The sequence below is a fragment of the Dermacentor variabilis genome, chromosome 7 (assembly GCF_050947875.1).
Source record: "Dermacentor variabilis isolate Ectoservices chromosome 7, ASM5094787v1, whole genome shotgun sequence".
In the NCBI taxonomy this organism is placed as follows: Eukaryota; Metazoa; Arthropoda; class Arachnida; order Ixodida; family Ixodidae; genus Dermacentor; species Dermacentor variabilis.
Genome location: NC_134574.1, coordinates 163484982 through 163557070, shown reverse-complemented (window position 1 = coordinate 163557070; position 72089 = coordinate 163484982). Strand labels below are relative to the sequence as shown.

Here is a 72089-nt window from a genome sequence, read left to right as displayed (position 1 = left end):
CATGTTGTTAATTGGGACAAATACAGGGAGCAGCTTGCAAGTGTGTCTGGAGATGTGATAGAATGATTTATGGTAAGATGGCTGCTACCACGGCGGTCAAGTTGCCTAATCATTTTCCGATTCCGGATTTTAAAACTCGGGAACCTTTGCGCAGCGCGCAGAAGGACGGAGCGACAACTGATGCGGAAGAAGGACGACAGATCCTTGAAGACGACCTTCAACAAGTTTAACTCTCCCATTCGTCGCCATACGAACAAGCTCTGTAGGTCACAGTGGGCGTCCTTCTGCGCCAGCTTGTCTGTTTTTTCACCGATGACGAGAATTTGGCGAGTCATTGGTAGCCTTGCTGCTGATTCTCGTCCTAGTAAGCCTTTCGAAGCGCTTGCACTGCTCAAGCAGAAACCTCTCGCTTCTTTGGCAGAGGAATTTGCAGATGCATTTGCACGTGCAAGCTCAGGAATTTATCCTTGTGCTCGGCCTGCAACATCTACGCCTGTTACGGACGCCCCGTTCACACTTCGAGAGTTACAGACAGCACTCAGCAGCCTGCGGCGTCGATGTGCACCAGGTCCTGACCGCATTACCAACCAGATGATGCAGAACCTACCTCTAGAACACCGGAAGATGTTCCTAAGCTTTCTCAACCGAGTATGGGAGACTCGCGACGTTCCTCGTTCATGGGAGGTGGCTTGTGTTGTCCCAGTGCTGAAACCCGGCAAAGAAATGACAGACTTGGCCTCATATCGTCCTGTATCATTGACGTCGGGTGTGGCTAAGCTCAAGGAGAAGCTGGCAAGTAAGCGTTTATCATGGTGGCTCGAAGATAGAAGGGCTCTGCCAACGTGCATGACTGGATTCCGCACAGGTTTAAGCGCGCAAGATAGCGTATTGGACTTGATAAGCCACATTGAACATCAAAGAGCTTTCGGCCTCTCAACACTAGCTATTTTCCTAGACGTATCAAAGGCTTATGATAGCGTCCTTCAGAGATCAATACTAAATAGATTGATGGACATAGGCGTACAGGGTTATCTTCTGCGATTAATTCACTCACTTATCAGTGAACGTAAAATTCAAGTGCGGTTAGGAAGTACCATAAGCACCGAAAGGGCGGTATCGCGAGGTGTACCTCAGGGAAGTGTTCTTTCCCCGACGCTGTTTAATGTAATGGCTGGTCTTCCCGTTGAAGTGCAACAACATTGCAGGCATATCCATATGTGGATATATGCGGACGACATTTGTATTTGGTTAAGCGGATGTCAACACAAGCGTTTAGCTCTAATAGCTCGACAGGCATTACTTTCAGTTCAAAATTACCTTCAAGGTGTAGGGTTGGCTCTCTCGGTGGAAAAATCTGGCTTCATCATGTTTCCAGGTAGAGGAAGACGGTATGCGCAGCTGAAGATAGACCTTCATCAATCTTACCTTCGTCAATTGAAGCACAAGCGCTTTTTGGGAGTCATTATTGACTACCGTCTACAGTGGCGACGAGCTGTGGACTCTATTGTGACATCACTATCTCCGCGTCTTAATGTGATCCGTAGAGTTGCAAGTCAGCAATGGGGAAATCACCCTTCTTCAATGATCAGGCTGCACGATGTACTAGTGACGAGTCGAATAATGTACCGGCTCCCTTTAATTTCCCCCTCACTATCACAGCTGGAACGACTTGAGGTTTTGCACAGAAAGGGCCTAAGGAGGGCTCTTGGCGTTCCGCAGACTGCTCCTAACAATGCAGTACTTTATGAGTCTCTATCGAGACCTCTTAGCCTAGTCGCTTCACAAAGGTTATTGATGCAAATTCGCCGCCTTAAACAGACGATAGCCGGTCCAGCCCTTCTACAGAGCCTTCAAAAAAGATCCGAGTCCCGAGCGCACTTGGCCCTTAATACCCTTGTTTACCTAGGTCTTGACGCTAGAGGTCGTACTAAGAGGTTGAAACCACCTTGGTCTTTCGCGAGCCTCGATTGTTCGTTGACAATTCCTCACGTTCGTGCTAAGCGCAGTTCGCCTTTGGCGGCAACGCGTTCGCTCATACTGGAACATCTTGAAATTGAATATGCAAGTCATCTTCAAATTTTTACTGATGGCTCTGTGGACAAGGTCAGAGGATCTAGCGCAGCTGCTTTTCACATTCCCTCTTTGAAGTATGATTGGTCGGTTCGCTTCACTGCAGTCGTGTCCTACACAACGGCCGAAAGCGTTGCCATTGAGGCAGCTCTAAAGAAGCTACGGTTTTGTACGCCTCAACCCATTGTCATTCTCACAGATTCGAAATCCGCCCTTCAAAGGTTAGAGCATGGGTTCCCTACTGATGCTTTATGTCTGAGCTCCCTACGCTCGGTGCACAATCTCCATATCAAAGGCTTCTCCATATGATTCCAATGGGTGCCCTCGCACATAGGTATCATAGGCAACGAGATGGCGGACAGCCTCGCCCATAGAGTGCTGTCTGGGAATCCTCTGAGAAAAGCGCCTCAAGAGGACAAGAGACTCTTCAGAGAAGCGGTGTCGTGCCACTTCAGCTCTTTGTGGAGCTCACCTCACAAGCCATGTGTGACTACGGGTATCAAAAGAAACCAAGCCACTTTACTGCTCCGCATTCGCACGGTCTCTGCTCGTACCCCTGCGTGGATGTGTAAGACTGGCCTGGCATTGTCTCCATTATGTTCAACGTGTGGTGTGTGCGATGACATATAACATTACCTTATGTGCTGTACTCTGTATAACGCGGAAAGGAGCGTGTTATTCGGGTCCCTCAAAAAGACAGGAATTCCCCACAGTTCTCTTCAGGACATTGTTTTCCCGCGCGGGAACCAGTTAGATAGGAAGTAGGTTTCTCGCCTTCTTTTAATTTACCTGCAGGACACGGATTTGGCCTCCAAATGGTGACCTTAGGAGTGACTATGTGTAGTTGTGAGGTCTGTGTCTGATTTATATGATTTATGTATTTTAGGTGTTGCTACGGTGGAGCAATTGCCGATTGCTACTGCAAGGCTAATCCCACCAGTAGCCTACAACCACTCAACTCAAAGAAGTGACTAGCGCTCGGTATTAGTCTGTTCTTGTAACTGCGCCTGCAGACAGTGTGCTTTTGACCCATGAGTTTCCACTTGCATCGTATCGTGACACGCACCAGAGGATGTGAAATAATCGCCGCGTAGTGTCGCTACCCGTGTTACCTCTTCGCAACGCGTTGCGTTATGGCACCCCCTCCCAAGGTACGCACCGCCGCTGAAGACGTGACTCGTAGACCTACGCGTGTGGCTGCAACCAGGCGACGTCAGGCTCAGCAGACCACTGTGCAGAGAACAGTAGAAGCCGCAGGTCGCCATCGACGCCGGGCGGACAGTTTATAGTTCGTTCTCGAGAAGAAGACTTCGCCGCGAACAACCTCTGGTACTGCTTAAAATGCCGTCCGACAGGTTCGCCGCCGATACCCTCGTGCGCGTTCTGTTGGAAATCGGGCGTGGCAGCAGTGCACCACTACACTGTGTGGCTTGCAAAAATTATCAAATCTTCGTGCAACATTGCCCACAAGTATTAAGAGAAGTACAGTACTTCCGTCGCGAAGAACGGCGTGCTTAGAAGGGGCGGAGTCTTTTTCCCCAATGTTGCGCTGCAATGGTTAACCCCGCACGACGACCCGTTTTTCTTGGGGAATCGCAAACAACGCTAGTCCTCTTTCCGGCCTGCTGCTGCATTGAAAAGCGCAGCAGCCAGGGGGTTTTTCCCGCGAACGAAGCTCACTTGCCAAACGCACGTGCGCCGTGCCAGCACGATCAACACGTGGCAGGCGAATGACGGCCGGAAGAAAGTAAAAATAGCTAAAACAAGTTTCATGAAATCTATTTGACATGAGGGTCAGCTGATAGGGCGATTCCGTGCGCTGCAGCCAATCAGCATGTGGGAAGCGCCGGCGCGGCGACAACGAGGAAGAAGAAAGGAGGACAGCTGTGTGAGTGAGGGTGTAGCGGCAAAGATCAAAGAGTGTCGCTACTTTCCAGAATAAAGGGATTTCATCTGGACGGACGGACGGACGGACGGAAGGATGGATGGATGGATGGATGCTATGAGCGTCCCCTTTGGAACGGGGCAGTGGATTGCCCCACCAAGCTCTTGTTACTGTATTGCCTTATGCCCTACCTATGTTTAAAGACGAAAAAAAATGAAAAAAGAAAAACCCCACGAAGAATTCCCATCACCAAAAATTCTGAACCTCTATAGGAAACTTTGTTTTTATACGCCTCCGTTGTTTTTCGTTTCCATACTTGCCCCAGTATTCCAATGGCCTCTTACTAATCACTGTTGACGACATGCTTACCTTCCCCCTGCTCTCGCTGAACCCAAGGGCTCCAAGGAGGCCAGAGGTGCCTAAATAGACCGCTGGGCAGATATCTTCACATTCACCGTTTCCCTAGCTTTACCGCAGCAAGCACGTGCTTCTTCTTCCTTGTCGTATCTCGCTTTATACGTAAGCGCGTGTTCTAACGCATACTGATCTGGCTTCGAAAAGTAATGAGCTTCCCTTTGAGTTGCCATAAATTGTTTCATCCTTGATTTCGTTTTTTTTTCCCGTATGTAGTTACTCATGGCAGGTTTCATTCCCCGGCGCAACCTATGAGATTATCTCAGGCCCTCTAACTTCCTGCTTGACGTTCTTTGTTTCTATGTTGCTCACCATACCGATCGCATACTGGTTGGTAAGCTTCCTGGTTCTTTTCCTCCGCTGACAATGAATGTTTGCCCTGTACAAATATATGAGCACTCGCCCAGCCCATTTACTTTCTTCTATAATCCTCGGTCATTCTCGTAATCAGTTTTACTGTGACCTTCGCTAATTTCAAAATTTGTCCAGTCCATATCCCCCTGCACAGCTTCATTTGTAGTCTTCCCGTAAGCGCCCAATGCGAGGCGTCCCACTGACCTTTGGTTGCCGTCGAGTCCTTATTGTACCCCTGATTTCAAGGAAACAAGGACATTTCAAAATGTAAGTCCGGGAACCGTTACATCATTCTACATACCGCGGAGCACCTCGTGCTTATTGTATCCCCAGAGCGCTCTGTTTTTCGCATTGGCCGCTTTTCTCTTCCACTTTCCTGTTATTTCTTTTTCCTGCGCTTCCATATCTCTATTGCCTTCGTTTATCCATATACCAAGGTATTTATATTCGTTCACCCGAGGTATTTCCTGACCCTGTATTGGGACTGTCTGTTCACTGTTTTCATTGAATGCCATAACACCTTATTTTTAAAGCTAAATTTCAGACCTAAATTCTCGCCTTCTTGTCCAAAGATATTAGCCAGACGTTACGTATCACTTTGCTTATTAGCTAGCAGCACAATATCGTCCGCATAAAACAAGCCTGGAAGCTGCTGCTCCTACTACTGTACCCGCTCGTTTGTATGAGAGATTAAACCCGAAAATACTTCCCTTTACCGCCCTTTCCATCCTCACCATGTACATCATAAACAACAGTGAGGATAAAGGGTACCCTTGCCTCAGTTCCTCTTTGATATAAACTTTCTCCTCGCTCCTCATCCCTTCCTATTCAACGCAAACGGTATTTTCTTGGTGAATCTCACTCAGAAGATGTATACAATCGGGGCCCAATTCCTTCCCCTTCCAGAATATCCCTTATAATGTTGCTGACTACGCTCCTGCAATGTCTAAAAAGGCCACATATAATAGTCTGCGTTCCACTCTTGATATTTAGATTCATTGAGTAAGGACAAATAAGTTATCATCAAGACGAACATCGATTCTGAAGCCATTCTGCCCTCGGCTAACAGCGCCACGTCGGGACAGACTGGCGCGCACGCCTGATTCCTCTTTGTTTCTTTTTTTGCTGGGGAGCGCGACGAATGGGACGGTCGGAGCAAAACCTGCAAGCGCGCGAAATATCGGAGGCGATGGACGACACCATCTTGTCACGCTCAGCACTCTCTGATGTCAGATCACCGAAGCTGAGTCAAGTGGAGCTCAAGGGTGGCCAGGAAGCGACAACAAGAAACACGCTGATGAAGGCTTCCCACCCCCACTCTCAGTCGCGAGTTAGTAGCTGTGCCTGTAAAAAATATTAGTCTATCCACTTGTCCACAGGCTTTGTTGTGTGAGCACACGCGTAGACTGCTGTAACCACCAATTTTTTTAGGGATCGTAAACGTGTTGAATATTTGCAGCTTTTACGTTTGCCTAAATGTACCTTTATTTAGGCTTTGCCGAAAATTCCCATGGCCATGACATTAGTGCTAGGAGAGAAAAGGTTGATTCACCGTGTTTCTTGGTCTCCTTGTGACAACATGCGCGAAAAGACTTTGAGATTAAGATTTACTTACTTCTTGCTTTAACGAGCTCCACTTCCGTGACTATAATCACGACCACAATTAATATGACGGTAACTAAGGCTAATTTCATTCTTTCCTACGCAACCAAAATCGGCATCCCAGATGACACATTTGCCAGCAAGCTTCACGCACATCGAGCGAACGCACGCTATGTTGTAACCGCTGCTTGCGCAAAAAAAGCTTCAGCTAAGAAGAGAGCCAGCGTTGCTATTTACCAAGACACAATGCTACTGCGGCAGCTTTGACTTTTTCTCTTTCAATTTAGTCCTCTCGCCTTCTGGCCAGCTTGACAGGATCGGCTTCGCATGACTCGAAGACAACACGCCGTGCGAGAACAAGTGGTCATATCTCATGCGAATACAAAGAGGCCCGATGTTTCAGATTCTCTATTCGTGTTGAAATGTAGCAATACAGCAAACGCCGCCACCGCGATCGGCTATTTGCGCACTTGCGGACAATGTACAACAAAGGGCAACATCGAGGCGATGGTTAGCAGAAATATAGTGAATGTTAATGGAATTTCACTGCGTTTGGGAGCATGTGGCGACGAAGGATGTAAATAGAAACACGACGACAGTTCACCTGCGCGTCGAAAAACTCCTCGAGTCTATGACCTGTGTCGGCGTTTCCGTAGACTGCCGCATCTTGTGGCTCAGGAATTGAAGACATGGGCCTGGTACCGGCTTGTCATCGTCATAGATATAGCTGCGCGGGATTAACTTTCCATCGCGTTTTGCCGTCTTGATATGGTCTCCTCCTCGAAGACGTTTTGCCTCTTGAATGTTGTCGACGCGGCGTTTATTTTGTCCTTCGTTCGCAGTCATTTGTAAATGATTTATTTCGAACTATCCAGGATGTATCGTGGCTTTTTTCCTCGCAACTTAAATTTTTGTGGCAGCCGCCATTTTAAGGTAATATCTTTCATAGCCTTACGACAAGAAACGACGCACTTCTTGCAGCTATTGACTTATCGTAGTGCGCCAAGGAGGCTGGCTTTCTAAAAAAAAAACAAGACATAAGGAATTGTGGTTTTCAACGCCACTAAGTGTTACAGAATTTTGTTTTGTCATTATTTTCTGCTTGATGTACATCTCGTTCCCTTTCTTCTTACCTGGTGTTCTTCTTACCTGCTCCTCGTGAAATACCGCAGGAGGGATATTTCACGTCGCCTGCACTGTGTGCAGATAGTGCTGCACTGCACACCAGAAGAACAAAATTCTCCAGTAGTCATGCACGATGATGGTCAATGCAAGCGAATACAACGAACGAACGAACGAACGAACGAACGAACGAACGAACGAACGAACGAACGAACGAACGAACGAACGAACGAAACGAAACGAAACGAAACGAAACGAAACGAAACGAAACGAGCGAACGAGCGAACGAGCGAACGAGCGAACGAACGAACGAACGAACGAACGAACGAACGAACGAACGAGCGACCGACCGACCGACCGTACGTACGTACGTACGTACGTTTCTCTACTGCAGCTGCTTGATCCATCATGGCACGACAGCGGGCGAAGAGAAGGACCATACTCGCCGAGCGGAGACCTTCACACCACAAAGACCACACGCGAAAGTCCGCCCTCCGCCCGCCCCTCTCTGCAGCTTGACTGCTCGCGAACACGCACCCTTTCCCTCGGTGCCTTTGGATCGCAAGTCAGGCAACCGACCGTCGACTACAAAAACAGGCGAAACAGGCAAGAGTTATCCCCTTTAACAGTAAGGAACTTGAGCTGTTGGGACTCCGCCTCTCAGTATACAGTACGCACTCTGTAAGGTCGCTGTCTTATTCAAAAAGTTTTGTGTTATGCGCTATTAGCCTAAAATAAATGGACAGTGTGTCCGTGTCATTTGATTTCCATAACATGCGCTCAACGATCAGTAATATTTCTATCTTACTGCATGGGCACATAGGCCTATCGAAGGTATACTTGCGATTATTTTTTTTAAATATAACACAGCAAAGCGACGGACGGGCAAATTTGGGTGCCTTCAAATCGTTTAAAGCTCTCATAAATAAAGACTAACATATATATCGACAAAGCGTAGTTTCCACAGACGATGTCCCTCAGAAGCCAAATAATACCACAGGTGACCAGAGGGATACCTTGTTTAAATTCTTTGGCCAGAAAACAGCGCTCAAAGCATTTAAGGTTAAATGCAGCACAGGTCTCAAGCACTATTCAAATAGACGTCAGGCAGTTAGACCCTCCTTGGTGGCTTAGCGCCTATAGTTGGTGTTGGGCTGCTGAGCACGAGGTCGTGGAATCGAATCTCGGCCGCGGCGGCCGCATTTCGATGGGGGCGATATGCGAAAACACGCGTGTACTTAGATTTAGGTGCACGTTAAAGAACCCCAGGTGGTCAAAATTTCCGAAGTCTTCCACTACGGTGCGCCTCATAATCAGAAAGAGGTTTTGGCACGTTAAACCCCATAATTTAATTTTTTAGCGCCTATAGTGTTCCGGTGCTAAGCACGAGGCCATGGGTTCAAATCATGGCCACTGCGGCCACATTTCGATGGAGGTAAAACGCAAAAATGCTCGTGAACCCTGCATTGCGTGCACGTTAAAGAACGTCACTTATTCAGAAGTAATCAAAAGCCCTCCACTACGGCGTGCCTCGCGATGAGCTCATGGTTTTAGGAATAATAGTAATAATATTAATAATTATTTCCCATCAATAATGGTTAATGGAAGGTGTGAGACTAAAAGCGAGGAGCGCTTGACGAGGGTCTCCCACCTTTTACAGCGTCATCATTTGTATACCATCAAACAATAATATAGAGACACAATACGCATTATCAGTGCTTGCCGCCACAGTGTATGGTGTCAAATGAAATGGTTGTGCTGACAAATCCGCGCATTCTGTACGTGACAGTCGTATGCGTGGTTCAATTACATGCTCAGGAACAGACGCAGCAGCCACTAATTATTCCTTGGCACGTGATTTAAGTTAGCCTTATGGAACTCAACAAGTTACACGAACAGTCACGTGCATTGACTTGTTCCTGACTTGAAGATGTCCCTTTCGCCCGGAATGTTGAGGTATGAAAAGGAAAGACAACCGACTTGTGCGGATCCTTATCCCAATTTGTAGGCAAACTCTTTCTTTCGAGCAGTTGTACAAAATTTCGCACTTCCTTGTACTTAAAGGGCCCTTAAATGCAATATGAACATAGTTAGAAAACGTTGTCGCTCTGTTAACTAGGCTCCTGTGAAAACGTGAGCCAAATATTATTGCACTGTATGCAGCAGCAAATTTACAATCTCGAGTCAGAAGCAGTGAGAAATTGCTTGCTCTCGCTTCCGCTGTGTCGTCATGCAGCGTCATCGCATGAGCTGGACCGGTAAAAGCTATTGGCTGATTTGTTGATGGCCCGAGAACATTCTCAGCAATTCAGTTACTGTTCCTTTGAGAGAAAGAAATCAAATATATACGTCTGCAATCTAAAAAAATGGAAATACTATTTCAGAATTGCATTCTTGGCCTAAACCCAAACGCGACAATTGCGCGTTGCTGCGTCTGCTATGCTATGCAATTAGAATATCGTCTATAGCCGTTTGCTCTCTGGTCCAAACCGCTCTCTTCCTGTCTCTTAAAGTTAGGCCTAGCATTCTTCGTTCCATCGCTCTTTGTGCGGTCTTTACCTTGTTCTCAAGCTTCTTTGTCAGTGTCCAAGTCTCTTCCCCATATGTCAGCACCGGTAGAATGCACCGATTGTGTACCTTCCTTTTCAATGATAACGGTAAGCTTCCAGTCCATTTTCCAGTCCAGTCCATCCAACCCATTTTTATTCTTCTGTGAATTTCCTTCTCATGGACAGGGTTCCATGTGACTAGTTGACCTAGATGAACGTACTCCTTCACAGACTCTAGAGGCTGACTTACAATCCTGAACTCTTGTTCCCTTTCCCGGTTATTCATCATTATCTTTGTCTTCTGAATAGTAATCTTCAGCCCCACTCTTACACTCTCCGTGTTAACGTCCTCAATCATTTGTTGTAACTCGTCCGCAGTGTTGCTGAATAGAACAATGTCATCAGCAAACCGAAGGTTGCTGAGGTATTCGCCATCGCTCCTTACTCCTACACCTTCCCAGTTTAATAGCTCGAATACTTCTTCCAAACACTCCGTGAATAGCATTGGAGAGATTGTGCCTCCTTGTCTGTCCCTTTCTCTGTTGGTATCTTCCTACTTTTATTGCGTATAATTAATTGTTACCTTCCATAAGCTGCAATGTGATGGAACACATTATTATGAAAGGCATTATCTCACACTTAGAAAATAATAACCTCGTTAACGAAAAACAACACGGTTTCAAAACAGGACTTTCGACTGCGACGCAGCTTGCTGAAATTACTCATGACATCGCTAACATAATTAATGAGGACAATCAGATAGACGCAATATTTTTTAGACTTTTCTAAGGCGTTTGATGTTGTTCCTCACGATGACCTTATAGCAAAATTATTAGCGTTTGGCATTGATTCCAACATACTGTCATGGATTTCCTGCCATCTAAAGGAGAGGAAACAGTGTTAAAATAGGCGAATACGTTTCACAGAACCTGGATGTGAACCTGGATGAGGGTTCTGTTCTTGCGCCTCTTTTGTTCCTCATTGACATAAATTATATTCATTCCCGTGTCCCTTCATCTATCAAAATTCACCTCTTTGCAGATGACTGTGTCATTTACAAAACCGTGACAAAACTTTGAGACCAAGTTCTCCTTAACAACTCCCTAGATTCAATCTATGCTTGGTGTAAGACTTGGGGAATGCAGTTAAATGCGAGCAAGACGCAAAGTATCACATCCACCAATAAGAAGCATCCTCTAATTTTCACGTACATGATTGCAGACACGCCTGTTAAAGTATACAATCAAGTGAAGTACTTTGGGCTCACCCTTAGATCTAGCCTTCATTGAGAACCCTGCATCAAATCCATTCGTTCTAAAGCTGAACGTAAAGTAAACTATGTAAGGAGAAAATTCCGTAAAGCACCTCTCCATATTAAACTAAGTGCAGTATAGAACTCTTGTTAGGCCTACGTTGAAACATGCAGGGATTATCTGGAGCCCCCACCGAAAAATCTTAATCAACAAATTAAAGCGCACCCAGAAATTAGCTGTAAAGTTTGTTTACTCAGATAATTCACATCAAACTAGCGCTACTAAGCTAATCAACCGAGATAATTTACAAACGCAGTCACAACGCCGAACCATATCAAGGTTAAAGTTTCTGTACCTACTCTTTCTCGGTCATTTCAAAACCATAAGTTCCCGATACTTACACCCTCCCTTCAAACGCTCGTCAAGAACTAATCATAGTAAAATATTCCGTCAACCAATAAGCCGTGTAAATATCCACAAATACTCCCTGTTACCAAGGGCCATTTCATTGTGGAATAAATTACCAGAGGATGCGGTAGTGTGCATGTGCTTAGATTCATTTGGTAATTTCATTAAGAAAATAGACTTTCTGGTTAGTCATCTGGCTTTTTTTCTTTAGATGTGAGAACAACAACAACCTTATTTTCTGTATTTTTGTTTTGAACACAATAATCCATATAAACACTCCTGCATGGGTCCGAAAAGGGCCTCAAGTATGTTTAAATAAATAAATGCAAAACAATGTGCGTTACTCGTCGTCGTAATATCCTCTTATTCCACAACGTAATCGCTAACGTACCTATTGAAGCCGTTACCTCCTTCAAATATTTAGCTGTCACTTTCTCTCAACACGTGATTGGCTCCCACATATGTCTAACATCCTCTCATCTGCCAGCAAAACCTTATGTTTCATATACGTCACCTGCGAAATTCCCCTCCCCGCGTTAAAGTTATTGCGTAGAAGTCTCTACTTTGCCAAATACTTGGATATGCATCCTACAATATGAAACCCTAACCAAACCCCCAGAATGTGTTTTTTAAATTCTTAAAGCGAAAACATAAAGAATGTCCCACTGCTGGATTTTAAAATTAACTCTCTTTATCACCTGCCTGTCCACCAGAAACAAAGATAGAGGGGAGCGAGAGAGAGAAAGAGAGAAAGAGAAAATGGCGACTGCTTTCTCAAAAACGCCAGTTGCAAAGAAACACACTGGGACTGTCGCAATATCTACGGTAAAAGAAACTAAAAGACAACAGAAAGCTATAAGTCGTACAGTTCTCGTGCCTATTACATCATGTGGACACTGCAAGTTTCAATTAATTCACGATAACATCTCACATGCACAAATTGCCGCAGAAGAACAAAGACTCATTTTTTAACTAAGACACCCTGTTGAAAAAAAAAGGAAGCGTGAAATGATCAACAGTGGTTGAACAAGCAAAACCTCAGTCCGGAGCCAATGTGTTGACAAGGGCAGCTGCCTTCGCGAGTACGATAAAAGTTCTAGAAAAACAGGCATTCCCAAGAAGACTATCACCTGTTTAAATATCTACATGAGAAAAGGCATAAATGCGAGTTTCAGTTAAATATACATTCGAACATCTTCATCACTAAAACGCATGTTAAAAAATTTATTGAAATACAAGACAGCAAAGAGAAATGCACAAGAGAACGCTTGTAATCATTTGATTTCATCTATAGTTCTTGTCCTCTTCATAGTGAGTTTAGCGTTAGTGGGAGTGAAGGTACCTTGTCATCGTGTCATCGTAAAAATTGGGAAAGGTGAAGCCCAGGCTTTCCTGTTGACTTAATAAGCTGAAAGATCGCATCAAAAATACAGTTAGTATAAGTCTGCCAGTGTATTTGGCTCGCACAACAAATATTAATTTCCCTGTTCTAGTGCACGTTGAGTTGGTCCCCAAAAAGCAGAAATAGTTAATGGGTGAAGTAATAATGGGATGCTTCCTGACCAAGCAAAAGTTGACAATAGAGAAAATTAAGGACTGTCAGGGGTGGTTAGGAGAAAGGAAAAGGGGGAAAGACAAAATCCAAGGCACAAGGCATTCTGTCAAAAGTGTAGACACAATACCTTTCTAGAAAAAAAACGCAGTCTACATGGAGCAAAGATGAAACAGGAATCAATGTAAGAATCAGTTTATTGATGTCAGCAGTGAAGTAATTAAGAGTTAGAAAAGATGTATATGCAGGAGGAGGTGCTGTAGTTCGAAATTCAATTTGGCCATTTTGTTCATGGCAAGATTTATTTACGCATAACTGCAGTCAAGCAGTGAAGCAGCTTAAACATAACCGCAGTTGATATATAACTTAAAAGGGGGAAGAAGAAATACTGGTATAGAACGAATGACACTTTGGTGGCTATAAAGGAAATAGTTAATAGTACATAAAATGCTATACTTATAAGGGCGTGAACAGAATGTAACGCTCACGGCTCTGTAAAGAGACGACACACAGCGCAACTGATGAACACAAGATAATTTTTTTCGCGTGCCAATGCAACCTTCTGTCCTTCTTTAGACTCATGGCCGTTGTTACGTCAGAAATTTTGCCGGTGGCAGTATAAATTTGCAGGAAAATTTGGCATCGTGTCATCACAACAAAAGTATTCTGACCTAATAGCATAAATTTATATAGTAAGCACGTCGTCAAGTTGTCAGTAGGATGCCGTTTCTCGTATAACAGCAAAATTTCAATCGGGCTTCCCACTTGAGGCAGACCTTTTCGTAATATTTTGGTAGTACTTTTAAATAGACAGCACTGTCGATTTTGCTCAGCGATCGAGTGTATTGATTGTTAACGTGTGGGATTTATTTATTTGCTGTTCTAGATATACTATAGCTCGCTCATTTCTACTGTGACGACCACATTGTATTGACCACTTTGAAGTTTCTTCGGTAACAACATGTTTATTATTATTCTTGGGTTATTTCAGTCTGCTTACGTAAATCAAGTTCGAAATCTCCAAATAGTGGGGCTGAGAGTTTAGACAGTCGCTTCTGCTAGTTTTGAACAGCCAATATAAGATGTTAATTTAAGAGGCTGTGTTTTAAAAGCCAAAGCACCAAGTTGCCCTAGAGCAAGTTCTATTGAAGTCACCAAATCTCCGCGCTACGGCTTGTGATTCAAAGGCAGCTCTGCAATCTCTCTTATCAGCTCAGCATCATGGCGCACATGAACAACTAATGGCAGATATATGATTATATGATTGCACTACCATTAAACGGTGAACAGAGGCCACGGAGTTGTGTTCCACTGGCCACCTTGGCACTGCAACATTAATTGCAATAAATTGGCGACACAGATGCTCGCGTGGCATATGGAAAACGTGAATGCACCTCGATCCCATTGTCCAGAACGAATGCTGCCTCGCCCATATTATCACACGAAGAAAATAAAATACATCAGTGTTCACCATTAGCCGCCTATATGCCATAGATCCACGTATGAATCTACAACTTTCATTCAATTTTACTCAGCGAGAAAAGATGCAACTGCAGTGTGCCGCCTGCGACTAGGAGTTTCCTCTGCGAATACCTTTTCATTCCAAACTGTAATCGCAGACAGAAAACATAAAATATCTCCTCTATGGCTGCCTACAAACGAGATTACAGCTTCGCCCGCCCCACATCTTTAGGTTCCTTTAATGATAAGCCTTTTACGGAAGCGATCTTGGGACCGCTGCTTCCTGTGTCTCTGATGTGGTGCGGCTATTCTTGAGATGCACCAGCCAATGTCACCGCTTCTGATGATCTGAACGATGAAGTCTTCGTTGTGTGGGTACCCGTGTATAGTTCGAACTTCTCTCCTCCTTCTTATCTTTTAGTCCCTTTCGACAATGGAGGGTAGTCAACCAGGCTCGGCTAGGTTAACCTACCTGCCTTTCCCTTATGATTTTCTTTTCTCACTCATGAGACCTTGTGTGAGATTGCAACGCTTTCCGTTTGCCCAGTTCAATACATTGGGAATAAGCGTATCTTGTAATTCTTCGTCGTTGAAGGACTTTAAATCAGTCGACATGCCATCATCGTCTCCATAATGTCATCGCCATCATCGTAACGTCATAGTCATCGTACCATCGACGTCGTCATAAACCCCTCGTCGTCATCTCTATGCCTTTGCCTTCGTCGAGCAGTCTCCTTGCCGTTGTAATCGCACGGAAAATTTCATGTGCACGGACGCGTCACACTATGTGCCACGATTTTGCAAAATCCAATAGAAAGCTGGATAGCCAGCTTTCTGCAAAATCATTCGCACAACATTGATTACCACAGTGCGTCGGTTCACAAAAATTTTTGAAATATAATGGCTCAACGCTTTCTCGCAAGGACGGTTTTGTCATCCTAAACAGCAATAACACAGTATCATCATCAGCAGTAGCAGCAGCAGCCCATTGTCATGTCCACTGCAGGACAAAGGCCTCTCCCTGCAATGTCCAATTACCCGTGTCCTGCGCCATTCGATTTCAACTCATGCCTGCGAATTTTCTAATGTCATCACTTTACCTAATTTTCTGCCGCCTTCGACTGCGCTTCCCTTCTGTTGGCACCCATTCTGTAAATCTAATGGTCCACCTGTTATCCATCGTGCGCATTACGTGGCCTGTCCAGCTCCCTTTTTTTCTCTTAGTATCAACTAGAATATCGGTTATCGCCGTTAGCCGTTTGTTCTCTGATCCGCACCGCTCGCGTACTGTCGCTTTATGTTAGGCCTAACTTTTGTCGTTCCATCACTCATTGCGCGGTCCTTAAATTGTTATCGAGCTTCTTTGCTAACCTCCAAGCTTCGGCCTTATATATCAGCACCGATAGAATGCAGTGATTGTGCAACGACAGTAGTAAGCTTCCACTCAGGAGTTGCCTGCCGTATACACTCTCCAACCCATGACACAGTCTACTTTAGGCCAAATTCGCACATACTTCAATGAATACTTAGATGGGGCCTCTCTATTATTTGTTTTATGCACAAAGTAAATAAGCTGGCTAAAGAAAATATTTAGAAGAACAACCGGTGGTGAACATTGTGTTTGGTACATTAAATGGCGTATACAGGGGTGAGTATTCAAACTCACTCAATTACAAAATACGGCTCATTTTTCTAGTCTATGCGCACTTTTTGTCGTGTAAACAACATGTAAGCAACGTATAAGCCCACGATACGATACACATACCTGTTTCTGCACTTCACTTAGGCTTTCTGGATTGCCGGCTGCTATTCCCGTTGCCATTCGCCTTGCCAGCGGCCTTGTCATCTGCCTTGCGATCTTCCTTGCCAGACGCCTTGTCACCACCCTCTTCATCGCCATTGCCATTATCCGTATCTAAGCGTGTACATCGACAAGGTTAGTGCATAAAAGGAAAAAAAAACAAGGGTTATCCATGTTTCGCAGGAATTCGTCATAACACGAAAGTAAAAGGTGTGTTCCAAGAAGCAGTGGCAGCTGCGTTGCATATTCACAAGTGCAAAATTATATCCCCAGACATATCATAAATCTGCGCACTCTTTTATTACTTGCAATTTACCCCCAATCAACGACAGCAATAGCAACCACACCAGACATGTGCTGCTGCACAGCGTAAACAGCACCCCGGAGGCTACCAGGCCTCATAGGTGAAACCGACGCGACGGTGAATGTGTATTTGGCGAAATTGCATCGTTATCGTTCCGGTGAAATCGCCCTCATTCCGTCGGAAACCCGTTAAGTGTTCTTATCTGTAGAGATGTCCCCCGGCCTGGACCTCGGCTACTTGTAGGGGTGCGCATCTCGAAAAAAGGACCTACGGAGAATATGTCCGCGTTCACTGGGCGCCTTTTGTCCAACGACAGACGACCTTCTTGAGGAGAATCCGCCGTAGATAGTAGAGCTGCCACCGGATACCTGCTGGTAAATAGGTACGAACGCGCTCGGTTATTAAGAGACCTCAACGTTTAGAAAGGGGTGTTTGTCCCCTGCCACAAATACACTGTTCGAATGTCCTATATGCACATGTTCGAAAGTGGGCCGCCACGGTAACACCGAGCGCTGATGGGGGTCAGGAATCACCTTCACGAAAGCGCCAGGAACGGGCGAGAAACGCCGTCAGCCATGGACGCCAAACGAGTTAGATCGCGAAGCACTTCTAAGCACCACCATTTATGCTATCCCTACAGATGTCCAGTTATCGGGCCATTTTTTTTTTCTACAGACTTACTCAGTGATATAACCAATGGTACCTAAATACAACCTACAATAAACATACGTCTTGAGGAACACAATTTATTTAATAAAGCAAACCTTTCTGTGCCCACTTTACTAACCATTTCATAGGCACAAAACACCAACGTATCGCCATGTCGTGGACTTGCGTGATAGCGATTGCGTGACGTATGTGTATGTTAGAGATTTCTGCCGAAGCTTGGTATAAAACACTTTCATGTTCAATGTGCCTTCGCAGGAGTTACGCAGCAAACAACATTGTTGTACGCTTCTATTTGTACGCAATGCCAAAACGTATTTTCTTACGAACTTGCAATCAACGTTGTCGATTTTACGGTCAATGAAAACGAAACTAAATTAATTCGGGGATATTAAATGCCAAAAACAATATCTGATTATGAGGCACGCTGTAGTGGGGGTCTACGGAATAATTTATACCACCCGGGGTTTTTTAATGCGCCCCGAATGCACGGGACACGGGCGTTCTTGTATTTAGCCCACTCGAAATGCGACCGTCGCGGCCTGAATTCAACCCCGCGACCTCGTGCTTAGCAGCGATACACCATAGGCGCTAATCTACCGCGTCAAGTATTATTTAAATTTGCCGCACTCTTTGCTAACCATTTCTTTAAGACTATATATAGAAAATATAGGGCTATATATAGGAAACCATACACACATATGACACTAAAATGCAAAATTTTGTTACGAAAATTGTAATTGATGGTGTTGAGGAAGCTCGTAGGTATATTGCGATACAAGTACGAATATTCGAGGCCTCCAATACAACCAGAATAGTAAATTATAGGGCATTATCGCAAAAAAGCCTCTTGTTTATCTTTTTCGATTAGATAACGGCTCATAAATGTTTACAATACAATAAATTAACTTGCTCTGCAAAAGAAAGTCACCTTCTCGTGGTGTAGCCACATTGGTCCATGAGCTAACCGCCGTAGCTCTGTAGTTACCAGAATGCCTTTTGTTTGGGCAAACCAAATGAATTGTTTTACTCTGCCAGTACCTAACAACCAGCCACAGCCCTCTGCATTCTTCTGTCGTCAATATTGTGTCAATATCAATTATATCACTGTTATTCTCATTCTATGTATTTGTAACGCGGGGAGGGCTTCTTTCAGCGCTCCGTGGACATTGGTTTATTGTAAACCCTGCATATAGCTCACAAAGTTTAAAGGATGTACCTAACTGGTTCCCACGCGGGAAAACAATGTCCTGAAGAGAACTGTGAGGAATTACTGTCTTCTTGAGGGACCCGAATAACACACTCCTTTCCGCGTTATAGAGTACAACACACAAGGTAATGTTCTATGTCACCGCACACACCACACGTTGAACATAATGGAGACAACGCCCCTTCATTTAAATTACCTGCAGGACACGGATTTGGCCTCCACATGGTGACCTTAGGAGTGACTATGTGTAGTTGTGAGGTCCGTGTCTGATTTATATTATTTATGTATTTTAAGTGTCGCTACGGTGGAGCAATTGCCGGCAGCAACAGCAAGGCTAATCCCACCAGTAGCCTACAACCACTCAACTCAACTGAACTTTAAAGGATGTATAGTACGCAGTTCATTGTGCTTAAGCGCTTTAAATCGATTAGCAATGAAATTTCGGAGCTCTATAACCACCGACGGTCTTGAAACGGACATATTGAAATGATAAATAAGGAACATAAGTATGCATTAATGCACCGACACCTGCACCTGAGTTAATAATATACTGTAACATATTATAAGTAACGTTCTGATATTTGAAAACATTTCATCAGCGGAAGCATAGTATTACACGATACTACCAGTCATTCATGTATTCCCGGTTGGAAGGCACCTCACCATCGTTACCTACTTATGTCTCGTGCAAGAAAGAGAATGCCTCACCATGTGCACATGACTCCGTCTTGTTCTCGACGACTCAAGTAATAAGAAATTGTGCAGAAACTATCAAAGATAATTGTCAGGACAGAGAGAGAGAGAGAGAAAAGGATGCATAGAAAGGCAGGGAGGTTAACCAGAGGTAGTTCCGGTTGGCTACCCTGCACGGGTGAAAGGAGTAGGGGCATAAAAAGAGAAAGAGAGTGAGAGAAAAGAAAAAAACAGTCAATGATTGTCAATGTAAGTGAATAGCCAAACGTTTCTAGAAAGCAATTTTCTTTGTTAACGCAATGGTGATCTCGAAGGAGTAAACATGTTGCATCGAGGATATTTAGGCAGGATTTGTTGTATAGTGTTGTAATTTCTGCAGGGAATAGAGCCACGAAGCGCCATATTTGGGGTTATACATATAGGCCGATTCATCCCATATGTGTCGTTGCCAGTGGCGCAAGCGCCGGCGTGGAAGGAGACTTCCGCGTTCCATTCCCGCCGTCGGAGACACACGTCCGTCTATGAAACCCACGTGCTGTCGCGCGAGAGCTGTAAGACGTCTGAATGTTCATATGCGGCATGAGACGCGCGCGCGCACGCACGCACACACACGCACGCACACACACACACGCACACACACGCACGCACACACGCACACGCACACACGCGCACGCACGCACACGCACGCACGCACGCACGCACGCACACACACACGCACGCACACACACACACGCACGCACGCACGCACGCACGCACACGCACGCACGCACACGCACGCACACGCACGCACGCACACGCACGCACGCACGCACACGCACGCACACACGCACGCGCACGCACGCACGCGCACGCACGCGCACGCACTCACACGCACTCGCACGCACACGGACTCACACGCACACGCACGCACACGCACACGGACTCACACGCACACGCACGCACACGGACTCACACGCACACGCACGCACACGCACGCACGCACACAGAGAGAGAGAAAGAGAGAGAGAGATGGGGGGCCTGGGGGGCCATAAGGAAAGATGGAAACTGCGGTTACTGTCTCGCACATTGGTGAAAACCTGAGGCGCGGTGTTTGTGGAAAGGGTAGGTGGGTTAAAAATAAAAGGTAGAATGAGAACAGTAAAAGTAGGCTGTTCTGCGCGATACCAGCTCATGTTTAAGCGCTCGGGAAAGACAGCCCTCCTCGTCTCCGGCTTCTGGAGCCCCTCCTCTTACATCCCCGCCCTAGGGGGCAGATGCGGAAGGGTGAAGAAGAGGCGCGGTCTTTTTTTCCTAGTGCTCCGTGCTGGCATATAAACCTTCAGACTCCCACAAAGCTATCACGCAAAAGTAGATGCGCTTCAAAGACCCTAAGGAAGCTGTTCGCTTTAAAACTAACCTGAATATGCACGTCAATAGCACTTCTTTAAATGAGTATTCCTCGTTTCAACGCTATCTAAACGTGCCCTATTTTACAACGTGTGTCTTCTGCATAGCTTCATCGCTCTCTCATACTTCTAACAACTGTGTTGGACAACTCGCCAATAGCTAGCTTTCTTAGATGAATTTCACTGTCGTAAGGAAGCGATATAGTAAATGTGGATAGGAGGAACGCAAGCAGAAATCAATCATATAGAACTGAATCGACAATCTGCAATAAGAAAATGTATCTTGAAAGTGCGGGCGAGAGGCTCTCTATATATGAACTACTACTCGGTGTGAGCTTACTAGTAGCCAAGCAGAAATACCTGCGCAGATGTACAGTGTCCGCGCACATTGTATAATGAAGGATAGCTATCTGACTGCTGCAGAAGCATGTAAGCAGTTCGTCAATGCGTAATCAGGCGCAAGTGAGCTTCCGCTGGATTTGTAGCAATGCTATTCAACGACTGCTCGTATGCGGTCCACAGCACGCGTGTCTTGCCCCAGCATTCGTTTGTAAAACTTCGAGGTGCTCGTTTTACGTTTGTGACGTTGTTCGTACGTGATTAAAAACTGCCAGTGTGCTCACAGTAATTGTTTCGAACCATTGGTTCTGTTCTCAGGAGGGGCCCTCCGAACAAGCTTCTATAGACAATGAAGGCCGCTATGGTTTTCCACAGCTCGCTTATATAGATCGACCCATACTCAGCCGGGCCGAAAACACTACTGAAAATTTTGTAGACGTTACTACTGCACTCTTTTCTCGTAATAAAGCTCAAATATGCGCGGACGCTCCAACGAACGCCGTGAATGAAGCCGCTGGATACTGACGCAACTGGATTGGTGCAACCGTACCGACGCGACCAGATGCCCTGCACACCCAGCGGGCGGCCGCCTTTGCGATTAATTTTTGTTGGGAGTCAGCACATGTAAACCTGAAATAGGCTGGCTGTTTGTCCGTGACCGACTGTTCGGGAAAAAAATGATTTAATCTAACACGAACACTATGAGGCATTCTGCATGGTTCATCTTTGCAAAGGAGCTGCAGGTGTACTCACCTTTCTTTCCGCCTTGCTGGGACTCAAATACCGTCCTCGTTATGTCGCTTGCTGAACCACCCACTGAAACACGCAACGTAAAGCAGTTTGCTATTTTGTTTCATACATCGAGTACACGAATATACTAGGTTAAAAACAATTATGCAGATTGAAGACAAGTTTTCGTATTCATATGATGCGAAACTTTCGGGAAACTTTCATTTACAAGCTATAAATTTTTTCAACTTCTACAGCGCGCGCTGCTGCCCAGCGATAGCGTGCCACGCGGCTTATCAACAAGACACAGCAAACTTCCATTGCGCGACCCACGTGATCAACGCGACCGTGTATTACACCGCTTTTTTGGATAAATGCGCTTTTCGTCACTTCTCCGGGATCAGCTGTCTCTACTATTCCTCAAAGTCGAAGATCAGCCCATCTTAATCGTCAAGATACCGAACGAGCACACGCGCCAGTCAGCGAGAAAGAAGGCTTACAAGGCTTCGATTTAATAAAGAAATTCACTTCTAAAAACATATGCTTGTTACAGTTGGGATATTTAGCTACCGCTTGTCGTTTCACTTCGTCATTCCGGAGAAAACAGAGCTGGGCATCAGCATATTTGTAGGGGTACTGCAGATGGAGCTATGCACAGGCCAATTCGTCATACGAGTGCTGCCTTGTGTGTGGGCTATTTGGTAAAGAAGCGAAGGAAGAAGACGAAGAAGCAGCAGCACTTAATATTATGTATTACACTAAGAACTACACTAGACTAAGTATGGTGTTGAGAAAGGTATTCAGAGAGAAGAACGCTACACACATCTAATATGCGAGGGCGAATCAGAAACTATTTGCCCCCTATTTTTTTGCCAAATTACAGCTACAAATGGAAAGTCAACATATCCATTCCCAGCGCTGCACCTTTCTTGGACCGGCCCAGCCTTATCTGTCGGTAGCTTCACGGCACGGCGCTGCTGTCAGTTGGCGTTTGTGCTTCACACGTTCATGGCGTACCAGCAACGAAGTGCGATTCGTTTTCTATGGAGCAAGGGACGAACGCCCATCGAAATCCACAGGGAAATGCAGCCCACGAATGGGGAAAGCTGTCTCGCTTTGAGAGGTCGAGAGACGAAGACGAAGTGCTTCTCTTGTGGAACACATCTCGCCCGTCCGCATATTTTCTACAATTTCCCCGCAACCGGGCTACCTATGACCACGAAAGTTGCTATGGATCTTCCCTAACTCATCCGGCACCCGATTTTACCAGCGGAAGACCCCTGCAAGTAACAGTTGTTTGGCAGTTAGCCCTTTTATCCTGATCAAGCCGGGGCGCCACGCTTGCCTCAGGGCAACCGGCGTCTCGCCTCCGCCGCGGCCGCGTTGTGCGGCGTTTGCCTGCCTCGCCGAGCCCGAGCCCAGCCATGGAGTACGCCGTAGAAGGCGAAGACATTGACCCAGCCGCGCTGTCTGACGGGACGTGGAAGACGGCCCTGGACATGCAGCAGAGATATCGACGCCGGACCGGAGCCGCATCGAGGCCCGACAACGGAGAAGCCTCGCCGAAGGGTGAGCCAACACCGATACCGCGACGACGGGCCCGCCCGCCTCCGATCGTGCGCCGTCGACCCATGCCACGCTTACCAGTGGACGATTACAAGGTGGTCTTTCGACCGAAAGGTGCCGTCAACCTGACCGAGGTTGGGCCAGCTGTACTCGCGGACGCGATATGCGCCGCCGCCAACCTCGACGTTCGCCAAGCCCTCCCCATTGACCAGGTGAGGATCCACCCCACCAACAACACGATCACGGTCAGTACCCCGGACCGGCAGCGTGCGGAGGCCTACTACAACATCACAAAGCTGCAGCACGCTCAGCATAAGCTTGATACGCCTGTGACAACGTACATTCCGGCGCCCGACAACTCGGTGCGAGGGGTGGTGTACAGGGCATACAGCTATGAAACGGACCAAACCATCTACGCCGAGCTTCGCAACAGAAATCCTGACCTGACAATTGTGAACGCGCGGAGAATGGGCACGACTCGCCACTTCGTGATCACCTTCGCCGGAGTCAAGCTCCCGAAATTCGTACGTTACCTGGCTTTCACGTTTGAAGTCTTCCCGTTCCGAGAACGGCCGGAGGCCTGCTTCAACTGTTGGAAGCTGGGGCACCGAGCAGACGTGTGCCCTCAACCCCGACCGACAGAACCAAGATGCCGGCGCTGCGGGGAAGCACACCCTTCGCCACCCAACGGAGAAAAGCCAACCTGCTCTCCCTCTTGCGTAGTATGCGGTGGAGGCCACCCGACCGGCAGCAGGAGTTGCAAATATCGGTTTATCCGAAAAAAGCAGCCCGCCAAGCCAGCCAATGCTAACACCACGCCGTCACCATGTGGAGGAGACGAAAACGGCAAGAAGGCGTCGGCGAGAACGTCCAGACCACAGGAGCGGGGTCAGGTGAGCGGCCAGAGCCGAACCGAGTCCTTTCCACCTCTTCGCGGCCGAAGCGATAGCGTGAGGCACCGGTCGGCGTCCCGGCCACCTGGAGACCGCTCGAGCTCCAAGAGCACACAAGTCGCCTGGGGAACAGCCAAGCCTCAGCCGAAGCCCCGGAAGAAGCTGCCCCAAAACCCGCAGGTAAGGGAGCTGGCGGAGCAAATGAAATTACTCCAACAACAATTAGCTGCAGCTAATAACAAAATTCGACAATTAGAAAATGGACATACTCCTAGTAATGCCCCCAGCACAAAAAACGCGAGCGAGATCGTGGCTTGTGCTAAGCGTGGAGCGGATGCAGAAAACGACATGGAGGTAGATGGTGCGCGCCGCACTAAACGGAAGGCGGAAGGCCCCGCCACAGTACCCGTCGAGAGTGTCGCCGCGCCGGACCCCCGAATTTCAAAACTGGAACGCGTGATCGAGAGTATGGTTGCTCAGCAAGCCGCCCAAAACAAACAGCTGGTAGAAAGTGTTGCCGCTCTTAGCTCCGCCATGACTGCAGTTATGTCCCACATTGGATTAACCACGGCACAACCCCAATCCCAACCGCAACCTTACCTTCAGCCTCAGGTGGTAACTCCGCCTGCACCAACGCCAGAACCAAACATGCTACGCGATTCTGTGACTCAACGCGCTTCCGGAGTGCTCACAAAAACACCTAGCACGGTTTCACCGTGCATGGAACCGCAAAAACAAACGTGATGGCCAAAGCACCAATCGTAATCTGGCAGTGGAATTGCAGGGGCTTCCGCCGTAAACGCAGGTCTCTGGAATACACGCTTCAAAATCACCAAACCAAACCTGACATAGTTGCCCTTCAGGAAACTGGGATAGTGGCAAAATTATCAGGTTTTGCGGCTTACAACGAAATTACCGCTCCAGATATCTCTCCGGCCACGGCGATCATGGTGAACAGAAATCTGACCGCCAACCAATTAAACCTTGAATTCACGGCGGTGTCATACACCTTCGTTGAAATCCTGCCAAAACGACGATCGGACCAAACGCTCTACATTCTGAATGTTTATAGCCCCCCTAGGGATAAAAGCCTAGCAGTAGCTACACTAATAGGCAAAGCATATAAAGCTGCAAAGCATGCACAACTCGTGCTGCTGGGAGATTTTAACGCGCACCATTCGGCCTGGGGCTACCAAAAATGTCAAAAGAAGGGCACTAAACTCTGGGAGACCGCTCAAGACCTTGGTTTTACTCTTCTTGTTGACCCTGAAAGACCAACCCGCATAGGCAATAGCGTGAGTCAAAACACCTCGCCTGATTTGACTTTCACCAGGAACATAGACAATGCCATCTGGGAGAATACCGAACTAAACGTTGGTAGCGACCATTACATTCTTTCCATTACGGTACCCTCCAGAGGCTACAAGCGAAATAAGGTGAAAATTAAGCACACTAGATGGGACGCTTTCCGGTATGTTCGCAATAGACGCGAACCCGCAACGATTACAAACCTTGAAGAATGGATATCCACTCTTCTCAAAGACGCAGCTAACTCGACCACAGAGGTAGACCAGGAGGAGGACGGCCCGGCTCCAGATGCTAAATTGGTCCATCTATGGTCTGCACAGCGGAGTCTGCAGAAGCGCTGGCTCGCGCAGAAACACAACCGTGGCCTACGCAGACGCATCGCGCAACTGGAACGGGATATCGAGAAATACTCACGAAAGCTCAGTCAGGAACACTGGCACCAGCTATGCGACCGCCTTAATGGCCAGCTAGGGTGCAAAAACACCTGGTTCCTGCTTAATAATAATAATATCTGGGGTTTTACGTGCCAAAACCACTTTCTGATTATGAGGCACGCCGTAGTGGAGGACTCCGGAAATTTTGACCACCTGGGGTTCTTTAACGTGCACCTAAATCTACTGGTTCCTGCTTAAACACCTACTTGACCCCAGTCAGACTAAAACAGCATCACAAAAGAACCTTCAGAGGATCATACATTCTTTCCCGGGAGATAATGATGCCCTTTTTGAAGCTCTAAAAAACCGCTACTTTAATACAAGCACCGATATTCCTCTACCCGTAGCTTATACCGGAAAGGAAAACAGGGAACTAGACAGCGACATTATGGAATCTGAAGTACGTGCTGTCCTAAACAACATCAAGACAACAGCGGCGGCTGGCGAGGACCGCATCACCACTAAAATGCTACGGAACCTAGACGATCAGTCGGTTACCGAAATCACAAATCTTTTCAACATCCACTGGAAAGAGGGAACTATACCTACCAGCTGGAAACATGCAAACGTAATTTTCATACCCAAACCAGGCAAGAAGCTGGAGCTAGAGAATCTCCGCCCTATCTCCTTAACCTCTTGCCTGGGGAAGGTTATGGAACACGTCATTCTTAACAGGCTAAACGAGTACACTGAAAGCAATGGGCTGCTGCCCCATACGTTGATAGGCTTCAGATCAAATCTGTCCACTCAAGACATTATGTGGAAAATACAGCACGATATCCTACATCCGGGCCCTATAAGAGCCACCCGTACAATTCTAGGGCTGGACGTGAGTAAAGCGTTCGACAATGTGTCACATGCTTCAATACTCACAAATCTAGCCCAAATGAATGTCGGGAAGCGCACTTATAGCTATATTACAAGCTTTCTCAAGGATCGCACTGCAGAAATACATTTTGGGGACATTAAAAGCGGACAATTTCAATTAGGTACAAGGGGCACCCCTCAGGGTGCGGTCCTCTCCCCCTTCCTTTTCAATGTGACCATGCGAAACCTGCCTCCATTACTGGAAAGCATCCCGCATATCAAACACTCCATCTATGCCGATGATATCACCATCTGGACCAATAGCGGTTCCGATGGAGAAATCACGGAAGCATTACAAGCGGCCGCGGATACCGTACAAAATTTTGTGCGACAGAATGGTCTAGCGTGCTCGCCGACAAAATCGGAGCTTCTCGTCATCCGTGATAAATCAACCAAACACGCCACCGAAAGGGACGCCACCTTCCCTATACGAGTCAGTATGGAAGACGGCCCAGTTCCGCCCGTACTGACTATAAGAGTCCTGGGCATGTTAATTCAACATAACACCCATAATTCTGAGGCGATTGTCCGATTACGGACGACAGCCCGCCAAATATGTGGCCTAATCAGACGAGTAGCCACACGACACCGCGGTATGAAGGAGGCTGATCTCTGCCATTTGACGCAGGCTTTCCTGATCAGTCGCGTCGTGTATTCCTTCCCTTACTACCACCTACGCCTTTCTGACAAGGAAAAGGTTAACAGCGTCATTCGCACAGCTCATAAAGCTGCCCTTGGTCTCCCGAGGTATGCGAACACTGAACGATTACTTGAGCTAGGTATATACAATACCCTAGACGAACTCGTGGAGGCCCATAAAACAGCCCAACGTGAACGACTCTCCCGCACCGCAACTGGCAGAGTTATTCTAAGTAAACTCGGGCTGAATCCCGTTATGAATTCAGCAGGAAGAACAACATTACTCGGTGCGGTCAAAAGCCGTTTGGTTATAAAACCATTACCCAAGAACATGCTCTCTGGGAGACACGACAAGAGGCGGTCTGCCAGAGCCAAGGCCCTTCAGGAAAGGTACCAAAACAACCAGCACACCGCTTATGTCGATGCAGCAAAGCAAAATCACCAAACTTACGTAGTGAGCGTCGTGACCGGAGAGGGAAGTATCCTCAACGCCGCGACCATAAAAACAGCGTCGACCGTGGAAGCGGAAGAGACTGCCATTGCTTTGGCCATCATGAATCCCTCCGTGCAAACAATCATAAGCGACTCCAAAAGGGCAATAGTCAACTTTTCGAGAGGCAGCATAGGCGTATGTGCAGCGCGAGTCCTACGGGACTTTAATAATGAAAACACTGTTGAACTCGTATGGGTCCCTGCCCATTCGGGGAATCAAGGGAATGAGGAGGCGCACTGGGTAGCCCGAGGTCTAATCAACCGGGAGATGTGCCCCTCAGACTCGGATCCCATGGATGAGGCACCGACGACATACCAGGAAATAACAAACTATTACAAGCAAAAAAGGCGAATTTACCCGCCTCCAAACGCAAGCCTCACGCGAGCGCAAGCCTCGATCCTGCGTCGAATCCAAACTAAATCGTTCCCCAACCCACATTGGCTATCCATAATTACCAACGGGCAATGGAACCCAATATGTCAAAATTGCACAAATCAAACATTGGCTACCCAAAATCACATTCTTTGGGGGTGCGAGGGCTTACCCCCTCCCAGGTCGCTCCTGCCAGCTCCCTCACAACAGACGTGGGAAGAGCTGCTCAGAACGCCGGAAGAAAAAATACAAAAAGCCCTCGTTGCCTGGGCCGAAAGGGTCGCTCCTCGTGAGGGGCCATTCTAGGACTCGGGCCTGCCAGGTCATAACTGAGCAGAGTGCCAATAAAGTTGTCACCACCACCACCTTTGAGAGGTCTGAGGTGGTGGTGCTGGGAGTTCGCAAAGGGCCGTGAAGGCTTGCATGACAATGAGCGTTCGAGCAGGCCACGTGCGTCGCTGACTGACGACAGGGACATCTCAAATTTATTGCTGTGGCGGGAAAAATGTATTAACCGGTGCGGGCAATATGTGGAAAAATAGTATAAGGTACGCAGCATAGTACGTATGTTTATAATTACTTGTATGTATCTTAATTCAAGTAATAAAAAATAGGGGAAAAAACGTTCTGATTCGCCCTTACTTCTGTCACAGTGGCACATACGCACTTGCAGGGTTTGGCCGGAAATCGGCACATACGCTGTGGTCCGACGTTGGTGGTTACGCCGTTAAATATTGAAAGAAAGTTTACACCCTTTGGGGTGTATATTTGCCCGACAACAATAATCGTCATCTATCTTGCACGCATTTCCTTTCTTTAACGCTGCGAGCCCGGTACTTCCAATTCACGAATGGAATGCGCGTTATCAGCATGACAGAGCCTTCTCGACAGGAAAGTAAGGATCACAGCTTTTTCAAGAAAGGAAATCCGGGCAAGACGGATGACGATTATTGTTGTGCAGCAAATATACACCCCGAAGGGTGCAAACTTTTTTCAGAGTGTTATTTCATTAAATTCACAATGGAGGTCACAATATATCCTGCAAAACACTGACAGGTGCACGAAACTGCGGTGGACTGGGCAAAGAAAGTTTCGCCTTAAAGAATATCTTCGCATTGGTTTAGTGGCAATAAAAGGTGCATCCCATGATGTAGCTTGCGTCACAAGCAGTCACGCCACTAAGAACGTGCAACAGGTGGGATTGCCAGTCCATGCTTACATACCGCCTTTTCTTTTTTCAGGCTATTTCTAGCTTCAACAATGAAGCCATGTCGTTGCTTCCTGCCATCTGGTCAAGAAGCATAATACAGACTTTTCTAGTTCATTACAAGCTTCCACACGGAAAACTGTGTTGATCTAATCTCAATTCTACTTTTTATTTAAGTACTACGCTAATGTTGTCTCGTTGTTTGAATAACGCTTCTTCTTCGCTTATGTAACCGTAGTTCCCTCTTACCCAACGCCTTCCTGAATGCCAGTAAGGTATTCCTAAATGAGTAATGCTACGCGAGCTCATAACACCCTTTAAGTTGACGACGTTTGCAAAAATCTGAGTACACCTAAGTGCTCCTTATGAGCTGTGAATGCGAAAGCATTAATGTCCCATTGAACGCCACTGAGGGGTCCTTCGAGTTTTGCGCTGCGGGTAATGTACCACCGCGGCACGTGTTTCCCGAGCCAGCAAGCAGCAGCAGCCTGCGGTGCCAACCCCGCGTGCCACCGGCGTCTTGCGCGACGAGTCGCCGAGGCAGCGGCCACCAAGGCCGGCAGGGGCGCGCAGCAGTTAAGCGCAGTGGAGGTGAGAGAGAGCAAGCGAGAGCGAGAGAGAGATATGAACTGCGCGCCGGCTTCCGAGAGCGAGACGGCCGCACGCGCGCATCACGCGACACGCCACGTCTACGACAACCCGTCTCGCTCCACGGCATCGCGTCGCCGCATCTGCTCCGCCGAGGCGCGTTGGTGATGCGGCGTCGCGGCGATGCCATCTCCCCTCACGTAACACCGTTTCGCCCGCTCTGCTCCGTCGAAGCGCGCTCGTGATATGCCATTGCAGGCAGTGGGAATTTAGGTGCCATTTGGCTGCTACAGACGCCGGCTTTTTCGCTCACGAGCCATTTGATGATTTCGCATCAATAAAGATTTAATTCATAGTGATTTTATTATGTGCTTTACTTATTCTAGGCTTGTCACATTTATCACAATCATTTTTCGTGCATTGTGCGACCTCGGTCCCCATCACGACGTCCTACAAGACAGTAGTCGTGGTAGATTCACCATTTTAAAATGTTCCTGCAAGAGGGCAACCATCTTTGTGCAAGGAACATGTGCAGTACACTTGAGTTGGACACGTCTTCAATGTTCACTGAAGGAGCGAGAGAAGGCGTGCACCTACATAGTATTTTGCTCTCTGAGAACCACGAGCTGCTGCAGCTGGACTGGTTAAGCTGGTCGTACAGTCGTCAGGCATTATAGAAAAATTTTCGCCCGTGAGAACGCAAAAGTTACACTTACGTGCAGATACCGCGTCAGGTGCGGCATAGACAAAGATGTCGAGTCCACTTCCTCCATGCCCTGTAAATGTCCACATATGGCGAAGCTACTTTTATTGCTTCCCGAACCAAAGTGTAATGGACTTGCAACAACGGTCAAAATATTCGCCGGCACCCTTGTTTTCACTAAATAATTGGGTACATGTTCCACCTGGGTACATATGATAGTCGATACCTAGCGGCCAAGTGCTGTAATAGAACTGAAACGTTGGGGTGTATGTGCTTTGTGCGTGCGCGCCCGTGTGCACGTGGTCAAACGAATCTTAGCAAGAAAAGTTTTGATGTCGCAGCCGGGTTCTATAGGTTGACTAGTCTTGTTGACGGCGCACTTTCGCTCTGTGTGCACGTCCATCGTAGCAATTCTATGCCTCGGTACGTGGCTCGCTAAAATATATTTTTCACGAAACACTAAGACAGCAATAGTTTGGCGCGAATATATTTCGACACTGTATTCCAATTATGTTATCTTCTATCAATCCTTCGCAAGGAAGATGATAAATTATTGGCATCTCGGCATTGTTGAGTTCACATTTCCAGAATCGGCTTGATGCATTCCCAATAACAGTGAGTCTTTTCACTCAAGAATGCGCTTGGGGCAAGCTAATTGGGCGGGTGCATAATTGGCAAGAAAGCAGACCAATACGCAGCAGGACCAATACCAGAGAGAGAGAGAGAGAATCAACTTTTGTGCTGAGCCCTTAGTGACGGTTGGTGCGCACTGGCACCAGATGGGGTGGAACCTTCTTCTCAGGTCCCATATGCGTCCAGCAGTTCCTGGCCCCTAGCCGCCAGCGCGAGCTAGGTCGGTAGGTCGGGGCTGGACAACAAGGTCTCCCATCGCTCGGGGGGGTTGGGACTGGGGAGGGTGGGGGGTAGGGATGGTGGGGGGTTCTTGAGCTTAGTGCACTCTGCAAGGATGTGTGCTAGAGTGCCTTTGGTGTCGCCATAGAGGCATGGAGCAGCTCTTTCTGATCTTCGTCATTTGTATTCTTTTCCACGTGTATGGTTTCACGTGACAGTAAAAAAAGCTTTCAAACACTATTGCTTCTTTTTCTTTCATGGGCGAGATTCTTGACATTCCGGTTTATGTCTTCGTCCAAGAGCGAAGTGAGGCTTTCCACATAACTATCGTATAGAGAAATTCTACCTCTACAACGTGGCTAAAAGGTATTCAGTTTGTCAATATTGAGTACCTCGTCTTCTAGGTGCCCTGTCAATTTCGAAGCTCTGCTACGGTGGAACGTCATCGTTTTCGTAGTTGCACGAATTGGTAGACATTTCCGGCGCAGAGATGTTACGCTGCAATTTAAGCGTTAATGTCCATGTATGAAGGTCGGAGAACTCTCAATGTGTTGACTGCCGTCGATGTAAGATCAGGGCACTCAAAGGAAAGCGCACAAATGGAGTACACGGAATCACGTAACAAGGGTACGTGGCGTTTATTTGTCTCAATATTATTATAATTGCCTTGATCAAGCAAGCATTTGCTTGCCTTGGGAAATCGGTACCTTGTATTAATGTTTTGGGGGAGGAGAGGGAATGGGCTGACAACTACAGGTGTACTGACACGATATTTTCGACTATTAATTATTTTGCTGTAAATGAAGGTCGCAGGCTTCTAAGCCCTATAAAACAAAGTTACAAGTCTCATGGTGCCGTTAATGATTTAATGTAATAGCTTTTCTACCGCCATTTTCAATTTCGCATGTCAGGAAAATGTTTCTTGACACCGCGACTCAGAATGGCACAAAGCGGGAGCAGGACAATACGAAGTTTTTACACTCGCATCGGCTCGCTCGGTCGCTTCGTACGCTGCTACTCGTTGTGAGGGCGATGTAGCAGTGTAGCGGATGACCGAGCCAGCCGGAGCGAGTGTCACAACGACGCAATGTCTTGCTCTATACACACTGCGTCCTGATGTCACGACACAGTATCCTCCTGGAAACCAAACGGAAACTCGATGTAGAAAAACAATTATATTAAATTGTAAAGGCTGCTCTAATGTGTGGCACTGCTTTTTCTAGGGTTTAGAAGTCAAGGACTTTTATTAAACGCAAGAAATTACTTGAAAATATCATGTCATTGCCCTTATAACGGCCCAGTGTTGCTTTTCTTGCTCTTGTTCCTCACTGCTAGTCTCATTTCTTTTGCCTTCTGCGTACTTGCTATAGCATCCATGTGCGGGAGTACAAGGGAGCAACACAATAAACATTTTATTTCCTTGATTTCATTACGAAAGCGAGTCGTCAAGTGACTGATTTACTAAGTTATCGGTCGCGTGATTGGTTATATAAAAGCTACTAAGAGGCTGAACACATGAGTGCTTCTAAATAGCTTTCCAACGAATGAAATCAACGCACGTTTACATGCACCCTTCTAGAAGAGCAGCGGCACGCCCGCCACAAATAGACCCGAAAATACAACTGCGCTGCACACAGGGATGGGCAGTGACCCTGGAAGCTGTAGGATTTGGTTGTCACAGTGTTGCAGCTGTCGCAAGTTGCGACACAATTTGCTGTCGCGTAAGAAAGGCGCAGTTGCACTCACCATGATGCCCATAGTCGCCAGGATGCGGCGTGCCTTCAGACCCTGGAAACGTATATGAAGTGCATGTTTCCCAAATACATGGCTTTACAAGGTGGTCTCATTTAAATGCTTGTGCGCAGAAAAACTTCAAACACAAATGAGAGTGATCACGCTGATTCAGTTCAGTGCCGCCGCTGTCCTGTCAGTATACTACCTTCATTTCTCCTTGTGCCACAACACGTGATGTACCATCATCACATAGCTACCTTTGGGCGAGGATTAAATTCCAGTTCCAAAGCAAGCGCGTTGTGAGGCGCCAGTATAATGACAACAAAGTTTTCTTGCGCTGCCATGCACGCTACTTTTTGTTACCGTAATGCAATAAGTAAATTCTTTACCGAAGGCTGCAAGGCAATCATACCATACAGTAATACGGTAGTCCTCTGAATTGTAACGGCTCCCTTTATTCTACCGGTAGAAACGCGTTATTATTGGCAAGGTGATATTTCATACGGTAAGCTAGCATGCTTACAACTCTGCAATATTCCTCGAGCCTCATACTTGAGTTTCTGACATATGTGGCTTGAAGTTATGTCAAAATGTGAAAGGGCATGCTGCATGCAGTCCCTGCAAGCTGTTTTATCTGCAAACACCGTAAGCCAACTAGTTCAATATATTTTTACTGCTCCCGCTTATATGTATAATGTGGTGTTTGTCTACATTTTGGTTAATATCTCTGGATACAATTTTCATTGTGTTTATATAAGAGCGGCCATATCTTCTACAGTCGATGCTACCACGCCTTACACCGTCATTTTGAGAGAGTTCTGCTTGGCATTAATACCAAATACGCAGTAAACAAACAAGCTGTTTCTGCAGCGTAGAAACCAGCGTTCTTGTGTCCTACCTCTATGTGTAACCTATAGCAAAAGGTGGTACAAAACTATTAGTATTTCACTCTGCTCGCTCATTACGTTATAAATCCATAACATGTTTCTTTGGTATTCCTAGTTTTCTGCGAGCTCACTGTGATTTGTCCGCCCATTCATATGAATGCGGGCGAGTAATGAATTAGCTCCTGAAATGTTCGCTATTACATTTGCTCATACGTCGCGCTAATCAGTGCGCGCCGTAGGGCTCATGTACTTCAGGCCCCTGGATGTTGCATAAGTTTATGATACAGTCAGTCATGAACGACAGCAACTAAATGTGATTTAAAATAGGTGTAAATGGTGTATCCTATACCTGCAACAGCGGTAGTTTCACGTGTGAAAAAACATGCTTGCATGTATTTATGGTGTTTCTTTCAGCTGAATGTGTAGTAATAAGGCGCCTTTTCTATTTTTCCACATCTAGATTTTTAGGTGTAGATGCATCGTTGCTCGGTTATGATTGTACACTTCAGTTATCACGGCGTCTAAGGAAATGGGCTTGTAAGAACCTTTTCGGACCCCGCACGACCCATAATTGCTGCTTCCATCGGCTCCAATTCAATAGCTACATTCATGCGACAATACATATCACCCTTCTTATATATATTGAAAACACTTCAAGCATGCGCTCTCACCACTAGGTCTACCATAAAGAGAAGCGCCAATCGGCGCGTTAAAGACTAGCAACTGGTCGCAACAGATATGGATCAGCTGTAGCTCCCACTCAACAAACGCAGGGGCACCGTCTTCTCGACGCCGGGATAAGACAATAAGGCACTCAGCCTCGCAAGCAGCCAGAGTCTGCACTTACCGGTTGCTGTTCCACCCGGCGGCGACGCCGCACTTTCCAACGGCTTCGGCGGTGCACTCGCTAAATAACAAACATTTATTAAATACACAAATTACTATATGTATATACATTTACCTCACAATGTTTTACCTAACGTTTGCCAAGCCAGAAGCAAACTAGAAGTGAGTGGCACAGTCCAAACAGTATCGTTAACTGCCCTGCTCAGCTAGCACCTCGCTCTGCTTTGGCGGTAAGCATAAGTGAACAGGTGTGTATCAATCACATACTATTGATCTGGATACTTACTAGTGGCCTAAACGCAAATCGTTCCGTCCACAACTTGGGCAGCAGATAACATTGATAAACATGGCAACAATTTGTTTCTGTTGAATTATATTTGTTCTGAGTTTGATTAGTCCTAGTATGAAAGGCAGCACACAGAATCTGAGGAAGTGCTTCTTGAATATGTGTCTCCGCGGGAAAACATTACTTCTCTTAAGCCAATGATCTCTGCAGCTTCTAGCGGAGGTCCATGAATACCAGGTTAAGCGATAAGTCTGTGTAGAATCCAATGGTATTGGGTTTCAATAATGGCTAGACAAAATTATTGATTTTCTAAATGTAGAAAAATGAACCAAGAAAAAGAAAACAGACAAACAAAGCCTTAGTTTCCAACAAATGATTCCGGAAAGAACACAGGTATATATTCCGTAACATAAAATCGAAACAAGGAAAATAAACAAAAGCATTTGGCCACAGATCATCAGCACACCTTCATGTCTTCTTGTTATTCCCGGTATCGAAAAGAAAACGGAGATGTCAACTTTCACCCTCAAACAAATCGTGCTTTCATTCCTGCATGACAAGCACAGAGGACGCATCTATACGTTTACACGGAGAGCTCTGTATGCTCTAAAGGTTCAGCTGGAGCAGTGGTGATTCCCGCAGAGTGTATCACCCTCAAGTTCAAGACATCTCACATTGCATCATCGACGGCTGCAGAACTCCACAGCTATCCGTGCTGCTCTGGAGCTTATTGTTCACAAATCTTCACATTCATGGTCCATCTTATGTGACTCAAAGGCACCTCTCCAGTGTCTGATGTCCCCTTTCAACCACGGACCAAATGTGCAACTAGTCGCAGACACCTGACTACTACACCATCACGCGATCAACACGGGACACAACATCATCTACCAGTGGATACCGGGTAACTGCGGAATTTCGGGAAATGACAGTGCGGATGACGCTGCCGCCCATGATGGTGCCCAGATTATACCCATACCGCTGTCAAGAACAGATGCAGCCACAAGTCTTCGGTCCCTAGCCCGCAAGCTTACGCAGAATCTGTGGAACGCCAGTGAATTCACGAACGCATGTCTCCACAGATAGGAGCGACTTCTGCAACTCCGTCTACCACCAGGGTTACCACGAGCGGAAACAACACTTTTGTGCCGCCTGTGGCTCGGCGTGGCATTCACGAAGTCCTATTCATTCCGCATTGGTATGACCGACAGCCCTACTTGCGACACCTGCGGCTGCGAGGAGACGATTGAGCAACTGCTTTGTGACTGTCCCCGTTACAAAGTGTCAAGAAAAGTGCTCGTGACCGCGCTCAAAAAACTGGACAATCGCCCCTCTACACAGTAAAATGCTCTAGGACACTGGTCCAGACCGGCTTCGGCACTCAAGGCCTTAAGGGCTTTGCTGAATTTTTTAAGGACATGCGAATTGTGCGACCGCCTTTGAATGTAGTAGCGCATAGTTTCGCGTTACTGCGGGAATTTTCTGGTTTCCATTTTCTTCCTCTTCTTCTTTTTCCTTTCATTCCTTTTACCCCTTTCCGCAGCACAGGGTAGCCAGCCGGTACTTACACTGGCTAACCTCCGTCTTTCCTCCCCTTTGTCTCCTCCTCCTCCTTCGTGTGAGTCCTGTCTCATAGCAACAAGTTCCCTATAAAAGTAAGAATGTCCCAATTTCTCCTGTGTTTCCCTGGTTTCAGCTAGTGTTTGAGACCCGGAGTTAGAGTGCGTCGCGTTCCGTACAAACCCACAATTCCCAGTCCTTTCCACACAGCAGCTAATGCCAGGGGGACACGGTGCGAGAATTAGACAGCTTTAGTTTGTCCATAACCTTCTTAACGTTTGCGGTCCACTGGTTCACCAAAGCCGTACAGAGCAGTATCAAACCTAGTAGCGTCATCTTGTAGCGTTTTGTCCAACTATTTTTAAATGCTCACGCATTTAAAAGCCACAAGAAACGGCTTGACAAGGTGTACGGTACCTTTCACTTGGTCCCCGCAGACGAGCATGGACATAATCTCTAGCAACAAATAATGCCTAATGTTACTTTCATTTCGTTGACCTATTCTTCCTTTTTCACTTGGTATACTAACGGCCAGCTATAACGAACGCACCCTGCGCAACCATGCGCGATGATCGTCAAAAGTGGGCTCGACTGTACGTATGAGATGGAAATGCCCCATGACGAAAAGTTTGGAGAAATTTGAAACTGAAGGCATAGTGGCCAGTGGCGGCAGACACTGACAGGGTACGTTTCGCCTGATTCATGCCATCATTCATGCCATCATTCAAGCTTGGGCATACACTTCGTCACGGGGCGTTTGTCTGACGTCACGCCGGGGCCCCCTTTTCATTGCTTTCGGCGCGCTCGGTTTCGATATTGCTTGGATCGAACGGTGAAATTTAATTGTGAATATCTCCAATTAGATGTTATTTTCATGATTTTTAGAAGAATTGAGAGGCGTTTTAATGTCATTGCCTCGAAATCCTTTTACGCAAGTTTGCGTGACAAGAGACGACGGATAGAACCATGGCTAACATTCGAGAAACCTTGGATATATGCAGGCGCGTCCTGCGCTGAGCGATAGCGTTTAGCATTTCTTAGCCGGTGAGAGGCGGTAACCTGATAAAGACAAACAAGTGTACGTGGCAACATATATATACATATATATATACACTCATACCATGTGACTAATAAAGATCGGGCCCTTCGGTTTCCTTTCTGCCCAGTCATTATATGTACAGGGCGTGGTAACTATTATCATCCACCAAGATTTTAAAATATGCAAATGCGACGTAGCTGTACAGAACCAAGGTAATGTTGTTTTCCGTCGCTTGGGGATACTCAGATTATTTATTGCCTTCCGCCAAATTACATAGTTAGTCTTAATTCACCACTGAATTTCTTAAATATTGCAATTCGATAAAAAATGTAAGTGAGAAAACTGTAGAGCAACGCGAAAAACTCCTGATACAGCTTTCTGTTGCTCAATACGTGCTGCATAAAAGCGCTTTTGCGACCGTGAATGAACCCCACGAGTGCACGTGAACTGCCTCGAGTGGCCAGTCGCGCGGTAATTTTGCGTGTATTCGCGGGCCTCTTTCACCCTCGAAAAAAAACACATTTATCTGCACCAGCTCATGCATTTTGTCTGTGAAAAAACTGTACTCACTCTTTCCAGGTTTATTCTTGCGCATTTTATTCGAAGCATGGTGGCCTGGGGTATGGTGGACTGAAATATATATTATATATCAAATGGAGGAATAGCCTGTTTACCAAACACTACATATAAGCAAATGAAGTAGTTGTTGTGATAAACAAAGTTATGTCCTAGTCGAAACATTATACCGAAAATATGTATTGACGACCAATTTGGAATTAAAGTAGCAACATTCAATAGATGTCGAAAAGCTCCTTAAATACCATCTAGCAATCGTTACAATTCTCTCCACATAAAAGTAGCGGTTGAGACAATTTGTAAACTTATTTGCTGTTTGTCTCACTTCATTTGTGCTGGGGAACTACATACAGTCTCTGCTCAATAATTAACAAGATCCCCACTGTTTTAACATCAGGGTGCTTACGCAGTGCAACTTTCACTGCATGTCTGTACTGTATACCGCACGCTAGTTTTGAGGTGAGCAGACATCTTTTGAACGCCATTGAATGACCTTCTTAACTTTCTGTCAGTCTACTGTTATGGGAAATTCTGGCGCACGACTGCAAAATGAAAGAAACGAAACGTGAGCCTTCTGTCTTGTTCCAATATTGGTACAATATGAGAAGTCCTGTTCCCGTAGTCTTACTGCGTGCTTATCTTCATTTTCGCTTTTGTCATGGCCAGTAAAGTATTTCTTTACGATGAGTTGATCACGTTTTCAACAAATGCGTGCATTATCTCTTAGAAATAATCCCCTGCCTTCAATTTTCTTGCTTGGTATGGGAGCCATTTTTATGGTTGCATTGTCCCAAAAACAGTATTGTTTAAAAAATTTCAATACTAAGGCGAAAGCACTATTATGCTCCATTATGCGAAAATCCGACGGCGGCGTCGGCGGCGTGACCAAGCGATGGTACCAAGAATTGCCAACGGTGCAAAGAGCAATATAACGTCATAATTGTTCGGATTGACGTCAGACTTCTCAAAGACGTTCCTGTAAACGAAGTGGATCAATGGCTTTGAAGAGAAAATTTTCTAAATTGCGGTCTGTGTGCGAGTGGCACCCGGGTCTCCAAGGGTGCGGGACGAGCGCACTTCCCAGGTGCCACGGCTGCTCCACGGTTCTGGCTCACTAATGATGTGCCTGCTGCGTGCGTGACATCGACACGTGAACAAGATGGCTGCCGAGACCGACTCCACCTCTACACGTCAAAACGTCTTCTGACTGGCGCCGCTCTTGCTTGCGCCGTGACAATATGCCAGATGCACAGCCTTCCCTTCTGGCTCTTTTTGCTCTTGGAAAGGTTGCACATTGTGCAACCACTAGTTCATGCCATTACGCCTTGTGTGTAATAATGAAGGGGTATTAGCGGTGTTAACGGTGTTATAATGTTCACGAATACCGCTATTCTAATTCAAAGCAGAGATATGGCAGCGCACATCACGCGTTTAAATAAATATTTCGAGCTATAGTTGAGTTCATCTTGGTTCATCTTAATTCTAAAGAGCGCAAAAAAAAAACTGAAAACGATGAGCACAAACGACAGACGAGCCCTGAACTTCGAAATGGCGTTTGTTTCAAAGTACGGGCTGTTTTGTACGCAACGTGTTTCAGGCACACAAATCGCACATCAGTATACGCCAGTGTGCTGCAGAATTCAATCAGCCTCACGAGACTGCACGTTCCTCGATCTTAATGCCGTACGTGCCTCCTGAACGCATCTCCTAATTTTGGTGTTCTGCGTATTTTGATGTGCTGTGGAAACTGGTATATTGAAATAAATTTTCACTTGCACTTCGGCGCCCGTCTGTTGTCCGGGTTCCTTTGTCATCGTGGTTAGCGTTGTTAAAACGCTGTGACCAAGTTTTACCCAAAAACGTCCTATATATAATGATCTTGTCACAAGGGAAACCAAAGCGTGGTAACAGAATTACAAGTTTAAGAATAATCGAGGCTGCGCAAATATTCGGCGATCTTGTCAAGCCGTCATTAGAACCATCCGACATGACTACAATGTTAAATATTTATGTTTGGTATAGCTGTACTCACCCGATTGATGCTTCTGACGTGCGTTCTTTGATATTCTGTGGGTTTTATGTCGTCTCTCTGAAGAAAGAGATTGTGTTGATAAAGTACATAAAGTGCTAATAGAGAAATGTTGGCACGAAAGTTTTTCTTTTGTGGATCAAGTTATTTCATAGGACGCAAGGTCAAAAATACCTCGAAGAGGTTAGTCTCATGCGCCAAGCTAAAAGCAAGAAGAGCGTGGCGTGTGATCAACCAACTGTTGTTGTACGTTATGAAATGCGCGTGGGTTTTGATGTGTGGCACGACAACAAACAGAGTGACGCCTCAGATTTACTTGAGCAGCCTTTTTTTTCCAAACTGCTTTTCCCTTTCTTTCTGGGGGGTTGTGTGCACGTGCCCTGTAAACTGTCGTCTATCATTTTTTTTCTTTATTGAAGTGCATGCGCATGACTACATGAAAGATAATTACGCTTGTCAAGGTTCACGAACCATCACACCCAAATGCAGGCATTCACGGATAATTCCTCTGGCCGGACCGGCATCTTCTAGAATAAATCGACGGAAACAGCATTTACTCAAGCGTGGGAAGAATAAGTTTTTGATTATGTACGCATTCAATAATGGTGAATTTCTCAGGGTGCCTTTGAACAACCTCATATCTCTTTGAAGAGGCTTGCGGAGGTCGAGAATCACGTACATTTGAAGCCACAGGCATTTTTCATCATATCGCCGATACATATTTCCGGTGTCGCTTGAGGGTCGCGTTCCGAGGCTTGCCCGAACGAAGTTGCCTTTGCAGACGGTAATAACGTTAGCCCACTTTTGTAAGCAGTGCGCACTACAACGTCTTTGATGCACGTATGATCTTATATGTCACCCTTTTACTTTGGCTTCATGCTACGCACACCTACGCCTAATTTTTCAAGCCGTGTGCGTCTCTAAGTATAACTTCAATTATGCCTTTGAGTGTAGTACGAGGAACCTTCCAAAAGTAAGTTTCATTTTTTTTAAAGAGATGACGCTACATCAGGTGAAACAAACACTCGCCATAAGAATCCACGGCCGTTGCTGGTGCAACGACGGAAAGAGCGTCAGCGGAGGAGGAATGACGCATGCGCAGGACGCTGAAGAAGAGAGAGTAGCAGCAGACCGGCGAGTCCAAGATTATCCCAGTACAAATCACGATGGCAGACAGACGTTTGCTTACAACATGGTAGCCAATGGAAGTGTGTGCTGTTATCCGGTATGATTGACCAGGTGACACTAGTGTTTGTGCCATCTTTGGACGCTTACAGATCGTGTATGGTGAAGAGGTCATACGTCAGGCCTTGCATCGCAGGGCGCCGAGTTTTACCAGAGTGTTTTCTCCAAGCTGATTGCACGCTACGACAGATGTCTCAATGTCGCTGGCGACTACGTGGAAAAATAGTGCAAGGTGTATAGTTCATGATACCGTGGTGCATTTTCTTTTTTTTACAAGTTTCCATGTGAAAATAAATAAGGAAACTTACTTTCGGAACTTCCCTTGTATAAACGCTAGAAATGGCATTTTATGGGTTTTGTTGTAGCCTTCAATATAGCAAAATTAGGTGCGATATTTTTCAAGGATCACAGTTTCTATAACTCAAAATACGCCCACCTACGAGTTGCATCATGTAAAAGGATCCACATATGGCAACTGCGCGGCGTCGTCCTGAATTAATTCAAGGTTTCGGATTACAGAAGGAAAACTAACGGCCGTGAGCGTGTTGAACACAGTAAGTAGGACATATTTGGAAGAGAAACACAACTATGTTCCAAGCACAAATGGTTTCCATATGAAGCGCATCACTGCAAGATTCCGCAGAAGTGTCTGCGGAGATTCTAGCAATTCTTCCCTTTTGCACCACATTTCTTGGCTTTGAGATGTGTTCATGAAGACCGGGAAAAAATTGGTCGTGGAATCGCAACGTCAACCACCGTCTGTAATTTCCGCTAGGAAACAATATGTCTCGGTTTACAGGAGTAACGCTTAAAGATGTAGATCGTCGTCCTCAACTTGACATTCACACACTTCGAACTTATCTGTGAGGCCTTCTCCCTTTCGGCGTAGCATATTTCCATACTTAAAGCTCCCTGTCGTCGCGCGGGGCGAAAAAGTCGTGAGAACCAGCATCACGAAGCATCTTGCCGCTGGAGCAGCCGTGAACATAGGAACCTTCTTCACGTTATGAGACTGCGAAACGATTCTTCGCGAAATTTTTCACCTGGAAAAACCACCACACACAACACGACACCAACAACATGACAATAGTATAACGACACGCGAAGCAGCACCACCGAAAGAAAGGCAGAAGCGAAACCAGAAGCGGCAGAAGATACCAAAGGCGCGATTTCAACGCCGCTAGTCCGCGCGACCACCACTTCGGCCACCTCCCGATTAGTAGTAGTAGTAGTAGTAGTAGTAGTAGTAGTAGTAGTAGTAGTAGTAGTAGTAGTAGTAGTAGTAGTAGTAGTAGTAGTAGTAGTTGTAGTAGTAGTAGTAGTAGTAGTAGTAAACTATATTTAGATAAAAGAAAAAAAATTGTGCCATGAACTGGGCCCCTCATTCCAAGAGCCTGCTGATCGCCTGCAAAAATTCAGAGTCCATGTAGACAGCCAAGAGACTGTGTGCAAAACGGAAGCGCATTTTCGTACCCATTGCACTGGTAGACATCTGTGATATTTATTTATCCAATTCACAATTCGCAGAAATAGTACTACTGGGCATGTTCTGGGTATTAGCCGTATACGCACTAACTTTTCCTAACGATTCCCTAAATCGGCCCTACAACGCGTTGCTCCTACCGTGTCCACTATAACCCGATTGCGACAGCATCGCTCACGGCGTAGGCGGAGAAAACCGGAGGGGAGAGCAAGTGTTCTGCGGTACAAGATTACAGGTCCCTTGCGGCGTGCACTGACCGATCATTTGGCTCGCAAGTTCACGGCAGCCTTATCTACAGATGGGGACTGTTTACTGATTGGGAATCATGTTCACGTAAGTGCACGTCTGTGCACTAATCGTGTAATAGTGAAAGCGATAGTGCTAACCTGCCGAGAAATTCTTGCTCATCACAATAATTGGCGGCAGAAAAAGCAGAACACACAGGTGCCGTAAAGTATACTCACTTAATATTTTAGCGAGTGCCCCTTCGTTGCATACAAGGGCGATGAGGACAATGATCGGGGCAACTGTGGAAACTCTCATCTTTTTCTTCTGTTGCGAGCTAAGGCTATATTAGTTTAACTTCATTGTGTTTGCCAGTGGTCTTGTCAGATGCGGTTAGCGCAAGGAGCTGCGAGCACAGCTACCGAGAAAGGCTGGTTAGCAGCAACAGCTCAACAGGATTGCTTCTGAAAGCGCGATAGGAATGTTGCTATTGTTCGAACTCCCTTCGTTCGTAGCTGATCGGCCGTATGTTCTGCGTGCTCCAAATAGAATAAATGGAGAACGCAAACAATAGCGTGATGGATCTTGTGGAAACAGCTACTGAACATAAATCTGCTGAAAATGTTTGAGCAAAAAATACAAGTGTTTCATGCATTGCATGTTGCAAGAGGAAAACAGCCCCGGACGTTTGCATAGTGCTCTTCTGGAATAATGTATGGAAAATTCTCCTGATCGGTCGTGCCGCAAGCATTGAACTCCGCTTCGGTTCCACAGTTGCAACATGTGCCCTAGCGTAATGAAAAAAAATTAAATTACTATTTTCCTGTTTTAGTACATCTTAATACGTTGATTCTAGGCTTGAGCTGAATATTAATCGATACAGTGTGTCTACTTGCCTGGTATATTTTTTTTTTGACAGCATAATCATACTTTTCTTGTGAAGAATTAGGGTGGCTATGGGGTCGTCGTGTATATTTGTTTGGATATCCGCCCATGCTACATATACTTCCTGGCTACGCAATACGTCCTTCTGGTGGTACGTCTACTGGACCTAGCGCCATTTTGAAATTTATGAATGCCATATAGAGAGGCTGGTTGTGCCCCGAAAATTTATCAATTACCCTATGGATGACTTCAACGTGAATAATTCTTTACAACTTATTCCCGAAACCAGCCACTTTCAGGGTTAATTAAACTCAAGTATGTTGGCAGCGATGTTAAGTTAAGAACTACCTTCGCGAATATTTTGTGCAATACCTAAAGAAAACTTATGTGGCCATAATTACCGTTTTATGACGTATCTATTATCAAGAAATAATATGATGTTAGCACCCTTCCGAATTTCTGGTACTCTTCATCTCCAAGGCATTGTGTGTGGCAAGCTTTTCGAGTACTAAATTCCCAACATCTTTGTCAAATCGACTTTTATTCCATCTTCTCGTGCCCTTTTTTCCCCTGCATATGAAATCATCTAGCGCTTTGTGCTGTTTTATAAAAATTGAAAAGGCAGCTTTACGCAGCTTAAGCGATAACGATCGCTGGCGTAAATCGCGTCGGCAACGCTTGCGTCGCTGCCCTGTCACTCGCGTTTTTTACACATTTTTGTTCGAACATCCTATGAAACTCTTCTGCACACCTTGAGAGCTGAACCACTGCGCTGCAAGAATGACGCGCGTAAAACATTACCTAAATCGATCCAGACACGTGTTTTCAGCCCCACGACTGAGAACCCAGCCTGATTACCATAGCGATGGCTCAAAGAGTCGTTCGAAAACAGTCACTCTTTCATACATAACATGCAGGCCGAAACAATGCTGTTCTAGAACATACTGCGTACTCAAGAAACCGTCATGCGGAAAAATATTTTCGTTGGGAACTGCGCAGCTAGATTCAAGAAAATCGCCGCATTCGCGCAAAAAAGTAAAATTGTTGGTGACTCTTTCGAGGAGACAATAAGTTTAACTTCCAACTTACATTTCTTTTTCAATGTTCCCTTCAGGCGCGTACGTGGTACCCGTCAGGATATTATCTGGAAATTGCAAGCACTATTGAAAAGATTAACTATGTTAAGTGTTTCACGTATATCGAAAAATACTTCTGTTTGTGTACTCATATACCTTGAATCTTAATAAAGTGTGCGAAGTGTTTTATCAAAAAAAAAAAAGAAGGTGCGTTTTGCCACCCATGACTACAGAACATACAGTGGGCATTGTTATTTTGGTGCATTTGATAACAGTTATTTGTGTTGTGCAACTTTATGAAATTCTACATTGCTTTCCCTGCCAAATTCGCGCGAAAGAATTGATTTTGACGGACATTAAGATACTCTAATAAATTGAGGCATGCACTTTATATTTCACAACGTCACAGGCTGGTAAGAAAAATCTAGATTCTTCATCTGTTCTGCTGCTGTATTTCTTTAATTATACTAAACAGGTAACAAATGTGTCATTCTAGTTGGCAACAAGAACATAAGGCCTAAAGTACATGTGATTACAGTACTTTTCAGAAACTTTGGAGACACTAGTGTGTGGTGAGAAAACCTACAACACAAGGGCTAAAACGTCTGCTATATTGTTACCTTGTATTTTGTACACTATTAAAAATTATTCTGCAAAGAAAGCAACATATATGGCACTTTTCGTGGCACACGTCTGCTTCTTTATTATGTTATTTGATTCTCAATTTGTTTGCGCACTTTCACTAAAACATTAAGCTAATTGCCTTTCTGAAACTTTAGAGAAAAAGTGTGTTACATATTGATGATTTTGTGCGAGTAACAATCACCTCCCCGTACTGCAGTTCAACATTATCATGCGACATATGATACTAGTATACATAAATACGCCGCGCAGGACATATCAAAGGCGGCAACGCAACGCACTCTACCCGACACATACAAGAATCAGTCCTTATCAGTACACCGGGTGATTTCCTTTCTCTTTCATTTTTAACAGCCTAAGCTGTTGTGGGCTCATTCCCATAACCGTTTCGTTTGGCGATGGTGTACGCCGTCGTGCGGTGTCCGGTGTCCGTAGCAGCTATCGCCGGGAATGAGAAAAGAAATACCCAGTTCCCGCGAGGGTCGAACCTAGGTTGGCTGCATGTGAGTCAGCTACTCTACCACTGAGCCTCGCCAGTTATTTTTTTAAATATATAGTAGCAGAATGTGCTGGAGCCTCGCCAGCATTTGCTAGCATGCAGCGGTAAAATATCCTGTAAACGCGTCCTAGCGTGCGAGGACATACGCGATGTGAGATGCGCGCCACGTAATTAATGTCGATGCGTGGCCATTTTACATCGCACTTGCATATTAAGCATGAAACGCTTTTAGCTCCCGTTGTCGGCGACCTTCAAGTGACCTTAAGCTGAAAGCCAGAGCCGTTATCCCGGCGTTCAAACAAGAACAACCGGGCAGATTGCCAGACCAAAACGAGATCGTCCGAGCTACCAGTCAAAACATAAAATACCATCTCTAGCCCCCAACCCTTTGCACAGGACCGCATTACATATGCTATAATTACTGCCCCCCCCCCCCCGCAAAACATAACTGTCGCAGCGTTGAGATGCCGGTACACGTTCTGGTCAGAAATGTGCCCTAAGCTCATACGCATCAAAATGAACACCAAGGTATTTAGGTGGCAGGGTTGTCTATTCTGTAGCCGCATAGTAAGTCGGCGTACAGCCTCGTAAATCAAACCGAGGACATCAGCTTCTTGACCAATTTATCCGGGCACTAGAAGCCATACCGAAGTTTCAGTCAGTGATAGAACTCTATCAATGCTCGGTTTGTCTCAGCCGAAAAAAGCAATCTCATCTGCGTAAGCCAATACTTTATGTTCCTTGTCCAAAATGTTAAAACCATGAATGCCACTGCACTCTAGAATGCTTATACACAGTGGCTCTAAATAAAGGGCAAATAGAAGTGGCAATAACGGAGAACACTGTTTTACAGAGGAAAGCGTAGGCACCGGCTGGGACAGACTGCCATTAACGATCACCTTCTGTAAGCGTGGGTATTTAGAACAGTTATGTGCTACAATAAGTGTTCTAAACATCCACGCTTACAGAAGTTGAATATATCAGAACCATATGCATGTGCTGTAGCGGCGGTACAAATGTCAAATGAGAACAGTTTCTATTAAGGCTTTTTCTAAATGTTTGGTGATGGTGGAATAAAAGCTATCTCTAGCACAACATGTAGCGCCGACTTAGTGCCTCATAGACATCAGGAATATTCCGGTTTTATCAAAATTTAATCCCAAACATGCCACGTCTCCGATGTGTTTCAGTGGTCGCGAGACGCGCCTCCCCTTGGAGCGTTCCTTCAACGACAGAAATTCAACCAACACCTGAGGGCTCACCCGCGTCACGTCGCGCAGCACAAACAGAAAAGGAGTCAATGAGTTGGTAAGGATGACAAGGAGTGATGAGGAGCTATATGGGTCTCATCACGATTGATAATGGTTGGACGCGGATGAATAAGGTGCTAAATAGCGATACGGGCTTGTAATGGTCGGATGAATTCTGATAAGGTTAATAAGCACCGACAAAAAATAGGTATCGCATCAAATCCGATCAGGTTAGTAAGGGCCGATAAGGATGCAACGTTTAAGCACCGCACAGATGCGACAACTTTAACGGACCGTAAAATTAGAGGGAGATGGAGGACTATGAAAACGATAATATTGAGGTGAACTGAACATGTGTTCCTCTTTAGCATCTGTATGCAGGATTACTTCCACGTTCGCGCACCTTCGTCACTTATTGATATACAGGGTCCTGAGTTCTAAAGCAATTTTGACTGTGATAATAGCTGTGGATGATGATGATGATGATGATGATGATGATGATGATGATGATGATGATGATGATTGGCATCCCCTTTCAAACGGATGGGGGACAAAGAGTCACCTAGCCTGCTTGATTTATTCAGGATTTACTATATCTGTCTACTACATCCATCCTTTTTCTTATCTGATCTCGATATTAACTTTCGTATTTAAAACATCTAGCACTTTATTCTATAATTTCCTACACTTCAACGACTCCGGTTCTCTCAACGCCTTCCGTGACTTTTTTCCAACATTATTCTAACCGTCCGTTTAGTAGTATCGACTGCTGACTACACATGACCACAACGCTCCCAATGTCAGCTGCTGCCGCACAGTCAACTCCAGTTGATACGACGATGACAGTGCTGGCACTCCATATGTTGCAGTCGTATGTGATGCAGTCATTCTGTTGCCTTCTCTTGTATTTACTTACGTTGAATGTTGAGGGGTAAGGCGCAAGCAGATGGGAGGCCGCTGTCACCGCTTCACCAACGCCTGGATGACAAAGAAAGCATCAGTTTGAGTCAACGCACTAAAAAAATAACATCTGAAACAATCAACCAGTGCAATGCGCAACAATACGACAAAGTTTGCCGACTGCCCAGTTCCTCAATAAGGGCGAGAATTCAAAAACACTGGAAAGAAAGGCAGTCCCTGAGGCAGTCAGGAGACAGCAAAAACACACTGGGCAAATTTCAGATTGTGTATACGCGTTTCGACACGAGCTTGAAAGCTGTCCTCGTGAAGCTCAGCAATATGTCATGCGAAGAAATGTTCTTAAATTGGGAATACTTGTTTGAGTCAGCATATCCAAGCATTAGCAAAGCCTCCGAATGTTTTCGTACCTTTCTTCTTTGTGCCCACCGTCTAAAATGTAACAAAAGCATCAGCAAATTCCAAGCGATGACAATGCAGACTTATGGAAATCATTTTTCTTTCGTTATCGTTGTTATAAGAATGTGATGCGTGTTGTTTATTTATTCGCAGTATTTTTGGGTGCAATTCTTCACTTTTCTCGAAATTGTCACAGATGCTACTCTAAATATATACATAGAAGCAATGGCATAAATCTTGTGTATAGCGAGAAATTCGGCAATTCGGCGTTTGTTCATACGGGAGTGCGCGTAGTAGTGTATGGTTATAACCACAGAGGGACGCATCGCACCTGGAAGATGGGGAGCGCACTACCAACTATGTTTTATCAGTCAAACGTCGCCTTTGTATCGTCTCTGGTCAAGACAGCATTAGCTGGTGTCTAAATTACAGGGTCTAAAACTAAATTTAAAAAAACAAAAAGCAGGGAAAAAAACAAGAATGCACACGAACGTTACTGAGGACAAAACGTCGGATATAGTATAATATTAGCCATCCCCAAGTAGAGTAGCCCCCGTTTTACGTCACAATTCTTGTGTCACAAATCTCCGGTCCCGTGAGCATGACACATTGTGCACATATCAATCTAATTCTTTCCCTATGCTCACAGCACCCAAAATTTCTCGAGGTGCTTTATCTAATTCGTTAGCATTCTTAGGGTGCTTCACGTACTTTTCGGGGGCCATCTATGTTAGTATCTTCGCTTCTATGGTTGTATCTATGTTTCTATATAACCGACTGCCCACCTACCTAGGCCACTGGTTAGTCCGCGGTCGAATGGGAAGCGCATTGTGTTACTGTGCTGAAAGAACGGGGTTCAATACCAACCATGGGAGAAACTTTGGCTACGGAGTATGTGGCAAAGTGTAAATAGATGCTACTTTTCATCATCATCATCAGCCTATTTTATGTCCACTGCAGGACAAAGGCCTCTGTCTGATATAACCGATTGCCCCTGTCCTGCGCCAACCGATTCCAACTAGCGCCTGGGAATTTCTTAATTTCATCACCCCACCTAGTCTTCTGCCGTTATCGACTGCTCTTCCTTTTCTTCGTACCCATTCTTTAACCCTAATGGTCCACCGGTTATTAATCCTACGCATTGCATGACCTGCCCAGCTCCATTTCTTTTTCTTAATGCCAATTAGAATATCGGGTATCCCTGTTTGCTCTCTGATCCACAGCGCTGTCTTCCTGTCTCTTACCGTTACGCCTAACGTTTTTTTTTTCATCGCTCTTTGCGCGGTCCTTGCCTTGTTTTCGGTCTTCCTTCTCAGTTTCCAAGCTTCTGCCCCATGTGTTAGCACCGGTCAAATGCATTGTTTGTACAGCTATCTTTTCAATGATAATGGTAAGCTTCCAGTCAGAATCTTACAATGTCTGCCGAATACGCTCCAGCCCATTTTTATTCTGTAAATTTCCTTCTCATGATCAGGGTCCCCTGTGAGTAATCGGCCTAGGTAAGCGTACTCCTTCACAGACTCTAGAGGCTGACTGGCGATCCTGTACTGTTGTTTCCTTGCCCGGCAATTGATCACTGTCTTTGTCATTGCATAATAATCTTCAACCCCACTTTTATACTCCCTTTATTAAGGTCACCAGTCATTTATTGTAATTGCTCCACAGTGCTGCTGAACAGGACATTGTCGTCTGCAAATCGAAGGTTACTGAGATATTCGCCGTTGATCCTTAGTCCAAAGCCTTCCCAGTTTAATAGGTTGAATACTTCTTCCAAGCACGCAGTGAACAGCATTGAAAAGATTGTGTCTACTTGTCTGACCCCTTTCTTTATAGGTATCTTCCTACTTTTCTTGTGAAGAATCAAGGTAGCTGTGGAATCTGTGCAGATACTTTTCAATATAGTGTTACGTGAAGGACGAGTCAGTAAGACGAGCAACTATTTACAGGTTATATATACAACAGCGGTTGCAGCGCTGACCGGTTAGATTCACAGCGCGAGCCCAATTCATTCTTCCTCCTCTTTTCTCGAGTGACGGCGCCCAGGCACCCTTTTCAAACAATCCAATATCACACGCGTGTACCATAATCCCCCGGCGGCAGAAGCGACGTCCCGGAGCGTCCAAATGTCATCACTGTGAGGATGATATTGCTTCATTCGTGTAAGGTGCACGATATCACTGGACTGGGAAGTAGGTAGGGCGTCAGGGGCGATCTCGTAGGTGACGGGAGCCGCGGCCCGAAGCACTCGGTATGAGCCTGTGTAACGAGACAGCAGTTTTTCTGACAGGCCGATCTGATGCGACGGAGACCATAGAAGCACCAAAAAACCAGGCGGTAAGTGCACGTCTCGTTGTCGCCACTCGTACAAACGCCTTTGACTCTTTCGGGATTTCAGAAGGCGGTCACGGGCAATTTCTCTTGCGTGGGCACAGCCGGCGATGGCGTCATGTGCATATTCACTGGTCGGTGCCGCGCGAACTGGGAGGGTTGTGTCGAAGGGCAGTGCTGGTTCTCGGTCGAACAGAAGGGAAAATGGGGAATGACCGGCGGTATCGTGGTGCGAGGAATTATAAGCAAATGTGACAAACGGTAGAGCGAGGTCCCAGTCAGTGTGGTTTGAAGAGGCATATTTCGAGAGCATGTCCGTGAGAGTGCGATTGAGACGCTCCGTGTGGCCATTTGTTTGCGGATGGTATGACGTGCATAGCTTGTGCCTCGTGGCACAGGACTGCAGGATGTCCGCGATAACTTTTGATAGGAATGTCCGGCCACGTTATACGAGAAGTTGTCGTGGAGCTCCATGTAATAAAATCACGTCGCGTAGAAGAAAGTAGGCGACATCTGGGTGCAGCAAGTAGGAAGCGCTCGAGTGGTGGCATAGCGCGTGAAAGTAATCCGTGGCCACAGCGACCCACCCGTTCCCCGAGATACAAAGAGGAAAAGGGCCAAGTAAGTCCAAAGCAACCCGAAAGAATGGTTCCGGGGGAATGTCGAGTGGTTGAAGGTACCCAGCACCTCCACCACAATGTTACGCGAAGGACCAGTCAGTAAGACGAGCAACTATTTACAGGTTATATTTACAACGGCGGTTGCAGCGCTGACCGGTTAGATTCACAGCGCGAGCCCAGTTTGTTCTTTCTGTTCTTGTCTCGAGTGATGGCCCCCATGTGCCTCGTTCAAACAATCAAATATCACACGCGTGTAGCAATATTTACGTAAGCGCCCTGTACTCCTTGATTACGTAATGCATTTATGACTGCTCGTATCACTACTGAATCAAATGCTTTTTCGTAATCCATGAAAGCCATGTAGAGATGCTGATTGTATTCTGCGGATTTCTCGATTACCTGATTTATGACGTAGACGTTATCAATTGTAGATTATCCCTTCCTGAAATCAGCCTGTTCCCTTGGTTCACTTAATCCCGGTGTTGCCCTTATTCCATTGGTGAATATTTTATATAATACAGTACGTAAACTAATGGGCCTATAATTTTCCAGTTCTTTAACGTCTCCCTTTTTGTGGATTTGTACAATGTTAGCATTTTTCCAGTTCTATAGGACCCTTGAAATTGATAGGCAGTTCGCATGAAGGGCCGCCTGTTTTTCAGGCATTATGACTTATCTACCTTTGAGGGGAAGAAGAAGAAACTGTAGAATGTACACCCTTACGCTCCTCAAAACCAGTGTCAAGGCGCTATCACGCATGATCTCCCGCGTAACATCCAAGAACGGAGGCATGAAGGAAACGGACACCCTCTGACTGGTCAGAAGCCTCGTCGTGAGCAGAATCACATACAGCGCGCCCTGATATTATCTCACGCAGTACGAGACGAAGCCGGCCGACAAATATTTGAGGATGGCTTTCAAGACCGCTGTCCGTCTGCGGATGAGTACATCGACTGAAAAATTATTGGCGCTAGGGTTGCACAACACCCTCAGCGAACTGACAGAAGCCCTTTACGTCTCGCAACAACAGAGACTTGCGTGGACTCGCACGGGCCGGCAGGTCCTACAAACTTTGGGGTTCCCAGCTATAACAACACGAACCAAAGAAACCGTTGCCCCGATACCACGCAACATGGTCCCTAACCTACACAGGAGGCAGGAGGAGAGCAAGGGCCCAGTACATCGAGCAAGCATTCAGCTACAATGTATGAAACGAACGCAACGGACGCCGCAATGTATGAAACGAACAACAAGGGCGCAGTGGCAGTGGTATGCGACCATGGAGGCCACGTTACCTCCGCTGCATCGACCCGCTCCTACACGATTACGGAAGCCGATAAGCTGGCCATCGCGTTAGCCATCCGTGAAGGCCAACACACAAACCAACCACTGGCGATCCTCACGGATTCCCAGCCGGCCGGCCGCAACTTCCTACAGGGAGGAATGGGAAGACCTGCTGCACAATTCCTAGCCCATATACACAAAGAGGACCCTGAGGACTTCACCACCCAAACCATCATCTGGATGCCAGGCCATACTGGCATCACGGGCAACCTGCAGGCCGACAGAGCAGCTCGCAGATTCGTACATAATCGAGCACTCATCACGCCGGCTGCAAAAGACCCGGACCTTGTCGACCTCGAGTACTCAGCCATCGTGAACTACCACAGAGGGCGTCCCTTGCGATATCCACCTCCCCCCCCTCTAAATCTAAAGACAGAGAATGCCGCTGCCTGGTGTAGGCTCCAGATAGGCACTTACACGAAACTACATATATTACATCGCATACATCCCACAGCCTACAGGGACGAATGCCCGTGGTATGAGGCCACACCAGCCCATACCGCATTACGTGGGAGGGCACACTACACAACATGGAACAGCCCGACACGAACACCACGAGGGAGCAATGGGAGGCACTGCTGTCCAGTTCGGCCCTCAACAACCCGCTCAAGTTGATACAGCGAGCTGAGAAGATGGCAAGAGCCACCGGAGCCCTGGACTAAGGGCCCCGACCATTACCGGTTTTTCTTATTATTTCAATAAATTTTATCTATCTATCTATCTATCTATCTATCTATCTATCTATCTATCTATCTATCTATCTATCTATCTATCTATCTATCTATCTATCTATCTATCTATCTATCTATCTATCTATCTATTTCCATCTTTGATTAAATTGACTGGTATTCCATCTTCTCTAGCCGCTTTTCCCCCTTTCATACCTTGATAGGCCCTTCTAACTTCATCGCTAGTTCTAGAAGAAGCCTCTGTAACCTGTGCATTACTACTTAGAATGAAGGTATCGTGCCTGCTTTGGGTACTGTACAGCTCGGCATACAATTCTTTCACTGCTTTTACTATATATTTGAGATTGCTGATGATATTACCCTGCTTATCTATCAGTCCATACATCTTGGCTTGTCCTATGGCAAGTTTCTTTTTCACTGATTTCATGAAACGTCCAATTTTTACTGCTTCCTCAGTCTTTCTCCCGGTATAATTTTGAATATCCCTTATTTTCTCCTTGTTGGTCAGTTTTCACAGTTTCACGAAGTCTATTTGATCCCTTAAGTTCGACACTTTCATTCTTTGTCGTTTCCTTATTAGATCCTTTGTTACTTGGCAGAGTTTACCTACTCGTTGCCTTGGTGCCTTACCTCCCACTTCAATCGCTGCTTCAGAAGCCAGCCTAGATAGGGTTTCATTCACTGCCTCTATGTCATCTTCATCTCCCTCTTCTAAAGCTGCATTTTTGTTTGCAAGTGCCAACATGAATTGGTCTGCTTTTACCCTTACTGCATCTAGGTTGGCCAGTTTTTTCTTGACCAATTTTACTCTTTCTCTCTTCAAATTGAGATGAATATCAGCCCTCCTTAAACTACGATTACTTACTTCCCCATTAAGGCTTTTCCAGGTCCACTTTTCGTTCCAGCGCTTCCTGAAGGTGTTCATTATTCGTAGCTTATTCCTTTCCGCGAATTGGACCAACATCTCTCCTCGAGTGTTTCTACAATCCATGCTGTAGTTGCCAATTGCTTGTTCACCAGCCTGCTTTTCCCCACTTTGGCATTGAATTCGCCCATGACAACATCATACTGAGTTTGCACTTTTCGCGTCACTAATTGAATATCTTCATAAAACTGTTCCACTTCTTTTTCGTCCTGACTGGCAGTTGGAGCTTAGGTTTGTACTGCCTTTATTCTATACCTCTACAGCTTTATTACGACTACTGCTACCCTCTCATTAATGCTGTAGAATTCGTCATTTTTACCCGCTACGTCCTTATGGATTATCCTACTTCCTACCTCGAACTGTAATCCTACTTCGAACTGCTTCTTATCTCGTAGACCTCTATAGCAGAAGACATGGCCATATGTCAGCACTGTATAAGCCTCACCAGTTCTTCTAACCTTACTAAGGCCAAATATATCCCAACCGATGGCTGATAGTTCCTCAAAAAGTCCTCCTAGGCTAGCTTCACTCGAGAGAGTTCGGGTGTTGAACGTTGTCAGCGCCAGTTTCCATTGGCGGCCTGTCGGGGTACAGAGATTCTTAGCACCACCCTTCAACGAACCTCTTTCAAGCCGACATGGGACACTGTAGATGCGCGACTGATTAGGTACCGCAGTTCGAAGAAACTCTTTGTCGCCGACCTGAAGCACTGGGTATGTGCCGCTCGGTCTGTGCTTGTCGTCAAAGAACATCGTTGATGTCAACTTGGGTCGCTGGGTATGTTCCAATAGCTTGTGCCGCACTTAAATGAACGTCGCAACGTTGTAAAGTTGGTTCTTCTTCTGACTTATCCCTTTTTTTTTTTTGTTGGAACGTGAAGTTTCTCGGGTGATCATCGGTAGTGATGCTGAAACGCAGACAGGAAGCGGTGTAGAATAGATGGATAAGAAATGCTGATAGGCAAACGTTTCTATTCAAGTGCACGACATGTAAAGCAAATCCATTGCAAAATGAACAACAGAGCAAGTAGTGTCTCACTCTTCGACTGTATCAATGGCTGTTAGAGTCCACACTACCGTACGATGTCGTGCTGTTCTGGGTGTGCGCTCTCGTCTGCGGTAACGACTGGATGGCGCGCACTACACCTTCAGTGTAATGTTGTAATATTTGCATTTAGATGGTATCAGTTACAATTATTGCTCTCTAGTTTCTTTTGACTAGCTTGTTTGTATCCCTTTTCTCTCCAAGAAGGCGAACATATCTATAAATGGTGCTAGTTGGTTCATCTTATGTTTCTTTAAGTACGAGCTGAATTGAAAACACTACACGAAGAGGTAAGACCGAAACACAAGTTGACAGGACACCTTGTGTTTTTCCTGTCAAGTTCTGTTTACGTCTTATTTCTTCGGGTAGTGGTCTTAAATCGGCGCGTTACTAAAACAAATTCAGAAGGATACCTTTATATTTGTTTAAGATATATTTCCCCTGTTGCTGCAAGCGAAATGCAGCGACGAGCTTATTTTCCCAATTTAGAAAACATCGACCCCTGCTGTCCTTTTGTTTCGTGACATCTTTTAGATTTCACAACTTAAGATGAAGACAGGTTAAAGTCACAAATTCCTATCTAAGTACATGAGGGGAGGAAATGATTTTTTTTCTTTTCGCACCAACCTCAACAGTATTTTATTAAGTTTAATGCTCTTCAAATAAAAAGTTTGAGGCTACAGGCTGTTGGATCCATATTTCTTATTTAGATAATGCTTTCGAAATGTTCTGAAGAATACAGCATATTAAAGGTACGATGCACGAGTCAACTCCGTCCCTCGCCAATTTACCAACGATATCGCAATTCTGTAAACTGTATCAATTGGGACACCTTATGCGGACAAACTAACAAAATCGATATACTGGGAAGTACTCTAAATCCCCCAATCGTTTTGAAAATAGCCCACTCGAAACACCGATTTGTCCCTAGTTGTAATAAAACGCCAACATCATGCCTGTCGCTATAGACTCTTTAAGAGCTACCCAGCAACAAAATATGAACTCCGCTTCTAGTGCAGAGTCGCACTGTGAGCTTCTCTCCTTTCTTTTTGGTTTCGCTAACTTGCGGCTATTTCTGCATGACAATTGCGGGCTAAATAGAGATTCCACTTCGAACTCTAAGCAAAATATGCTTGTTATGTTAAATAAAATTGATAAATTCTGAGATATTACGTACCAAAACCATAATGTGATTGTGAGGCACGTTGTATCGGGGAGACTTCAGAATAGTTTGTCCACTTGGGGTTATTCAACGTGTACCCAATGCGCGGTACACGTACGTTCTTGCATTTAGTCTCCATCGAAATGCAGCAGCCACGGCCGGGTTTTGATCCCACACCCTTGGGCTTATAATTTCATTTGGTTTTTCGCATCTTCACGACGATAGTACGGACAGTGTGTAAACAAGCCAGAAAGTGATTCGGGCTAGTTGTTCTTTCATGCTGCAAATCTAAGAAGCGCTATTTAAATGCGCAAGGACGGACATAACCTGCGACAACGCACGGCGCTATAATTTATTGTCGCGTGTTTTACTAGGTGGCATCAGTAAGATTTGAGATCGGCTCTGTCTTGAAGAAAATCATTCATGTGCATCCCAACACTGTCCCCTTCGCTGTAATCCCTGTGCGCCGCAGTGCAGCGCTTTCGGTGTTATTTCAACTTTCGAAATATTTGCAGCAAGTATCCTTTCCTGTAGGAGTAAAGCATTTTCTGCGAATAGCCCTTCTAGTCAGCAATCGTGTCAGAACGGTGACCTTCGAACAGGGCTTTTTTTTTTCAATCTTGGCAAGCGCATTGTTCAAGCTGCACGCGGTGGCGACACCCTTTATGCTATAGAATTTCTTATGATTACTAGAGGCGACTGTGGCGCTAGTGACTGCGAGAGATGCAAGCAGGTCAGTGCAGCCAGCACGGTGTCACGTTGTGAACGGTCATGATGGGTAGTACATGAATGTGCCTAAACTTCGTTCTTCCGGAATTAAATGTCTTCGGCACTTTGTAAAGAGGTCATGCTTAAGAAGTCACTTCCGTATATATAATTTACATATAACTAAATAAGCGTTATTAAAATTGTCCGACGTCAGGATTCCAGCGCAGGACCTCTAAGCACAGAAGTTCGATATCGAAACTATTCTGCCACGGACGCATGAACAAGAGGAACCACTGCAATTGGCAGCGATTATGCGTGCTTGCGGAGTCCTATTACCTACTGTCCTAATAAGATATAAAGTCTTTGAAATTTTGCCGAATTTAGGACCAGGTCAAGCGGAATAAACGAAGCCACAAGAACGTCTGAAGCCCAAAGACAAAAAATCAGACAAATCCATGTAATATAACCCATCATTTCCTCAGTTGGCTGAAACTCTATGCTTTACGCTGCTGCTTCTCACTATTAGCCTCGTCAAAATGTGCTACAAAAACAACGAAAGGTATTGTTACTGCGCCAACTACCGTCGATTCGGTTAACCTCAATGTGGAAACCATCGCTCCGAGAGTGAAAAACCTGCCAGCCTGTGTCATCTCAGAGGCCATGTGCAAACAGTGGAATAGCACAGACGTACCTTTGCGAAAGTCACCCCGATAGCAGCGTCGTCGATTTCGAAACGCGATCTAATGCTTATTACACTCTTCATAGATTAATAAAAGAACTGCAGCAACAAGACTTTGGTGTGTAAAACCGCGCTTATGGGGGGGGGGGGGGCGGTGCATGTTCGACGGCTGGGGTTTGTGGATAGGATAGGATAGGAATAAACTTTATTTGTCCAACGGTTGTAGATGTTGGTGCCCGGGGCTAGGCTGCCAGAGGTCCATCACCCGAGGAAAATCTTTCGAGATCCTCGGCAACGGGCCTGGCCCGCTGGACGGCCCACTCCTGGTCTTCGGGTGCCTCGCTGAGGAGGGCGGCTTGCCATCTCTCAGCGAGGCGCCTCGCTTCAGAGGGTTCTGCTGTTGTATTCCCCCTTCCTCTTTGTCCTTGTTCCACGTGGCGTCGGCATTCCCAAAGCACATGGGCCATATCGGCCCGTTCGTGCTCGCACCACGGGCAGCCGGGCGACGGGTGCAGCGCGGGCCACAGGCGGTGCAGGTGGTAGGGGTTGGTGAAAGTTCCCGTCTGCAACCGTCTCAGGTCGACCGCCTGGGACCTGTCTAGGCGCCCGTGGGGTTGTGGATGTTTTCTTCGTTCTTTCCTATAGTGACCAAGCACCTCCCGGTACGTCCACCTCAGGATTTTGTTGGTGATCCTGTCAGGACCGGGCGCCGAGTTGGTCTTCAGTAGCTGGAGGACCGTTCTAATTTCCTGCACGGAAAAGTCCGCGTCCAGCTCCTCGTTGGGAGCCCCGCAGTACTCTGGGTGACTCTGCCCTTCCGGGCGTGCGAGGTGCGTCTGCACGATCTCTTCCGCGAAGGCCTCTGGGTCGTCCTTGTACTTGTGTCGCAGCTTGGCCATCTCTGTACGGGTCGCCGTTCTGGTGCTTCCCGGTTCGAGCAGGTGCCTGAGAATCTTCCAGGTGCGTCCAGCGCTCATGTTCCCGTTCATCGTGTCGCACAGCTCCTGCCATTCTTGCTCGCACAGGCGGGCGCAATGCGTCTCAATCTCCCGGTTGAATTCGGCGTGCTACTGTTATCCACCTGCCTGGAGGCTTGCGCTAGATCACGGGTTGAGGCTGGAAGTCCAGTTCTGTGCTGGCCTATGTTGATCGGGTGTCCGCGCTAAGCTGGGCATCGATGTGGGGACCCCCGGGGAACCCAGCGGTGGCCAAAACGCCTAAGGAGGAAGCAACCGGCCCAGGGCGGAAACGCAGCAGGCAAAAGCTCCCGGGCTGTGCTGTAGTGGGACGGTACCTGTGAATTGGTCGCATCGAACAGCCGAACCGAAACCTTCGTGCGTAGTGCTTTCTTTTTCGTTCAGTCAATACAATTATCTTCGCAAAAAAAATCAAGGCCGTATGTCGGAGGTCTGTGACGCGGAAGCTAATGTTCTCGTTAGGATTATTGTCGTGGACAAGCTAAAGGTATACGGAGATTACACTTCTCTCGCAAATCACCAGCAAAAAATAGCGCGGTTTCCCATTTCAAGGAGAATTTCAGGAAATTCAAGAATTTGCCTGAATGAAAATGACGATTTCAAGATGGGGAATAGGATGGTAAGAACTCGAATTACCCTAAACTTGAGGAGGGAATGGAAGAAACTGGCACATAAAAAGCCAATCAATCCGTTAGCGGTAAGAGGGAAACTAGAGGAATTCCGGATCAAGCTACAGAACAGGTATTCGGCTTTAACTCTGGAAGAGGACCTTAGTGCTGAAGCAATGAACGACATTCTTATGGGCATCATTAAGGAGTGCGCATTAGAAGCCGGTGGTAACTCCGTTGGACAGGAGACCAGTAAACTATCGCAGGAGACGAAAGATCTGATCAAGAAACGCCACTGTATGAAAGCCTATAACCCTACAGCTACAACTGGCAAAACTTTCTAAGTTAATCAACAAGCGTAAGCCAGCTGACATAAGGAACTATAATATGGATAGAACTGAACATGCTCTCAGGAACGGAGGAAGCCTAAAAGCAGTGGATAAGAAACTATGAATAGGCAAGAATCAGATGTATGCGTTAAGAGACAAAGCCGGCAATAGCGTTACTAATATGGATGAGATAGCTCAAGTGGCTCAGGAGTTCTATAGAGATTTATACAGTACCAGTAACACCCCCGACGATAATGTGAGAGAGAATAGTCTAGAGGAACTTGAAACCCCACAAGTAACGCCGGAAGAAGTAAAGAACGCCTTGGGAGCTGTGCAAAGGGGGAAGGCAGCTGGGGAGGATCAGGTAACAGCAGATTTGTTGAAGGATGGTGGGAGAATTGTTTTACAAAGACTGGCCACCCTATATACGCAACGCCTCATGACCTCGAACGTACCGGAATCTTGGAAGAACGGTAACATAATCCTAATGCATAAGAAAGGGGACGCCAAAGACTTAAAAAATTATGGACCGATCAGCCTGTACTGTCCGTTGCCTACAAAGTATTTACTAAGGTAATCGCAAATAGAATCAGGAACACCTTAGACATCTGTCAACCAAAGGACCAGGCAGGATTCCGTAAAGGCTACTCAACAATTGACCATATTCACACTATCAATCAGGTGATAGAGAAATGTGCGGAATATAACCAACCCTTATATATAGCCTTCATTGATTACGAAAAAGCGTTTGATTCAGTCGAAACTTCAGCAGTCATGGAGGCGTTGCGGAATCAGGTGTAGATGAGCCATATGTAAACATACTGGAAGATATCTATAACGGCTCCACAGCCACCGTAGTCCTCCATAAAGAAAGCAACAAAATCCCAATAAAGAAAGGCGTCAGACAGGGAGATACGATCTCTCCAATGCTATTCACAGCATGTTTACAGGAGGTGTTTAGAGACCTGGAGGGGGAAGAATTGGGGATAAAAGTTGATGGAGAATACCTTAGCAACTTGCTATTTGCTGATGATATTGCCTTGCTTAGTAACTCAGGAGACCAATTGCAATGCATGCTCACTGACCTGGAGAGGCAAAGCAGAAGGGTGGGTCTGAAAATTAATCTGCAGAAAACTAAAGTAATGTTTAACAGTCTCGGAAGTGAACAGCAGTTTACGATAGGTAGCGAGGCGCTGGAAGTGATAAGGGAATACATCTGCTTAGGGCAGGTAGTGACCACGGATCCGGATCATGAGACTGAAATAACCAGAAGAATAAGAATGGGCTGGGGTGCGTTTAGCAGGCATTCTCAAATCATGAACAGCAGGTTGCCACTATCCCTCAAGAGAAAAGTGTATAACAGCTGTGTCTTACCAGTACTCACGTATGGGGCAGGCTTACGAAAAGGGTTCTGCTGAAATTGAGGACGACGCAACGAGCTATGGAAAGAAGAATGATGGGTGTAACGTTAAGGGATAAGAAGAGAGCCGATTGGGTGACGGAACAAACGCGGGTAAGTGACATCTTAGTTGAAATCAAGAAGAAGAAACGGGGGGGGGGGGGGGGGCATGGGCCGGACATGTAAGTAGGAGGGAAGATAACCGATAGTCATTAAGGGTTATGGACTGGATTCCAAGGAAAGGGAAGCGTAGCAGGGGGCGGCAGAAAGTTAGGTGGGCGGATGACATTAAGACGTCTGCAGGGACAACATGGCCACAATTAGTACATGACCGGGGTAGTTGGAGAAGTATGGGAGAGGCCTTTGCCCTGTATTGGGCGTAACCAGGCTGATGATGATGATGATGAATGCAAAAGATGCCATAATTAACTTTAGATTTATTACAATTTTCCGCATGTTGAAATTTGGTGAATTGAAGCAGGAGATTCGCTAAGTAATACGTGCTTGGAAGAAATCTTAGGACTAGAGAGACAGTTTGCGCTTGGACATACGTCCGAGGCTTTTCTCTAGTTCAATAGTTCATTTTGATGCAGGCGACGGCCTTCCTACTTCGTTAAACGTATATGTGTATGCATTTACGTACACTCACCCTCAAGATATTACAGGGTGCGCTAGCAGGTGGCGAAACGGCCCTCCTCCCCTTCTAGCGGCGCAACCCTGGCGGTGAGACCGACGCCTACGCGCATGCGCGTCTTTCCGAGACTGCAAGCGTGCATGTTTCCGCGCTTCCTGCTTGCGCGCCCGGCGATATCCGAACGTAGCCGCGAGATGCCCCTCTTGCGATTGGCGCTGTGACTACTTCGACGGGCAAAACTACGTGAAGCGTGTTTAGAAGCGTGAGCCAGCGCTCGCCGCTGCGGCCGCTTTTTGCCGAGTCACGAGCGCTGACGCATAGGGCCCGGTGGCGAACGCAACAAGTTTTTTTTTTCTGTGCTGCACCCTTTCGTGGCCAATCTTCATTGTTGTTTTCCTCTTACGAACGGGGCGTTCTCCCGCCGAAGAACATAACAGAAGATGCGCTCTATAGAAGGAGACAGGCAAGACGAAAATTAACTCTGGATTTCCGTTGTACAAGCGAACGTTTGCCTGTCGAAGCCGCCATAGAGCCAATCGCAAGCGGGGCACCTCGCGACATCACTCGCAGGGACGCGCACGCGCGCAGGCGTCGGTCTCGACACCATAGGTGCGTTGCTGGAAGGGGAGGAGGGTCGTTTCGCCCGGCGCTCGCGCACACCGTAATATTATGCGGACGCGTGTACTTGTGAGGGGTGTATGTTCGTGGTAATGAAATTATTCAACAAGTCTACAACAATATCTTGTCATCAGTAGCCACATTGCTCAATAGTCATTTGCTTTATTCCTCACTACTTCGGATGAATATGCAGGTTCTTCTTGTCTTGTCTGCATACCACAGCTAGTGTGATGGTATTCATAGAAACTGCAGGATCAGTATTTTGCTGGAAATTTGAACAATAATACAGTTATATCTTCAACAGCATCTTTATTTCCCATTTTCAATATAACTTTACTCCTATTCACGAGCACATTTCAGAGTTCAACAAGTTAGTCGCTCGTAAAACGCAGCCAGTTATGTGTGTGTGTGTGTGTGTGTGCGTTCGTGCGTGCGTGCGTGCGTGCGTGCGTGCGTGCGTGCGTGCGTGCGTGCGTGTGTGTGTGTGTGTGTGTGTGTGTGTGTGTGTGTGTGTGTGTGTGTGTGTGTGTGTGTGTGTGTGTGTGTGTGAAAGAGGGGGGGTGCAGGTTGGTAAGAGAAAAAGTTGAGGCGAAAAAACATTTATAGTTCTTTTTCTATTTCCCCTTTGTGTATTCATTACACCAGGGGTTCGATTCTTCAAACAAGGAATACACAATATCTCATTCGCATGGAATAAATGTTCATTTCCAACACATAACAACCCAAGCAACGGAATGTCCCGAATTATCCTACTCACTGCAAAATTATCCATTTAAGGCATCACCCTTAAAATGAATCACGCGGGGACTTTCAACTTATCTCGTCTTTCAGAGACATAATTGAGTGGCCTAAAATAACACTCTTTATGAATGCTTCCCTTAAGACAATGTATATTATAAAAGAAAACTTTACATGGGAGTTCGGTCGATATTTTCTCATTTGTTCCAATTTATAAGGCTTTTTACTTTAACCTCTTTTCATAATTACCAAGGAAAAACAGCACTATCCTACTCTGCACTTAGACTGTCTACGAAATGAGCGGCGTAGATCCCAGCAAACGCTCTTATAATCGCGCATGCGCCATATGGATGAAGCATAGCTGTTGCAGAATTTCCTTTATTGCAGAACTGTGTAGTTTTTCACACGATGATGTGCTTAATATCAGATAAGTCAGGAAAAAGTGCAAAAATCCTACCGCATTATCAACAGCAACATTGCCCATTTTTTATTATTAATCCCGTGTGAGTGCTTCCTCGTAAAGGCGGCGTGCACATTTTTACACCTTCAGTCACGTCTTCCATTTATCGCACCATAAGGCATTGAAATCCAAATAATGTTTAGGTGGTTGTTTATTAAGTTCATTGTAGATAACTACGTATACCATGCATTCATCAAGAACTGCTTGAAATTATGATCTAATACAAGAACATCTCCACATAAGTATGTGAATAAAGATTTCTGGAGAAAAAAATATTTATTATTAGCCCTCTACAAAGGCACTCCAGCGGCGCCACCAATTTTCTTTAGCGTTGGTAAGTGCCCGGTTAAGGTAACAAAAATTGCGAATGCCATATATATGCCAAAGCATATGGCATATGGCAACTGATGATTTCCTTAAAACCACGAGTGGAGCCACCCGAATTAGCCCAGACAAAAGCTGATTGTGTTCTTTTATGCAGATATACTGTTCCTCAGTGAGAAAAAGAGGGGTAAATGGACCATTTCGTGGATTCTGCAGGGACCTTCGTAGCAGCAACATTTCGTTGCCAACTTACTTAATTAGCCACAAGACCACCGTCTTGCTTTAACGTAGCACTTACGCTTTTTTCCTTGTTGACTACCACTCGCAGTCTTTCCTCTGGCCTCTATAGAAATATAAGAAAGCAGGTCTGTTATTTACGTTGCGGTTGCAATGCATAGGATGTTCAATGTATCTTACACTCAATGGCAATCATCTTGATTACTTTTGTGACGTAATCTATCTTGTTATTAAGTTCAGTCCTCGTCGTGATCGTAAACATTGTGGCGCTATCGAAGTTCTGTTATGCTCGAAGCACAGTCATTTTCCATCATCTCCCTGCAGCGATTTCTACGACAAGTTCAGCATTAAGAAAACACACACAAAGCGAGAAAAGGATAAAGTAGCGATAAGTCGAGTGCAATATTTGCGTTGTTGAAATTAATTAAACAGGTTACATATAAAATTTTGTGTACTATTTATCATTTAAGAAGACCAAAGGGAAAAGGCTGCAGCCCTCTGAGTTTGGATGGATGGATGGATGCAAAACTTTAATGAAGGTCCTGGGGTACGCGACTCAGTGCACTGCGGGCCGCTCCCACGTTGGGACAGTCAGGCCATGCCCGACGGACGCATCGTGGGCCCTCTGGACAGCCCATAGTTGCGCCCCGGCATGGACTCTTGATAGCGGGGAGCCACTTGTCCTCATTGATTTGTTCTGTCCCTCGTAACGAGCGGCAACGCCAGAGCATATCGTCTAGGCTAGCGATGTCATTGCAGTGCCTGCAAGAACTAGTGGCATAGGTGTCAGGATAAATTTTGTGGAATAAAGCCGTGACCAATTATTGGTTCGCTGTGCACGGATGACGTCTGACCACGCGCTTGCAATGCAAGTTCGCAAACAGGCCGGTGGTGAACCGGTCAGGTGGCTTGTAACCCTAGGGCTTCGCTCACACTTGGGACGCGGCCAGAAAGCGAAATGGCAACAGCGCGTGAAAATTCTTTTCCATGCATGTCGAAGATGTCCACATCTGTTGCCACTTCCGCCGTTTTCGGCCCATTCACTATAGAGTGTTCAACCAATTCGATTGCCAGTGCGGTGGCCTGGTCCCCTGCCAACCGAGTCCTATTCTGGGCGTTCGTGCGCGTCTCCTTGCTTACACGACAAATTCCTCAGTCATTTTGTTGTGCCTTACGACGTTATTGAGCAGACATTCCGTTGTGGCGGCCTCACAGTCGAAAAGCAACAGCCAGACACGTTTTCCCCTTATTGACTCTGTGAAATCTTATCGCGTTGTGTGCGGAAAAGGGAAGGGGTGCGAGGGCGTGCAACCGAGCCGTACGGGCTGGACGATCACAAAATAAAGTCAGTTTTTTCTTGTCCTTCCTGAACGCACTACTCGCTTGTATCTGCTGATTTCCAGCCGCGCTCGCAGCCCGCACAACATATGGTCAATATGGTGACCCGGACGAGCAGCAAGTGCTATGAACACACCTCAAGGCACCAGAATTTCGACACTCTCCGGCGTGGACATCAAACTGCCTCCGTTTTGGACTGCGAATACTGCATTGTGGTTCATTCAGATAGAATCGCAATTTGTTACACGGCGGATCACAGCAGATTCAACGAAATACCATTATGTGCTGAGCACTCCGTCCCTATCAACCGCTAGCGAAGTTCGAGACCTGTTGCTTTCCCCACCAGCAGACAACGTTTACGAGGCGCTGAAGGCAACACTCATCCGCAGGATCGCGCCTTCCGAAAGCCGACGGCTACAACAGCTTCTCCATGAAGCCAACTTCGGCAACAGAGCGCAAAGCCAGCTGCTGCGTCATATGCAGCAATTATTGGGCACCAAAGTGGATGGCCTTGACAGCCTGATGCTCCGAGAAATATTTCTTCAGAAAATCCCCCCGAACGTCAGAATGGTCATGATTGCCTCAAATGAGAACGATTTATCCAAACTGGCCGAGTTAGCCGACACGCTCATGGTGGTAGCTCCCACACCTGTCGCGGCCATCACAAGCGAACCGTCTCCCCATGAGCAGCTTCAAGAGATGAAGAGCGAAATCTCGCGTCTCGTGAATTCCGTGGCCGCCCTCCATACCGCGTCACGGTCAGCCAGTCAGAGTTCTCCAAAGTAGCGTAGGAAACGCCAAAAACTATGTTGGTACCATCGCAAGTTCGGAAATCTGTACGCAAATGCGTACCAGCCTGCGAGCTCTCGGGAAACACCCCGGGCAGGTGCTGAGGGCGACCAGTGCTTCTGCCATGCAAGAACGTCGCTTATCAGTCTTTCCCCTAACCGGCCGCAACAGCGGTTTCCGCTTCCTCGTCGACAAAGGCGCCGAAGTGAGCGTACTCCCAGCATCGCCCGCGGACCGCAAGCGCCCGAACACATCGTCTCTGCAAGCATTCAACAACACGGCCATCGTTACGTATGGAAACCACTCCCTAACCGTTAGCCTGGGCCTGCAGAGAACTCTAGCATGGATTTTCATAGTAGCCGACGTGAATTTCGTCATTCTAAGGGCGGATTTTATGTGCCACTTCAGACTGTTAGTCGACGTGCGTAACCGGAGGTTACAGGACCCTGTGTCACAAAGCGAGATAAAAGGCAGGCCTTCAAGACACACGCCGGTCAGCCCTACGATGATCAAGCCAGCAGGCCCTCTTCGTTTCACTTCCATACCGAGCGAATTTTCTGTCCTGACACACCAGCGCCAAGTGGGATCCCCAGTAAAACACGACGCGTTTCCCAAGATCACCACTACTGGCCCACCGGTTCACGCTCGACTGCCCTGATTGTCACCTGAGAAACTAGTGGTGAAACGACAGGAATTTGGCCATATGTTGTAGTTGGGCTTCATCCAACCTTCTTCCCGTCCTTGTGCATCTCCCCTTCACATGGTTCCAATGTGATCATGGGGTGACTGGCGTCCTTGCGGGGAATATCGAGCGCTGAAAAGTGTCACAGCGCCCACCTCGTGCCACATATTCACCGCACACTGGCAGGGCTGCGTGGGGCCAAACGTTTTTCAAAAATTGATCTCGTGCGGGCATACCACCAGGTACCTGTGTCAACGGAAGACGTCCCCAAGACTGCTATCACTACACCCTTTGCTATATTCGATTTCCTGCGCATGCCATTCAGCCTTTGCAACGCGGGTCGAACGTTCCAAAGCTTTATCGACGGTGTTCTACAGGGCCTCAATTTTTGTCGCACCTACCTGGAGGACTTGCCTATCGCGAGCACCACCCCAAAAGAACATGAAGAGCATCTGCGAATTGTTTTTCGGCGCCTAACTGAGACCGGCGTTATCGTCAACGCGGCCAAGAGTGAACTCAGCGTGCCTGAGTTATCATTTCTGGGCCACATCGTTTCGAGCTCGGGAGTACGGCCACATCCATCTAAAGTGCCGGCCACACAAAATTTTGCACTGCCAACCACGAAGCGCCAACTAGGTGAATTTTTCGGACTCCTAAACTTCTACCGCCGCTTTGGGCCTAAATGCGCCCTGCGTGGCGTACGTACCATGAGAACTCGCTTCGTGCGCACCCGTGTTTTTGCGCCATGACCCAGTTAATCGGCCACTCCAACCACCGTATAATGGGCCATTCCGAGTGCTGCGTCGAAGTAAGAAGCAGTTCACTATCGACGTGCGCGGTCGTCATCACTCGATCGGCTGAAGCCAGCGCACATTGAAGATGCGGACATCATTTCACATGCACCATCATCTCTGACACCATCCTCCAAAGCTCTACTACTTGAAACACGCCAAGTCACAAGGACACGCAGTGGACGAGTCTCCAGGGCACGCCCTCGTATGGACTTGCGAACAATTTAAAACGCCCTATGAACGTTCGCTAACTCACTAGGAAGGGATGTGGTGGCCTCATGGTCGCACAGAAGGAGCCAGACACCCTGTCCCCTTTCTTCAAATCAAGTCAAAGTATTTTATTTAGGCATGAGAAAACGGTTGCCTAGGAGGCAGACATAAAGGCAATTTATGCCTGACAGAGTGTCATCCCCCTTCCCCCCACTCCCCAAACATCACGCCCCAACATCAGCATAATAATTGATACATTACCTGTCGAGTAAACTTTGAATATAAATCAATGGAAAGCACTGGTAACAATGCATCAAAATGAAAAAAATTGAAACAAGAGTGTTCTTTATCGCAAGAAATGCACAACTAAGAACGAATGACATTTGTGACATGAAGTACATGAAACTCGGCCAAAGCAATAAAACAAGAACAATAAAAACAGTCACAACTGAAACCAACATTTAGTGCTCACTTACCACGCCTAGAGAAAAAAAAAAGAAAAAATAATTTCAATATTGTGTGCCCAGGAGGTATCTTATGCTTATGCTCTATTTAAATGCTCGCGCTGAGACGCTGTCTGTAACAACAGTCATAACTGTTTTGTGTCTATTCAAGAAGTCAGGAACCTGTAATGACAATTTTTGTGAACCATAGTTAGTGCGAATGTTTTCTTTGTCATAAGTGGCATGCCGGAGGTTGAACGCGAGTTCTTTATGGACGTATCTTTCTAAAAACAATGATGAATTTTGTCTCATTTGACATGTATATAACTAACGCTAATTTTTTAAGTCGTATGCGTGTGATAATCAAGATTCGATGGTTTTGAAATAGTGGGGCATAGCGTGCTGAGAGCGGAACATTCTCTATTTCACGGAACACTTTTTTCTGTAGTACATGTAGGCTTTCTAAACGCGCTTTCGTAGTCGTGCCCCATACAAGAAGGCAGTAGTACAGACGACAGCGTACTAGGGTATAATATATTTGTTTTCTTTTTAACCAAGGTGGTAACAGATCCTTTAGTTTAAACGTCACTCCGATTGTGCGTGAGATGTCTGTTGGTATCCATGAATACTTTGTTTAGCGCAAAACGACAGACACAAGAAAGACGACCAGAATCCGACACATCCGACCAGAATCCGACACATTCGCCGTGCAAGGATGCTTACGTTCGGCATGAAGAATGGACAGGTTCCTCAAGACGTGGCGAGTCTCTTCGGGAACGTCAAGCCCTCCGTCGGTCACACGCGGCGAATGTGTCGGATTCTTCGTTCTGAAATTTGGCGGCAGGTACGCCTTCTGTACGACTGGTTGAGAGCTGTCTGCTACTCGCGCTATGCGCCTATTGTGGCCGAGAAGAAGTTTCGTTTCTACAGACGTCATTCAACTCAGACTACCGAATTCTGGTGGACACAGCTGCTGCTACTCCTCCGGTCCAGACTCCCGCGCAGAAAGGAAAAAACGCAACCTGTCACCGCTGGTTTCCAGCTACTCGGTGACGTCAGTCTTCCTGACGCAGTTGCTGCATTGTTAAAGAATGGGCCGAAGTATAGCACGGAACCAAGAATTCTTGCACATGAGCTACTGGCTTTGAACAGGCGCATCGCAAGGAAATCAGAACCAGAGGACCAGGAGCGGTGCCTCCTCGATGGGGTGGACTGCCTTCGTAGGACCGTCACCGGGAGCGCGCTACCTTCGACAGCTGTGATCAAAAGGACAGTATCTTTCTTTAGAGACAATGAACTTCGGCTGTTACTGAGTGACAAAGAGGGCGGTTTTGGGATAGCTCCATCTGCGGTCTTCAACAAAAAAGCCATTGAGGCTGTCAACAAGAACTTCATTCTGGCAAATGAGAAAGCTCAGAAGGTAAAACGCAAAGCCATTTCTTTGTTGGAAAATATAGGCCTCACCAAGATTGTGAAAGATGTAAAACAATGTAAGGTACTTGCTCTAGAGGTTTTTTTCACTGCAAAAACGCACACACCGGATGTGCCTTTCTGTACAATAGTCAGTGAAAACAACTGTTGGCAGGTTTTGGTTAGCCGCTTTTTGCAGGAACAGTTGAAGCATTTAACTATTGACGATCCTTATGGCATAAAGGATTCTTTCGATGTTGTTTCCTTTCTCGAAGACAACCATTCAGTAGCCGCCATTTTTTCTGTTCACGTCGAAGATCTTTACTATTCGATACCGGTAGTGTTTTCCGCTCCTCAGAAACTGTCAATGTTGTGCTGCCGTATTTCTAAAACAAGTAAAAAAACCTGATTGTGAAAAGAACCACGTGAAGTTTGTAGATTGCAGCGTCGGTGTGGTTTATAAGATTCCCTTGTCATGTGGCAAAGTGTATGTAGGGCAGTCAGGCCGCTGTGTTAACGAGCGCCTTAGAGAACATGAGCGATCCATACCAACAGGCACAGGTTCCCATTTGGCTCAGCATTTTAAAACTTGCAAGTGCAAACCCATGTTTCGTGATACCACGATTCTGAAGAAGAGCCGTGACACCACCGCCCGAGAGTTATCGGAAGCATTTTAGAGCGCAGCTCTTTGGCGTCCGTTCCTGGGTTTCGCGTCGTCGTCGGCGTTGTCGTCGGCCTCGTAACCAGCTCCGCCCCCCTTTCATCCCCCCAGCGCTAGCAGCGACCGACTGATACCGCTGGATGCCGCTGACGCCGCTAGAGAGTCAAGATAACGTGACTGCATAGAACACCGTCGCCGCCATGCAGAAAGAGGAGGAAAGGGTCCCCCCCCCTGTTCTTGTGTGGCGGATAGGGTGCTCTTCAGTTGCCGACGCGCCGGTTATTTCACGTAGGCCCCGGCACGTCGACGAATACGTGACCACCTTCCCACGGCTAGACCTGGTTCTTAGCGCTGCGGAAGCGAGGGTACCATATTGTTTGTGTCGGCATCGGCGGCGTTGTCCCTGAAACCAACTCCGCAGCTGGGGTTGACTCACTATCGGCGTCAGCGGCATCAGTCAGTCGCTGCTATCTCTTCCCTCCTCCCTTTATCGTGTTGTCCGCTTGCTGCGCGCGCTTCTGCCCCCATCGTTTGCCGCTGGGTGTACACGCCGCCCCCTCCCCCTTCTTCCTGCGAGTCTCCGGTTGTCAAAGCGCCGGCTCGAACTTAATTCCTTTCTTCGCTCCTCCTCCAATGCAACCCCTGTGCGGTGGCAATCAGAGAGCCAGATCGGTGGCGGCGGATCTGTATATGTGCACCGCCCG

The 72089-nt window shown here is 46.4% G+C and overlaps 1 protein-coding gene and 1 long non-coding RNA gene across 3 annotated transcripts; both read right to left on the bottom strand.

Moving 5' to 3' along the window:
• Positions 1-12866: 12866 nt before the first annotated feature.
• On the bottom strand, positions 12867-45581 carry LOC142587258 (uncharacterized). Of its 2 annotated transcripts, none has more exons than XM_075698125.1 (9): positions 45544-45581; positions 40680-40736; positions 38642-38701; positions 35188-35247; positions 33466-33507; positions 30881-30940; positions 21822-21884; positions 16436-16585; positions 12867-13065 (listed from the first exon to the last, which is right to left on the bottom strand). In XM_075698125.1, the coding sequence occupies exons 3-8, from the start codon at positions 38664-38666 to the stop codon at positions 16449-16451; spliced, it is 387 nt and encodes a 128-aa protein (XP_075554240.1). In that variant the 5' UTR covers positions 38667-38701; positions 40680-40736; positions 45544-45581; the 3' UTR covers positions 12867-13065; positions 16436-16448. The 2 variants fall into 2 exon arrangements, with proteins under 2 accessions (XP_075554240.1, XP_075554239.1); XM_075698124.1 differs by lacking the exon at positions 45544-45581 and adding an exon at positions 43809-43989.
• Positions 45582-63438: 17857 nt separating this feature from the next.
• On the bottom strand, positions 63439-70217 carry LOC142587259 (uncharacterized). The gene is made up of 3 exons (XR_012829417.1): positions 70038-70217; positions 65123-65167; positions 63439-63567 (listed from the first exon to the last, which is right to left on the bottom strand). It is a non-coding gene; the product is annotated as an uncharacterized LOC142587259 (long non-coding RNA).
• Between the last annotated feature and the right edge of the window lie 1872 nt (positions 70218-72089).

Coding starts and splice junctions, on each gene's coding strand:
- LOC142587258 (XM_075698124.1), bottom strand. CDS start 43,887: ATGAGAGTTTCCACAGTTGCCCCGATCATTGTCCTCATCGCCCTTGTA. Junction 38,702..40,679: donor ACGTCAGAAGCATCAATCGG/GTGAGTACAGCT, acceptor TATATATTTCAG/TCCACCATACCCCAGGCCAC. Junction 30,941..33,465: donor TGGCGACTATGGGCATCATG/GTGAGTGCAACT, acceptor GGACATTTACAG/GGCATGGAGGAAGTGGACTC.